Here is a 72,089-nt window from a genome sequence, read left to right on the forward strand (position 1 = left end):
CCACCAAATGACAAAAGTCGCATAAGGAGCGAGTCCGCTCCCGCGACCGAGGGCTCTGAAAGGGAAACAAGCACAAATAAGGCACAATAGAGCCCCCGTTACCCCCATCCCCCAAACAGACGGTCTAACAATACAAATCCCTAAAAAACATAAGACATGGAAAAAAGCACTTAACTGGCTGCGTGAGCAGCGAAGGAAGATTGAAGGAGGACTGACTATCTACCCATTGTGGACATAGTGGAAGGACTACATTATGGACTGTTGTGAAGACTTATGAGAGTTGTAGTTTATCTATAAATTTTTTCAATGTGTTTTCTGAATGCTTCTTTGGTTTTTGCATATAAGCATTGGTTGAAGCTTTTCTGAGGCTGCTGTGTTTTGATGTAATAATAAATAGCGAAGGAAGAAAAGCATAATCCGAAACCTCCGGTCCTGACATAGAATTAAGGCGTCCATGGTGGTTAGAAATTCTTGTTTTTTTCTTGTAATCCACTCGTCTGTAGCTTCATCCAGTACATGGGTACTGGCAAACATTTTCCCAAGGGCCATAAAGTGTGATCTGTGATGTGACTGAGGGCCGCACTGATACCAGCAGGGTGACGTTTGTCGCAGGGTGACATTTGGTGGTGTTGGGCAGTTAGAAGGAGGGTGTAGGGGAACCGAAGTTTATACATCTGGTGACTGGATTGCACAATGTGATTCCAGAAAACATTAAATTAATCCTGGCTTTCCCCACTTAACCAAATTCTGTGATCCTAGGCAATTGTATTGACATTGAAATACATGACTTCAGGATCTGCGATGTACAAAGCCTTGTCCTTTGTTTGATTCAATAAACTATAATATTGTTCAGGTATAATAGAAATCCATTCCATCCAAAGAGTGCATATAACAAGTGACATGACTTAGTTCACCATAGGCGTTGTTAGGGTGTGGGGAAGAATTATTGTTTCTACGTTCATTTTTCAAAACCATCTTTAACAAACAAAAAATGTATTGTACTGATCTAATCTGATGTACTAAGGTGAAGAGACTTTGCCACATTTTTACACTTGGGCTGCAAGATGGTTTTAAAAACAATGGTGCTTTTACAGTTAAGCAGTGCAGGTCAACTTAGTTACTTTCTTGAACTTCAATTAACCATTGGATAAATGCTTTATTTAACTTCTTTTAATGAGTGCTGAGTCAAGTAAACAGCCCAGTGCTGCTGTGACTGGGGGTCGCATGTAAAGGTCCGGAGCACTGCACACGGCCCCCGGGCCGTGAGTATCACTGACACAGTAAGTTCCTGGTGGTATTTAGTAGACGGCTGGTCGGGTCTACTTGTAAGAGTTCATAATTCCTTCCATCACGTAGAAGAGTAAGGCATGCTTCTCTGTATTCATCTTTCCCTTGGATGACTCTAGCTCTCCCTTTGTCTCTGGGCTTGGTGACAAGATGACCTTTTTTGCTAGGGGTTTTTAAGGCCATTCTCACATTTCTAGTGATAGTGTGATAGGTGTCTCTCCTGGGATTCAGTTCCTCTTATTTTTTTTAATCCCTGCCTCTTCAAAGGCCTATACTTCTTGGGGTATTGTGGCAGGAGGAGGGTTAACTGACCAATAAATAAAGAGGCCCCCTGTTATGAATGCAGGGCAGACAGCAGGGGAGAACAAGAGCAACCAAACTAGAAACAGCCTGCCCTGATAGATGCAAGTTAGCGGCTCACAAGGAGTCCAAAGGATTCAAATTAACAACATTGAGCTCACCACAACACACAATCAGGCCACACGATTGATCAGACTACATATAGAAAAATAGATATTTTTATTCTCATTTTAGCTTCGTAGTGCATCAAAAAAAAATTAAAATAACAATACAATTTATAACATTTCACATTTCACAAAGTTCCATAACGACCCCACCTTACCCTCTCAACAATCATCGAACATCATCCTTTCTCTTCACTTATACCTCCTTTCACATTCACACAACTAACCATACGAAACACAGTTCATACAACATCCTCATAATCAATTAACAAAGTAATGCATTTAGGGACCCAAAGGGGTCTTCTCGGCACAAGGGCGTAGACCCAAGATCAAACTAGAAGGATCCGAAGAGACAACGCCGACGCGCGTTTCGGTGCTAGGGCTGATCTTATGGCTGCACCTTCATCAGGGCTTGTGCGTAGGTGGGGTGGGGTAGAACAAGACAATCAAATCAGTGGCCAATCTGTAGTATATAAACAAACCCGTTTTACAATTTGCACCATAGGAACACATTATATTGACAACATTTCTGTATTATTCTAGTTACATGATTTGCTATGGATTTAAAATGTAATTGATAGGACATGCAAACATGAGAGATATATAATTTTAAAAAAAACATCCTGGTACAAACATTTAGATTGTGGACGTAGTGGGCTCAAAAGTTGTTCATGCATAGTAGATAAAAATGGTTGACAAAAAAGTTCACACATAGGGCGAACAAAAGACAAACCCCTTAGTCACATGCCATTCATACATTCACACCGGTGCCATAGATCTCAACTTCTAAACAGCTCATACTCGTCACCGAATCGGAGCAAGTCCCTATGGTGAGCATAGCTGCACTTTTCTAAAATAGAAAAGGACTCTTCACATCGTTTCGTCCAAGTGCTACAGGAAAGATTTACCTAGAAATTGGGCCGGTCTAGGCCACCAGTGGAATATCTTGTATACCGAAATCCTGGTATCAACGTTGGTGGAGAAAGATACAATAGTGCATCAGAAGTACACCTAAGGAATAGGGATAAAATATCAGCACTAAAGCAATGTTGCAATGGAAAACAAGTTCAAGTTTAGCCTTGTCAGTCTAAAGGAGCTCTGTGTAGAATACGCCAAATACTCACCTAATTAAGGGTTCATTTCCAGACAATGGCTTGGGCACGGAAAGCTAATTCTAGGTATGTAAACCTCCGCGGTTCAAACAAGGCCCGTCTCCAGGCAGTGGTCAAGAGCTGCAGAATAAGAAAATAGGATCCGTAAGGACCAAACCGAACATATAACAAAGTAGCTACATAGGTTCGCACCAGATGGTATAATTCAAAACCTATTCTCTGACAACGGCTTGTAGGTGACTAATAATTACCCTGTGTTGCGCCCAACAAGATGTCACACGATCACAAGGATTCGTCACAGGGACTTGTAGGCAAATTTCCAAGGCAAGGTTCGCCGGGGCACAAACACTCAGTTTTGGTCAAAGGTCACGCACTGCTTAAAAAAAAAGAAGGAATTTTTATGGGAGTTGAAGCAGGACATGCTGCATAAATGCTATGAAATTTCAACCTGATTCGTGTGCCTATTCCTAAACAAGAGATTGATAGTGATCGGTAATTCTATGGCAGGACAGGAGGCTCAGATTATGCTTTCTCGATTTCTTTACTACAAACAGCAGCCAATAGGAATACAGTAAAGAAATGAAAAACTACCAATCCCATGAACCCTTAGGTAACCATAGAGAGCATATCCCTATATAAAGAACCATAGAGGATAAGACTTCCTCTTTCTTTGCTGCTTCGCAGCCAGTTAAGTCATTTCTACTTTTCATGCTATTTGTATGGTATTGCTTAATTGTATTTGACTTATTGCTTAATTGTGTTTGGCTTATTGCTGGTTTCCTACGCTGCTCGCAGCGTTTCTGACCTTGCCTTTACGTGTATGCGGCCAACCAGAGGTCACGTGGTCGCAGAGGCTCGTTACTGGGTCTCGTCAGCAAAATACCGTGGCAATCATCGCAGGTTCACAGACATTCAGTTTCAGTTCCGACGGTTCTTATATGGATACTGAAAAACAATACAGCCCAAGCGGAACCAACCATTAATAAAGGTGTTCGACTGAACATGATTTCAAAATATTAAATCAAAAGGATGATTTTAAGCTAAGGTACGGTCTATATCAGCCTCAAAAAGGGAGACACGCGGCTCAGGAAGATCAAATCAGGAGCCCTGCTAAACAGATGGTCATAGGGAATCAAGGCATAAAGAAGAGGAACAACAAGGTTCGAGCCATAGCCTCTCAAGGTTAATGAAACAAATACATAAAGCTAGCGGGCCGAGAGAATCGGCTGAACGGAGGCCAAAGGAAGCCGTAGAAACCAGGGATACCAAGGAATCGGAGTTCTCAGGGTCATGCCCGATTACCCGAGGTGTCGAATCCAGGGCCGAAATAGTGCCGCTTTCCGTGCCTCCGTCACGTCAGGAGTGCTCCAGTAAAGGTTAGAATCCGCGTCTTACAGGGTTTAAATAGCGGGCCCAACCTGACGAGATTGTTCAGTCACGGCACCTGAGTAACAGTTTTCCCAGGCAACAAGACTCGATCTAAAAGAAGGACCGGATATTGGATTGGATTCTCTTACTTTACTGGTTAATGACGCTTGTTAAATGATCCGTGAACCCAGTGCTTATATGATCTGACAGGCGCGATGAATTCCAGAGATGGAATTTAAAAAGAACAGAGATGCGCTGTTTCATAAGCCCGCATGGTGCACCCTGGGAGCGGCGCATCGTAAATCTGAAACACATAGGATTTATCCGGGATTTGGAAAGAAAAACAAAATAAAAAGTAAGACAACTAGGTTCACGTTCCACAAACGTGCTATCTCTGTTAAAATACCTAGCACGCTTGAAGGAGTCCCTGATGAGACGGTGTGGGTATCCCCGTCTGGACAGCTTATCTTTTAGTATGTCAGACTGTTGGAGAAAGTCTCTCATCTGGGAACAATTTCTCCTCAGTCTGAGAAATTGGCTGAAGGGAATCGAGTCACGCTGGCACCGCGGATGGAAGCTTCCATACTCTAGTAGGGTGTTTCTGGCGGTGGGTTTTGTGTATAGAGACACAAATAGTTGTCCATTCTCGTGTCTTACCCATACATCCAGAAACTCTACCTGCACGTCACTTATCTTGGCAGTGAAGCGTAGATTAGGGTCAGCAGCATTCAACCAGGAAGTGAATTCGTTCAAGGAAGCCTGGTCGCCACTCCAGATGAAAAAATTATCATCAATGAAGCGCGACCAGGCTCGAACATTCTCATAAAATGGTGCCACTTCGTTATAGATGTTAGTCTCTTCGATATGGCCCATATAAAGGCAAGCTACACTGGGGGCACAAGAGGCCCCCATGCTGACTCCCTTCACTTGGTGGAAGTATTGTTGATTAAACTCAAAATAGTTCTCACCGAGAACAATTTTCAAAAAGTTTAAAATAACCAAAGCGTTGGGAAGGTTTGCTTGTCTGATCAGTAAGTCTTCAAGAACCGAAAGGGCCCCTTCCTGGGGAATGTTAGAGTATAGGGACTCTAGGTCCATCGTCACAAGGAGCTCCGAGTTGGAATCAAAAGGCAGATTTTCGATCTTTGAAATAAAGTGACCCGTGTCTCTGATGAAGGACCTAAGTTCACTCACCAGAGGTTTAAGGAATTTATCGATATATTTCGATAAGGGTTCCGTTGCTGCTCCAATGGTGGAAACAATCGGGCGCATAGGTGGATCATTCTGGTTCTTGTGAACTTTAGGAAGACCATAAATATTGGGCATCCTAGTGAACGTTGGTGTCAAAAATTCAGCTTCTTTGGTGCAAATAAGGCCAGCATCGCCAGCTGCAGTCACTAGATTCAGGATGCGTTGTTTAAGGCCTTCTTCTGGGCATCTCGGTATTTTTTGATAATGTGTGTCAGAGGCTAGAAGAGAGTTCATCTTGTCAATGTAGGTAGGAGTCTTGAAAACAACAATGCCCCCGCCTTTATCGCTAGGCTTGATGGTAAGTTCAGGGTTGTTGCATAATTCTTTTAGGGCCCTCCTTTCTTCACGAGGGAGATTGCTGTCAGGGAAGGGAACAAACTTTAACAATCTGTCCAACTTGTTGATGACAGCCTTTTCGAACACACCCACCTCGGGTCCAAGGACATCGAGGCTGGGGGTAAAATTGGACGGGGGCTTAAGGCCAGAAACATTTTCAGGTTCTTCAAGGGTGGATCGTGACAAGAAAAATTTCTTTAAACGTATTTTTCTAAAGAACGAATGGACGTCCTTCATAAGTTCAAAGCGATCCAATTTGGTGGTCGGAACGAAGGAAAGGCCATGGGATAGAAGGGCCAAGGACTCGTCAGCAGTAAGCGTGTCAGATAAATTAAACACTGGGATATTATTCACCTTCTCCAGTACTGTGTGTTCCTGGTCTGGATGTATCTCTGAGGACGGGCCTGGCCTTGGTGAAAGTGGGGCACTTGAGGTGTCCGATTTCTGGGTCTTGGATTGCCCCTGCGGTTGGATAAAAAATGATCCTGGCCATTAGATCTGTCAAATGAGTCTGGGTGTTGTTGGAAGCCCGTACTATAGTTGGAATCAAGGTTAGGAACACGTTCCCCGTCCGAGTCAGTGGTATCTGAGAAGTTTTGCACTCTTCTGTACCCTCCTCTAGTATTCCCCTGATAACGATCGCCATTGTCCGAATTAGAATGACCTCCTCTTGTGTTTCCCTGCTGTCGATCCCCGTAGTCCTAATTAGAATAGAACTGCGGGGTCAGGAAGGGATAGGCCTTTTCCTGAGAGAACAATCTTACATCTTTCCTGTATTTCTCCATCTTCCTTTTGAGAAGATATTCAGCAAAAGAGTCAATTTCCAAACTGATCTCTTCTAGTTTTTTCTTTCCCAGGTCTACTGAATTGTCTTTTTTAAGCTTCTCTTCCAGTTCCTCAATCTCTTTGGCTAGGGCAGCCAAAACTTCACGTACCGTTTCTACAATAAGCATCATATAATCCCTAGAGCATCTGTTAGAGATAAGGGCCCATTTCTCTAGGAAATGACGCAATTCAACAAATAATCCCGGGATGTTTCTGACTCTAAGGCCTATGGGAATGGTTCCAGCTTTTAGATAATCTAACATGAATTTGGCATGTGCTTCAGTACGGAGGGATTTCTTTCTGAGGTTCAGCAATTTATCCCTTTCTCCATCTAATCCTTTAGATAAGGTAAAATGGCTATCGGTACCCTCCGTTGCGCCAATCATCCGCGCGAAATCCTCATCCGTAAAACCAAAAGTTTTAATGCTTTCCATTTTGATTATGCTGGCTGCACACCAGACACTTTCTCAGAGGGACTTGCAGATTAAATGAACAATCTGCCACAAAAATCGTTTATTCACAACGTAGCACCTCACAACATTCAAAACTTCAGATATTCATAGCGATTCAGGGGTTGCAAGACAACACACATACACCCCACAGCACAGGGCTGGGAAAATTGACCAATAAATAAAGGGGCCGCCTGTTATGAATGCAGGGTAGACAGCAGGGGAGAACAAGAGCAACCAAACTAGAAACAGCCTGCCCTGATAGATGCAAGTTAGCGGCTCACAAGGAGTCCAAAGGATTCAAATTAACAACATTGAGCTCACCACAACACACAATCAGGCCACACGATTGATCAGACTACATATAGAAAAATAGATATTTTTATTCTCATTTTAGCTTCGTAGTGCATCAAAAAAAAATTAAAATAACAATGCAATTTATAACATTTCACATTTCACAAAGTTCCATAACGACCCCACCTTACCCTCTCAACAATCATCGAACATCATCCTTTCTCTTCACTTATACCTCCTTTCACATTCACACAACTAACCATACGAAACACAGTTCATACAACATCCTCATAATCAATTAACAAAGTAATGCATTTAGGGACCCAAAGGGGTCTTCTCGGCACAAGGGCGTAGACCCAAGATCAAACTAGAAGGATCCGAAGAGACAACGCCGACGCGCGTTTCGGTGCTAGGGCTGATCTTATGGCTGCACCTTCATCAGGGCTTGTGCGTAGGTGGGGTGGGGTAGAACAAGACAATCAAATCAGTGGCCAATCTGTAGTATATAAACAAACCCGTTTTACAATTTGCACCATAGGAACACATATTGACAACATTTCTGTATTATTCTAGTTACATGATTTGCTATGGATTTAAAATGTAATTGATAGGACATGCAAACATGAGAGATATATAATTTTTAAAAAACCATCCTGGTACAAACATTTAGATTGTGGACGTAGTGGGCTCAAAAGTTGTTCATGCATAGTAGATAAAAATGGTTGACAAAAAAGTTCACACATAGGGCGAACAAAAGACAAACCCCTTAGTCACATGCCATTCATACATTCACACCGGTGCCATAGATCTCAACTTCTAAACAGCTCATACTCATCACCGAATCTGAGCAAGTCCCTATGGTGAGCATAGCTGCACTTTTCTAAAATAGAAAAGGACTCTTCACATCGTTTCATCCAAGTGCTATAGGAAAGATTTACCTAGAAATTGGGCCGGTCTAGGCCACCAGCGGAATATCTTGTATACCGAAATCCTGGTATCGACGTTGGTGGAGAAAGATACAATAGTGCATCAGAAGTACACCTAAGGAATAGGGATAAAATATCAGCACTAAAGCAATGTTGCAATGGAGAACAAGCTCAAGTGTAGCCTTGTCAGTCTAACGGAGCTCTGTGTAGAATCCGCCAAATACTCACCTAATTAAGGGTTCATTTCCAGACAATGGCTTGGGCACGGAAAGCTAATTCTAGGTATGTAAACCTCCACGGTTCAAACAAGGCCCGTCTCCAGGCATTGGTCAAGAGCTGCAGAATAAGAAAATAGGATCCGTAAGGACCAAACCAACATATAACAAAGTAGCTACATAGGTTCGCACCAGATGGTATAATTCAAAACCTATTCTCTGACAACGGCTTGTAGGTGACTAATAATTACCCTGTGTTGCGCCCAACAAGATGTCACACGATCACAAGGATTCGTCACAGGGACTCGTAGGCAAATTTCCAAGGCAAGGAGGAGGGTTAAAAAAAGTTTCTTTTCTTTTTCAAAGTCCTGTGTCCATCATCTGTATTAATTGATTGGGTTGTTCTTGACAAACACTTCGACATGAATTTTCATAAAGAACTCGGCTAGTTTTCATCGCATTTTTAATTTATCCATTTGGGTAGTAGGAACGAATCCCAGTCCCTTTTTGAGCACAAAGTGTATGTGTGGATGGTTCCTCAGTGGTAAAGTTGACCACCATATCTACAGACTGCTTGGGCCCGCCTGTTGATCCTGTATGTTCATTCCTTGTGTATTTTTCTTGTCCCACTAGATTCTCCTGCCTCCACATCGGCCATGTCTCCCTCTCCTTTCTCTAGAAAACGTTGGTTTGAGGAAGAGGATATGCTGGTGTTGTGGGGGTGCCAGGGAAAGATTGCTGTCCATAGTTGCCTGGCCAAATAAAACTTGATTCAGTGGGTATGTGGGGTTATAGTAACCTCCTCTTTTGTTGTCTGCGTTTGCCTCTCCAACTTTGGTTGGAGTTATCACTTGACCATACTTCGGTGAGTAAGAGTATTCCGAATCACTTCTTCCTGAGGATTCTACATCAGAGTTATATTTATTTTCATAATTATTATGGGTGTATGGATAGCTCCTTTCTTGTGAACTTTTTTTTTATATCATTATGCAATTTTGCTCAACATGAGAAAATCCTTATGTTCTACTATCTCTTTGTTGACATCCTTCAATTTCTTCTTGTAGACAGTTATCTTAACCTGGGTATTGAGAAAGTCCTTGCTAGCGTTAACTTTTATCAGCATAATGTCTGAGAGTATTTTTGCCATGTTTATAAACAGAATGAGCCAGTCCCTTGAGCAACACCATGCGATGAGGGACCATTCTCTTTTTAATAAAGGGTCCTCCAGAAAGAATCTGGGTTCATTGGTTTCCAGGAGGCCGATGGGGAGTGTGTTGGCCCGCAGGTATTCTGTCATGTTTGTCCCATGGAGAAGGGTCTTCATTTGGTTTCTTTACAGTTCTTTGTGTTTGTCCCAATTCTGTGACGGAGCTAGGCCTTGTGTGATATTGGTGTTGCAACACCATGAGATGAGGGACCATTCTCGGTTTAATAAAGGGCCCTCAAGAAAGATTTTGGGTTTGTTGGCTTCCAGGAGGTCTGTGAGGACTGCGTTCTCTCACAGGTGTTCTGCCATGTTTGCCCGTGGAGAAGGGTCTTCATTTGGTTTCTTTCCAGTTCTTTGAGTTCGTCCCAATTCTGTGATTGAACTATGCTTTCTGTGATATTGGTGTCGCAATCCCATGCGATGAGGAACCATTCTCTTTTTAATAAAGGGTCCTCCAAAAAGATTCTGGGTTTGTTGGTTTTCAGGAGGCCTATGGGGGCTGCGTTGGCTTGCAGATATTCTGTCATGTTGCCCCATGGGGAAGGGTCTTCATTTAGTTTCTTTTCAGTTCTTTGAGTTCGTCCCAATTCTGTGACTGAGCTAGGCTTTGTGTGATGTGTCTGGAAGTAGTGAGGGGGCTGATCCCTGCAGCTGTGTGGTGCTCAAAGTTCTCTGGGGGGGTGTAAGTTGGGAGATCCCTTACTGTATCAAATGATAAGTGGTTATGCCCCCCCTTTTTAGCAATATAAAAAGAGCTGCCTGGAATACTAACAAGCACACCATGACATTTAGGGGTCATGGTGAACCCGATGATAAAGCATGCAATGTCTAAATAGTGTTTCTTCTAACAGAGGGGTACCTCAATGTTTATTGAATAGCTTTCAAGGGAGGACGTACCTTTATCCTTTGACACAGGGAAGGATCGTCTAACCCCCTTGGGTTCGCAGGTCTCCCAACCACCTGTACCATAGTTTTAAGAATAACCACTGAACTGCCAGTAACTATGCAGTTATCATCAGCGACCGTCTAAGCTACTTCATCGTCTGATACCTGCCTTCAGCATGAGAACGTTGGTGGAAATGTGAGCGTGCATAGCCCTGACCAAGGTAAATACACGTTTTTTAAATTTATTGAGATGCGCCAGGACAATACTTTAACCTCTGCCGTGCATCGGGCGGACCCCGGCCGTCGCGGTGGGCTTGTGCATCGCACGGCCAGGAGCCGTCCGATTCGCGTAAGCGTAGAATTCAAAATTTGCAAACATTCGTGACAAGAATTTTCAATTCTATTAAGGACTAGGAGGCGAGGATTATGCTAGTCTCATTTCTTTATTGAAATGCCCAGCAGCCAAGTAAAAACTACATTACCCAGAAACACTTGGGTGATAACCATAGAGTCTCATAGTATAAATAAGCACACAGACAATACCACATCCTCTTTCTTTGGTGAGGAGAATCCAGGAAACAGCAAAAGAGTTCGAAACAGTCAATGTAACAGCAAAGGCAGTCCATGGAAAAGACGGCAGCTGAGAACCCAAACAGCCGAAGGCAGAACAGGAACAATCTTCAGAGAAGAAAACAGGTACTCCTACGGTGAGCCGGAGATACATCACTTTGGATCAGAGCCTGAAAAGAGACACAAAGCCGTAATACACGTCCAGTATAACAGGAACATGTCAAAACAAGGGTGGGAAAAGAAGGCAATAGATACTGTGGAAAAAACAGAATAATGCATAAACAAGTGTCATTATACACAATGTACAATCCATGGGTGGGATAATCCTCGCCTCCTAGTCCTTAATAGAATTGAAAATTCTTGTCACGAATGTTTGCAAATTTTGAATTCTATTACAGGACAGGAGGCTCCGATTATGCTTGTTCAAAGCTCTTCCAACACCACAGAAGCAACCGTAGGTACAGGTTTAAAGTAAAAGGTCTTAAACACAGAATCAGTCGACCAATCAGCAGCCTTCATGATGTCACTTAAGGTGACTCCCAAAGAAAAAGCCTTAGAGGCCATGGCCCCACGAGCAGAATGAGCACCAAAAACAGAAACATCAATACCTGCCTCTCCCATAAGCCACCGTACCCAGCGAGCCAATGTAGCAGGGGTAACGGGGCGGAAAGGCTTCAACAATGCAATCAACAATTGACCTTGCATATCAGAACGAAGATTGGAAGTACTCACCTCATAAGTTTTAAGGCATTGGACCACACAAAGGTTCGGACGAGCCGGAAAAGAAGGGTAAGAGATAATATCAGTATTAGTTTTGGTGCGCCTGGAAAGGCGAAATGTAACCCCTTCCGGAGTAAAACTCCGTCCAGCAAGATCCAATGCATGAACATCCGAAATCCGTTTGCAAGAAAGTAAACAGAGCAACATGGTAAGCTTGGCCGAAAGCTGTTTGCGAGACAGCAAGGCATTGACAGGCCAGGCTTCCAGAAAACGCAAAACAACCGAAACGTCCCATAAAGCAACATATTTGGGACGCGGAGGAACAGCCATACGAACACCTTTAAGGATCTTGGACACCAGAGGATGCTCCCCCACAGGTTTACCATCAATAGGAACATGGCCCGCCGAAATAGCAGAGCGGAAATTGTTGATGGTACGGTACGCCAAGCCAGAGGCAGAATACAGGGAGGCCAAAAAATTGACAATCAAAGAGACATCAGCTGATGTTGGATCAACTTGTCGTTGAGCACACCAATCACTCCAACGTTTCCATGAACCTCTGTAACGTTTGTGAGTAGCCGGGGCCCAGGCGTTGCTGAGGAGTCTGGTAGCGTCCGTTGAAAGGCCTGACACCGCCCAACGGTCCCCGAAATCCGCCACGCCAGGAGAAGGAGAGAGCCTGACTGAACTAGGGGATGCGGATTCAGAAGAGGATCTAACAGGAGATTCCGCTTCCGAGGCAGAAGAAATGGCAATGCGCAAGTCATTTCCAGCAGAACAGGGAACCACGGTTGAGCCCGCCACAGAGGAGTGATCAGAATCAGCTCCGCCTGGAAACGTGTCACGTAGGCCAGAACCCTGGGGATCATCATAAACGGGGGAAACGCATAACAGAGGGAGGGCGGCCACGGTTGAAGGAAAGCATCCGTCGCCAGAGCCTCCGGATCCGGTCTCCAACTGAAGAACCGGGGAAGTTGGGTATTGAGCCGGGACGCAAAGAGGTCGATCTGACAAGGGCCCCAAGTCCGTTGAAGTTGTCGAAACACCCGCGGATGGAGTCTCCAGTCGCTGAAATCCCTCAGGTATCTGGAGTTCCAATCCGCCACAACATTGCGACAACCCGGAAGGTATTCCGCAATAACAGTGATCTTGTTGTGCAGACAGTAATGCCAAAACTCCTTGGCGATCTCCGCCAACAACCTCGAACGAGTCCCTCCGAGTTTGTTGATGTAACGGACTGCCGACACATTGTCCATCCGGAGAAGGATACAGCAGCGGGACTGAAGCGGAGATAGACATTTGATCGCGAACGATCCCGCCAGTAACTCCAAACAATTGATGTGGAGAGAAAGTTCCTGTGGGGACCACCGGCCCCCCGTCATGACCGAGCCGCAGCGGGCCCCCCAACCCCACTGACTGGCATCCGACTCGATCACAATCTCCGGAGAGGACCCGAAGAGGGCTCTGCCGTTCCAGGCCTCCATGTGAGTCAACCACCACTTCATTTCCGATTTCGCATCCTCCGACAGAGGGATGTGGTCGGAATAACGAAGGCCCCTCTGAAGATGTTGAATTTTCAGGCGTTGCAACGCTCGATAATGCAGCGGAGCCGGAAAGATGGCTTGCAGAGAGGATGCTAAAAGACCGACAACTCGTGCCAACGATCTCAATGACACCGTCGGACTCGAGACAACAGAAGTCAATTCCCTCTTGATGTATCGAATCTTCTGACGAGGTAACAGAAGTTGACAAGAGAGGGAATTGATTTGGAACCCCAAGAAATCTATCACCTGAGTAGGAAGAAGTACAGATTTGGGAACATTGACCAAAAAACCCAGAGACTGAAGAAGATCGATGGTCCATGACAGATGAGTCATAAGCTTGACTGGACAGTCCGCCAGGAGGAGGATGTCGTCCAAATAAATGATCAAGCGAACCCCGCGACTGCGGAGGGACTCTACAACCGGACGCAACAGTTTCGTGAAGCACCACGGTGCTGAAGAAAGGCCGAAGGGAAGGACCCGAAACTGATACCAAATCCCCAGCCACTGGAACTGAAGAAAGCGGCAATGGGGCGGAAAAATCGGAACAGAGAGGTAAGCATCCTTGAGGTCTAGACGGACCATCCAATCCCGTTCCCTCAGGAGATCCCTCAACAGATGGATGCCCTCCATCTTGAAGTGGCGGTATACTATTCCCGCATTGAACTCCTTCAGATTGAGGACCAACCTCGATCCCCCTCCCTTCTTGTCTACCAGGAAGATTGAGCTGGCAAAGCCCCGAGGATGGCGTACTGTCGGCACAATCGCCCCTTTCTGCTCCAGTGATCGGAGTTCGTCTGTGATGAACTCTTGACTTTGCTTTGAGAAGCGGAGAGGAAAGGGAGGATGGGACTGACGAACAGGCTGATAGAATTCGAGCTTGAAGCCCTGAACCGTGTCCAGCACCCATGCATCGCTGGAGATTGAGCGCCAGTTCTCTAGAAAATGGCGAATCCTGCCCCCCAGAACAACACTGCATGCAGGAAGAATTCTCACCTGAAGTGGCGGAATCGTGATATCCGCCGGAGGAACCACCAGCACGTCCTTTTTTAAATTGGCCACGACCTTTCCGTGAGGGATAGAAGTTGGAACGCTGGGAATATCCCGAATCCTGTTGGCCTCCACGATGGGACTGGTACCCCCTCTGGGAGGGCTGTTGCTGACCACGGCCGGAGGAACGTCCCCTACTTCTTCCGGCCCTGTTGAAAACCGGACGAAGGGTCCGGCGCAGAGATGCCTGTGCCTTATCCAGGCCACTGAAGGTATTCACGAAGTTGGTTAGTTCCTTAAGAAATGGCTGGCCGAAAAGTAGACCCTGCGCTGCAGGTCCCGACTCCGAAGTCGCCAGTTCGGACAGCTTAGGATCTAATTTGAGTAAGATGGAACGGCGCCGCTCGCTAGAGAGCGCACAGTTGGCATTACCCAACTGGCAAATGGCTCGTTGAGCCCAGTTAATGAGTTCATCAGGATCAACCATCCTGTGTGTACTCTTTGCGAGAAACCCCAGGTCTAACATCTTGGTGAGGGGCCCCAAGAGATCCAAAACCTTGTCTTGGCAAGCCCGCCAAGACCTGTCGAGACCCTTTTTTGGATCTTTTGCAAATTTGCGCAAATACGTTGTCATGGTAGGATCCACCTCAGGCGTCTCCGCCAAGTGATCAGCCAAATCTGGGCGTGGGCATTCGGAACGGAGGCGAGCACGTACCTCCTTCTCGAAGGGTTGACGTATGTGCTGCTGAACGTACTCCGTTACCTCCGGGGAAGGGAGCCAAGCCGTGGACTGAGGGTGGACAATGTCCGCCGGCTCAAAAGTAAGCACAGGAGGTAGGGCTGAAGCATCAACAAAATGTTCCTTACATTTCCTCTTTTTGGGAGGGGGTGGAGCGGGGTCTGAGGACGAAGAGGACTGCAGGTCATCACTCTCGTCATCTTCCACAATAACGGGATGTTTGGCAGCGGACAAGGAATGCGCCAACTTCCGAAAATCCGAAGCATGTGGATTAGCAGGTGAAGAGGAAGAAGACTTCTTAGTCGCAGGGACCCAACCCTGCTGCTTGGCATAATTTGTCAAGTGTCTCTTGAGAGGCGTGATGGCACGCACCATAGCTTTATTCATAGAGTGCTGGACTCCTCGGTCCAAAGCCTCTACAATATGTTGCTCCATGGTGTCTGGAGCCTCTTCATCAAATTCCTCATACTCGTCATAGAAAAATTCACTCATGTTTCACAAGTAGTGTGAAATATATGCCCACACACGAGGAATGAAAATATATAGAAGCCAAAGACTTCAAGTAAAGGGGGGTGAAAAAACCCTCACAGTAAGCCAATTTGTAGAAAAACTACAAGATAAAATATTAGAGAGTGGAGGGAGGGCTTACTGACACCAAAAAACGTCACCCTAGGCAAAGCCTATGCCAATTATTTCAACCAGACTCTTTTCCCAGAGCCTGGCGTCTAAAGGGTCAATCCTGGAGGCCGTGGGCGGTAACGCCGCAGGGGACGTCCTTCAGATAAGCTCCTGTGAGGAAAACAACACGGAGCGCCGGAAAGAGCCAAACGCGCATGCGCATGGAAACCCGGCCGCCTACCAGGAAGGAGAGCAGCTCACGCGAACAGCGCGAGTGCTGCTACGACCCCTGAAAATCCACTCCACTAGGAAATAGAGAGAACGTGGGCACAAAGCGCCCGAACTCAGGGTGGAGAGCCTCGCACCCAGCCGCGCCGCCCCCGAAACGGAAACCGAATGGAATGGCGAGCGAAAGCGCGCGAAGCGCGGAAACAAAGCGGCAATGAAACAAGAAATGCAAGCTGCGCAAGCAATACAAAGCGCAATGAAAAAACAGTAATAGGAAGGTAAGAAGCACTTAACTGGCTGCGGAGCAGCAAAGAAAGAGGATGTGGTATTGTCTGTGTGCTTATTTATACTATGAGACTCTATGGTTATCACCCAAGTGTTTCTGGGTAATGTAGTTTTTACTTGGCTGCTGGGCATTTCAATAAAGAAATGAGACTAGCATAATCGGAGCCTCCTGTCCTGTAATAGAATTCTCCCGCATAGCGGGGAAATGTGCACCGCAGCGAAGCTGTTGAAAAATAAAGTTCTGCCAGGGAAATCTAGGACGTCTGGTCATTGCAATTAAGTGGCACAGTGCAGAACGGTGGAAGAGGTGTGCGCAGTGGCCAGGGTGCCTGACTCCGGACCACTGGGTTCAAGATTTGTTCCCTGCCACCGCGGGCAGGTTAGACCAGCAGCATGTGACTCTGGGCAATAGCGCGCTTAATCTTTCCGACTGCCCCCAGCTCCAGGACACCTCTCCCGAGGTAGCTGTGCCCTTAACAAATGCTGGTACTTCATTTCATTTCAACTCTCTACCTTTGTAAGCTGTTCACCGGCTGATGGTAAGCCTGCAATCTACAGTCTGGCGAAAAAAAGCTCCTTAAGATGGCTCAGTAGGTAGGGTGACCAGACGTCCCTGTTTTCACAGGACGGTCCCCGTTTTTGGAGAAGTGTCCCGACACTTTTCTCCAAGTGACTTCAAATGTCCCCGTTTTCAAACAGTGTCCGGGTTAAACACAGAAATGTCCCTGTTTTTCATTGTTCCGGTTGAGCATGCGCGTGCATGCTCTCTTTGCACTGGTGTTTGCTAGCCTGTGATGTTTTATTGATTTTTGGCAAATATATGCTATAGTCCTTAAAAGTGTAAATGTAATAAAAAGTACTAATGCTACTGTGTAAAGGAGAGGGTTGCCAATAAAAGACCTTGGATTAGTTGTCTGTAATGCTTCATCTCGGTCTGTGGAGGGAGCTGTCATTGTAGTCTTTTTTTCTATGTCTGACAGCTGTCAAATAGTCCTACTTTTATGTCGATGGTTACTGCAAACCGAAGTCTATGACCTGTCTCCGTTTTGTTTTGAGAATCTGCTCACCCTATCAGAAGGTCACTCTGCTGCACAGATGTGTGTGCAACATACGAGTCACAAATTCCGATCTCAGCAAAATAGTTCAGGAATGCATCTACTGCAGAGACATTTGAAACCTGCAGGCCACACTTTGAAATCCAGGAAAGAGCTCAGAGTGTTAATGCATCTGCTGCTGAAATCTGTGTGGAATATATTGGTCAGTTTCCAAACCCAGTAACGTAGCTCAGGTTAATGAGTCTGGTGCACATATGTTTGTAGAGTGTAGAAAACATACGCACTAAATAAAATAGATCTCTACAGCTGGCGCATTAATCCACGTAGCTGTCTCGCGGCAGGTTAAATATATGCCATGTAGATTCACAAATATCTGTAACTGGCACAAGGACACACTGAACTATCTCACTAGCAATGGATTTTGCAGCGTACAGATAGTTGTCACAGCAAGCACACTAGACTTCATCCACCCAGTTGCCAAGCGCAAGCCTTCATGACCCTACTTGTCTGGAGTTTTGGAAGAACAGAAGTGCTCTACTGCGTGGGAGACAGCAGGTGGTGATCTCCGACACTCATTTTTTGGCGACAGGACTTATTTTCCGTGATTAGACTTGGACCCGTAGCAAGAGGAAGGGAGAAAAAGGAAGTAAGAGAAAGACGTGAAACCCCTGACAAAAAAAGGGGAAATAAAAAGAACCGGCGAGACTGAGATACAGAGAGTAAGTGTAGGGTGGGTGGAGATTGGAGAACAAGGCACAATGTGGAATATGTGGAATCGCCCATGGTTCTGTTTTAGACGGGGGAAGGCAACTTTTATTCTCTGCACCTGACCAGGTCCATGTATCACCCCCATGCCCACCTATCAGGTGGCGGGGTTTGATTTTTCTGGGAGTTGCACTTGTGCATCCTTCAACCTTTCAATTTGCAGCTTTCAATCTCAGTAACCTTGAACAGTGATTAATTCATCTACAGCTGCGTGCTCGGGTCCAGGTGAGACTGATTTTCATGCTTCTGAGGTCGATAACAGAAGCGAGTCAGTCGTGCTCAAGTGCGTACAGCAAATTCGGCTTCCACTGAGGACGACAGAAGAGAAGTGTTTATATAGTTACCCGAATGGCTCGCTCTTCCTCTTGGCAGCATTATGGTGGGAGTTTTTCAGGGCTCGGGAGGAACGCCGCACCCCCGCCTTGAATTTGGAAATAATATCGAGTCACAGGCCGAGCAACGGGCGGATGCCGCCCAGTGACTCGTTTCCGCATTTATTTAGACAGGTCTCTTCCCGGATCAGTTGCGCAAGTGTCAGCGTGACGCAAAAGGCAGGCGAGCCGAGGCGAAGCCATGACTCATTGTATGTAGGCTTACTGATCACGGTGCCCTACCCAGCCTCCCAGGGAGGGCTGCCACAGGTTCTGAGTAATACCAGCCATTAGCTCAGAGTGTGTGATTCTGGACGGCCCGGCAACTGGTACTTATCGTAGGATGTATCTATCCTCTTTCCTGTTTCCAACACAACAGGTCTGCATGTTTCTCGTTTAATAATGATATACTTGCAGTATGTTTTGTTGTCTTTTTTGTTGTAGAGCCGGCGTTTGCTCAGACGCCACCTGGGCGCAAATCAATTTGAAGCCCTCGCTTCTGATCTTGAATAAAACGAGGCATTGGAGCCCATTTTGTGTTCCCAGGTCAGTCCCTGACTACATCAGAGCAGTGACTGGCCTCTGAACACCATTATCTCGGTTTTTGTCCCACTTCACCAGATTCAATCCTAGATTCGATCTGTCAGGTTAGTGCCGCCATGTTGTTGGTTCGTGGCAGCAGGTGTGAGGCACAGAAAGGGGATTCGCGGCGTGTTAAGAATGACGGCTATAGCAAGTTACAATTATTAAAAGGAATTCAAAGTGAGTTACGTAAGCCAAGTGAGAGGGTTGCTCGTGGACGCTCATTGTCCGAAATGCCCGAGGTAGTGGAAGTAATATTACACACCCTTTGACTTAATGGTATCCAAGCAAAAAAAACAATTGATGGACAGAATGCAGAACAATGTCATACATTCACCCTAGAACAGAGACCTGGCCCTAAATCAATCTTTTTTTGCTCACCATGCCATTCCAGTTACGACCCAGCCATATGCAAATCAGTCTGGACCCTGCGCCCAATGGGAACAGTCCAGCCCGAACTGCCAGGCCAGGTCCTCCCTGGACTGGAAACAAGCATCCTAGGACCGGTGTCCCATGGCATGCCATGCCATCATATAACCCATGACCCCGAATACTCCAAGGAAGTGATGTCACATGACCTTAATCCTGACATCACAATAATTGACATTCTAGAAATGTCATTTATGTAATGATATAACAACAAAACAGACTAATATCTGTTTTAGATACCACCTATATTTGGGTGTTACACTGAAGTATACAATAAGTGATGGATGGAATGCTTGAATTATTCTCCTTCATTACGCTACTACGTCTGACGTCACTGGCTTTGTCTCCCCTCTCAACCACTCCTTCATGCATCCAGAATTCAAGATCACCAACTGCAATATGCCAGATAGCACTGTTTTATCTATTGCCGTAATGTTCTTTTGTTTCTAAGACAACCCTCCACCGAGCGATATAATCAATATTGCAGAGACGAGATGTGTTTATGCAAACGTTGTCATAAAATACATTTAATGTCTATCACGGGTGCTCTCCTTGGGTTACACAATGTTTGGCCACCAAAGATTTTGGATAAAAAAAAAAACTGTGAGCACACTGCGAGCAAGCCTGTTTGCAAGGGCCTCGCATTAGATCATTCGGATTTCAGTATTCATATGTGAGTAATGTAATGTGTGAATAACATTAATAATGCTTTATTCGGTTTGAAGTGAACCCAAAAGCTCTTCTGTACCCAAAAGCACCAATTGCTTCGAGAACCTTGTGGGGTACAGTGTAAAGTACTGTACATTTGTGAAAGATTGTCGACCCATTGACCTAAGAGGCGATGCCAGAGTAAGGTTATTTTGTGTTGTGTATGCAACTACGTTGGTGCTGAATTAATTTGAAATGTTTTATTGCTGCAAGGTGTATTTGAGATATTCGAGCTGGGCCATGCGCCTGGCACCATATCCCCGCAGAGGGGGTGAAACAGGAAAAGTTGGGGGGACTCAAAGGAGGTCAGGTCACATTGAAGAGAAGCCTGCTGTCAACACACCAGTGTGTAAAATTTGTCCCCGAGACCTGCCCTCGATTTGTGGCACTTTGCAACCGAAAGACCCAGGGGGTCATTCTGGCCAATTCCATGTGCTAGGCCACATGACTTGCACACCTTGCAGTTCATGTTGACACCGTGAGCCAGTTATTTGCAACTTGCAGTCTCATTTAAAGACAATTAAAAAAAAAACAAAGGCAAATGTGACCGGTTTTGAAGAGACAAAACAAGTGATCACTCCTAGAGAATTACACATATTGGAGATCTATTTATTCATGTTGTCTCTCCTAGTATGTGTAGGACCAGTGGGATTCACAAACAAGCATTTGCAATAGGTCTCGCATTCACGCGAGTTTGAGCTATTGGCATTGTAAATGACAATGCCTTTTATTTATATTTAGGGTTTTAAAACATAAATAAAAGGCATTGTCATTGACAATACTAATAGCTTAAACTCTCGCAAATGCGAGACCTTTTGCATTGCAATGAAGGGCCTTCTCAACCGCTTGTTAGATTCTAAATATCAGAAGAGACCAGCCTGCGACGTCTTCAAAGTAGTGATAAATAGTGCAGTGAAGATGTGTAAGTGTTGTAAATTATACAGATACAAAGTGTGAAGTGAGAGTTGCCCATGATCCGAGCTATAAACACTAACAAAGCTCTCCAACACCTTTCGCTCTTTAGACTGGCGGCTCAGGCGGATCGGGAGGGCTATTTTCTGCCCCCTACGTGATTTGAGTGTGTAGTGTTGCATTGCCTAATGTCATTGCGATCTGGTCTAATAAGCACTCCAGCTGTAGTAGGGCCCTGGCTTAACCTCCTGGTGCAGGGCAGGCTGTTCTTTATGTCAGACATGGAGGGAGAGATGGCCTTGTACAGTGCCCCCGCTATTACTAGTGAGTGAGAAGCACAGAGGCGATGCCCTTGCTGGTATTGGTGGAGGTGGCAGTGATATTGCATTAGTGGTGGTATGAATGATGGGGTATGAGGTGGTGGTATTGGTATTAGTGGACCAGTGATTTGCCAGGCTCCAGCTTGTTCACCAAGGAGTTACCAAGACAGCTGGACATCTGCAGAGCCAGAGAACTTCCAGGGATATCAACCCCTGCAGCCAGGATCACCTCAAGAGTAGACCCATGACAACCCCCGAGAACTACGCCGCATCTTTAGCAACCAGGACTCGTATCAGGACCACCCCTAGAACTCAATAGCAAGGAGCCAATGACACTGCACTTTCCTTGAGATTACAGATTCTTTGGACCTTGCTGGTCCCTTTTCACTGGCTCCAGGCTGGAACTGGTCATTCAATGTAGACCCTATTAACCACACAATAACTCGACAAAGCCTTTCTTAAAAAGGGTTTTACCTGTCAAATCTGTTGATGCTTGCAGTTAAGTGAAAACCTATGGTCCCCCCCCCAAAAAAAATCTATACCTTCACAACAACTGGTTGATCTTTATTCATACAGTATGTTTATAGAGCCACAGCCACCCAAGGTTGAGCTAAAGGTTTGACATTCAAAACAAAACTGGTCCCAAGGAAGTTGGAAGGGTAAATACAGGTTGAGGTCACACCACAACAATCCCATTTCCTCACAGTAGTAGTTATAGGGATTAGAAGCGTTATTAGGGTAGAAAAAGTTGGTATAGGTAACGATGGACACATTAACTCAGCAAATTTCAACACAAATGTATTTTTATTGTATGCAACTTCCCTGAGCACACAACTGCATATAAACTGGTATCTCGAGTTTGAGTCTAGTCACATGGATCTCGTGTGCGCAAAGGGGCCTAGGATTGTCCCAGTTAATGTGAAGACCAAAACCTGTTTCGATTTAAGAGGTGCACTATTCCTCTAGAGTAGGCATAGGATTAATGCCTATGCCTTGTTTGAGACACTAAAAGCAACAACGGCAGCATATTGTATTGTGTGAAGCTTTAATGTGACCAGCATGTGTAGCCTAGAGCCCTCTAATGCAAAGTTCTGCTTTTACTTTAACCTAAAGAACCTTCCACTGGCTTCTGGTGTGCCTGTGGGTTGTGTAGTCTGTATGGTTAAAGTCTGAATAGAGGAGCTAGTGGGATCCATTTTTGATGCTCCTGGTTTACCATACAGGCAGATTTCCTAGGGGACTAGATGAGTACTTATCAGCCCTTTTGTTACCGTTCCACGTTCTTCGCGACCGGTTCTGCAGAGTACTTAATCTGTGGGGGTGACCAGTGCTAGTGTCTGCCTAAAACCCAGTCTCCCAGATTTATGGTGATATCACCTGAAACCTGCATGTTCTGCAGGGATAGCTGAAGGTCTATTGAATGCATAGAATCATGTCAGTCGCAAGGGAAGGCACACTTGGCACTGCAGGAGAAGAGACTTTCCAGATGTCCACCATATTCCTGGAGTGGCAAGCACAGAGAAAGCAGAGTACGTAGCCAGAAGCAGCCTATGCTCAGAGGGACCACCCACTCCCCCTCAAGGGCAGGATAGTCTGCCCCTAAAAAGGATCCAACAGGAACAAATGTCCAGCAATTCCCGATTTAAAGAGTAATCCGATCCCATGTACCCCCATTCACAACTTTTTCTGTGCCACATGAAGTCTCTCTTCTCCATTCTGTACAACCATTATCCTCCTAGATCATAGGCGGGTAGCCATTCACACACCCCCAAACCCCATGCATTACAGGCTAACAAAAGTTTGAGGCCATGTAATCCTAAGGACGCAGTGGCAAAAGGAAAGCTCAAGACTCCCTAGATCCACTTATCCTGTATTTCATTTTTCAACAACGGACTTGTGTGGGTTTGCAATCCATTGGTAAGCTCCAAATGTCAATTTCTGCTGTACACTGTAACTAACAGGTTTCGTTTTCAAAGCAGAATCAGGCTATCAGCTGAGCCCTTACAGAAAAGGCAGAAACTGAAGTTGCATATTTAAGTTGCCTTTTTTCCACCCACACCAAACTGCTTGCAATGTACTGGTCTGGTCGCTGTAATAGTGTGCATATTTAGCAGCTGTTTGTTGGTTGGTTTGAAGAATGTTACAGGGGAGTGCATATGCGCCAATGTGCAAAGAAGTGATGTGCTCCAGCTAAAGAAGGGGCGCAGTGACCACTATGGTACACCCAGATATTTACCTCCTTGTTGGCACATACAATTCAAATATCCTCCACTGGGAAACTGGTTAACACTCTCAGGATGGTACTTCACACATTCCAACATCAGGATCAAAAGGAAGACATTGGTCACGTTCAATGCCCACAGAGCATTGGCCCGACGGAACAAGCGCTACCCTATACCCATCATTTAGCTTTTGAAACTGCAGAGGCAGGATGTAGTATTCCAGCTAAAGGAGGGGCGCAGTGACCACTAGGGTTTACCCAGATATTTACCTCCTTGTTGGCACATTCAATTCAAATATCTTCCACTGGGAAACTGGTTAACACTCCCAGGATGGTACTTCACACATTCCAACTCATCAGGATCAAAAGGAAGACATTGGTCAAGTTCAATGCCCACAGAGCATTGGCCCAACGGAACAAGCGCTACCCTATACCTATCATTTAGCTTTTGAACCTGCAGAGGCAGGATGTAGTATTTTCTCTCTCCCAAAGGTGCTCTGGGGTTCACTTAAAATACTCACCTGCCAGGAAAACACTCAAGGCATCAAACAGATCTTAGTAAGTAGAACTTCTCACACATTTTATTTAGGAGCACACATTAGTATATGGACGATCATTGTGGTAGACATTCTATAAACGTAGAGTGAAGAATAGAGCCAATTATTCTTCTGGCTCCAGGAACTGCATGGTAACGTGTAAAAGATTATCTACCTGTACTGTTAAATCAAGGACTTGGGTAGCCTGCTTTAATTAACTGAAGTCTTGTGGCAAGACCTTTCATTTACCTGGAAATACTGCAACATGATAGCAGAGATAAAATACACATGTGGGTGAAACGGGACCAAATGTCCTCAAGCCATACAAAACCTCAGAGACTTTTAACTAAAAAATAATTTATTTTGTCATGTAACCCTACACCACACTACAAGCGCTCTATATACAACACGCAGCCAGCACAACTACTCTAGGCTCTGACTCTTTGCACGTTTACTCTTGGCTGATCGCACTTCTTCCATAAGATCCTTAAGATACTGGATCTCCTTGGCCAGGGAGTCAACCTTCTCCTGCAGGCCCTCGTTCTTGCTTTCAAGCTCACGGCACTCAGCAGAAATGGCTTCCTGCTCAGCTCTCTTTTTTTGTCTGTAGCGTGTGGCTGCAGTCTTGTTCTGTTCCATCTTCTTGGTTTTCTTATCTAGTTTTCTTTCACCACCAGCTACTTTCACCTTTGCTAATACTTTATCATCAGTTGGGAAGGTGTATGGTTTGGGTCTCACAGAGATGGCAAGCTCGGTGCATGGGCCAGGCTCTACTGAAGCTGGACTCTCTTGGGGCAACTCCATGAAGGAGGAATTCACACATATGCTCTGGGGGGATTCTACTGAAAAGGAAGGGCTTTGTTTGGGGGACACAAAGAACAATTCGGGACTCAGACATATTCCACTATCATCAGAGGAGGCGTCTTCCTCACTCTCACACTTGGTAGACGATTCCAGCTTCTGAAGCTCCCCTATATCCACTTCACTGCCCAGCTCCAAGCTGAAGGAATGGTCCGGACTGGATGCCATTGAGTCAAGGGAGCTACAGAAAGAGTAATGCTCTGGGGAAGAACTCTCCCCTTTGGGGGGCAGGGTGAGAGAGAAGAATGAATTCTCCTGCAATTCTATTGCCTTTGGAGAAAGATTAATGGGAGAGAGAAAATGGGCGATGGGTGCTACCTGATCAGCCCCCAAGGGAGACTTGGCCTGGCAAGTTGATGGTTCTGGCACTGGCAGACTATCCTGTGCCATGGGGAAATGGGTGTCCTCTAGTGGATCACAGGAGTCTTCCAGTGCTGCCATGAGGTCAGCCGGAGAGACAGTGGCTTCCATGTTCTCTGTCCCCAAGAGAGAATCCAAGTCATCAAACAGCCTGAGGTCCATCTTCTCCACCATCCAATCCATGCCAATGAAAGCATCCTCTGCAAGACAAAATGGCATACTTAACCTCAAAGATAAAGGTTGACAAAAACAGACATTATTGAAATGGTCATGAAAGGAACTTCGTACAAACAGGAGTTTCACTCAAAAATAGCACCCAAAAAAAAACATGCAATTTATTTTCTGCAATGCTAGAAAATAACAGTAAAAAAATGCTGCGACATTTGCAAACGAAGTTGACAAAACATATGGTAATGGGATGCCCAAGACACGAGTTTGACTCACTCCCACCTTTAACTCCGAGTCTGCAAGATCCCACTGAAAAGATTATTGAAACCCTTATACTGCCCGCAGTGGAAGCACCTGACAAAACGAAGGTGCAGTTGGACCATGTAAGGGTTGGCGGATAAAAAAAAAAAAAACATTGGGAGACCATTCAGGAATCGTGTGAAGCTGTTCTGCAGAACATTTTTAAGAAAGGAAGATTGGACACCGGTGCACTTTAAAACATACACAACTGCCCCAGAACATGGACAAAAAAGCTGCCTCCTGCGGACAGCACATTAAGGAAACGCCATATGCCAGAACCGGGCATGGTCACAGCACGTTAAACAGCTTTGCATTCCCACATGTGTGAAATTACTTACCCTCACTTCTGACTGCGGGGTGCAGGAGAGAATCATCAGACAGCCAATCAGAGAGAACATCTTTCGACTTGAGGATGGAAAACCCTGGCGCTGGGCTTGGCCCATCTGCCCCGAGGCAGTCATCTAGGAGACCCAATGTGTCTTCAGCCGCCAAAGACGACTGGTTGAAGGGGGACTGAAAGCCCCCCAACATCATATCGTCCGTCGAGAAGTCCATCTCGTGGAATTTTCAGTGTTCGTAAAAACGATGCGAGGGTTGCGTGGTCGGTTACAGCAGTGCTGCTGCGGGATGCCTTGAAAAACCTGGAGAAAAAATAAATGCATGACCAGCGTTAAATAATCACATTGATCTAATTTATAACATTCCCTTTTAGATACGTTCGAATCCGCCAATAATCTGATAATCACACTCGTCTATATCTGGCATACCGCCACGACCCCCCCACCCCGGTTGCTGTGACGCAGCCTAGACAGCTGCAGCCATTTCAGGACTGGCATTCCCGAGCTTCAGCGCTGCACTTGGGCGGCCATTTTCTCTATAAACGCCGATGGTGTCGAGAACAGCACGTTAAGTTAAACACTAGTGGCATCTATAGAACATCGCCACAAAACAATCACGATGTACAGGTCAGCCAGCAGCACATCAGGACAAAGGAGAATGTTGGTTTGATGGGCTGCATGCCGCGCTCTGGAGGTTGGAGCAGGTGTCCCCACGCTGGCAGTGGCAAGCACAATTAAGCATGTAATCCAAGACACCCTCGAGACCCTAGGCCAATTTAGAAGCTGCACACTCACAAGAGCGTGCCATTAAGGGCGGCCGTGGGAGGAAACAGCTGCTCATATCCCAACAGAGTTTCAGCATTAACAAGACCATGCTTCTCGGGGGACTCCTAATAGGGCCTTGATGGGGTCCCCAAACGCCAAGCTATTTCACCTTCTGGCGAAGGGACCAGGGCACAAACTAGGTACTAACCACCCCTGTACCTGCGAGTAACATAATTGGTACGGTTCCCAAGAACTGAACATATTTGTGCAACTGCTTGGGATTTTAAATGTGTGCCTCCAACACTTTCGGATTAAATTTATAGGCAAATGCTGTAGTACTGGAGAACAGAATTCAGAACCATGGCCTAGGCACGGGGGTTTCAGAGGCTACAACTTGACAAAGATCGCCACACGTACCTTGACCCACTGGCACATGGCACCCATTTGCACTTCAGGGTTAGCTAGCCTGCCCATGGGTGACAGTTGACGCTACAACCCAAGGGCGTCTAGTGTCAGGCGTAAAGAACGGGTTGGACTCCCACACCAACATGCTAGGTTCCGACAGCGATGCCACATTAGGGTATGTAATGCAGTAAAGTGGATTAAAGACCTCCTGAATAAAAGACTTCTTAGGTCCTAACGCTGGGGCTTCCAAAGACAATTATTTGGTTGGTTACCAATCATGTACGGATCCCATGGGAAAAGTGGCGTTTCCACAGGTCAGAGTTGGGAACTGTCCAACGAAACAGTGGAACTTGATAATAATCAGACAGAAAACAGATGGGTGTGGTTGTTACCCACAGCAGCAAGGGGGCAGATGAACCACACAAGGGCACCCCGTAGTGAATAACTGGGAAAAGGCGTAGCTTCCGAGCCAGGGAACACTGCCTGTTCAACCATTTTGAACAGGCAGTGTTCAAAAACGATGGTGCTACGGAGGCCCCTCAAGTAGGGAGTAAACTCGGGGTTGCAGCACAATAACGCCCAGGAACACCCAAATGCGGAGGGAAGGGGGGAGAAGCATATGATATTTACACACCAGGCAAGATGACCTTGGGCTTACAAGAGCAATTTGAGTTTCCATACTAGTGGATAGTGGTACGGAAGGTCTTCACCCAAGGACATCTTCACTACGACTGGCACGGTGCATTCTCAAACTAGAGGTCCTAAAAGGGACAAGCCAGGGTAGCTATACAGGACGACAAACGATGGCTAACAGGCAGGACTACCCATACTTGGGATATCTGGACATCTTTGAAACAGCCAAGCGCACTCTTTAATACGGCTGCGCCACTAAAGGATATGCCAAGTTGTCAGGGAATGGGTGGAGCCTCAATTTCACAGCCTTGTAACTGAAAAGGAGAGGTGGGATTTATCACCAGCTGTGGTCTTAGGCTTGCGAAGCAGAGCTCCCATGGGAGAGTTTTGGGTACCATGATAGACGTCGAACTAACAAAAGTATAGGTTTCCCCATTATGTATAGCGCCTCGAGATCACCGAAGCGGGTTTCGACACAAGGATGGCGGGACTCGTAGGCCAAGGGATCCACTGGCGACTACCTTATATATGTGATGGGGTCTTTAAGGTAGCCTCCAAGATTTCCCAAGTGAGCAAAGTTGTCACATACCTGGACCATTGCGTGCGTGTGTGTGTGTGTGTGTGTGTGTGTGTGTGGGGGGGGGGGGGGAGAGAAAGGAAAGTGCCTATCCCAAATCAAATGGCACTTGACCAAGGCTAGGACGCAACGCTTAACTACCCCATCAACTCCGGAAATGCCTTCCTTGCATCACACACCTACCAACATTCTGCGTACATTTGCCCCACCCATTTTAGACCTTGCGCATCGGGTTCCTCTTCTTTGCTTACCCTCGTGACCACATACCAACACACTAACGCGTTCTGGCAACCGAAGTCTTTCATCAGTATCAAATGGTGATAAATACAATGAAATACTGGCTTCAGGCTCTCTAAGCCCCTGTACTCTATGGTATTTAACCCATCCTCTACTTTTTGATTACATCACCATATGTAAAATTGTAGACACTCATGCGCGCAACCCCCCCCCCCTCCCCTCCCCTCCCCTTGAAAGAGGGGGTCTTAACTGCAAAACCCCAAATTACTCACGCCATGGCTGTTATGCCCCGGGTGCCGCCTCGCTGCTGGGCCTTGCTCGCTGCCGCTGCTGGGCGCCGCTGCCGTTATACAGCCATGGCCGAGGCTGGTAGGGGCGCCAGGTTGGTGGGGCAGCGGCTCTCACACAATCTTCACTCTCTCTGTCTCCTTCCGTACTGACGTGGCGGGAAGAGGCGTCTCCTCTTTTATATGAGACCATTCACCTTGTTCAGATCCCTCCGCCACCTAAACGAGCGATCTAAAAACACGTTTTCTTTACGTTACAAATCGCCGTTTTCATATTTTTTCTTCCCAGATTCAAGGGTAGCGCCCTCAAGCAGTGTATTTGGCAGAAATGGCAAGAAAATGTCTTTTAGTTCTTTAAAAATATTTTTTGACAAGTACGTATCCATCCGCCGAATCAATGACACCATATGGATTCGAAACACAACGCTTTTAAAAACATAAAACCCTTCTTGTGGCGTCTGATATGACATTCTACGAATTCCAGAACACTTTACTGTTATTTCTGTACAACTGATCGCCGCTGTCGGTGGTATTGAGTGAGATATGGTTGTATTCTTCCGCGACCGAGAGAACTGCTGAGAAATTTCGAGAAAATAATGTTCAAACTCGACATAAACTCAAATGTGTTTTGTTGTTCACAATTGGTGAGCTAGACATCATGCTCAGAACATGTTAACATGTTCTGTAATAGCGTAAAAGAGAGGCGAAAGCGCGGGGATTATTTGAGGTGGTAGTACGTTGGGACATGTTAATTAAAGTCACGTTTTCACTTCGTGAGAATAGAAGTTTATCTAAAAACATACAAAATATGGAAATATAAATACTTTCTGGTGATATTTACTTCCGGATTGGGGCACAACATATCGGAAAACTGGGGACTCTTTTGCCATGTGTCAAAGTAGTCCATAGGCGACGGCGGGGCGGGGCTCTGGCGAGACGCGGATTATTTTACTCTCAAGCCTCTCTGTGTGTACAAAAGTGTGTTTTTATTATGTTGTGACGTCACGCGCATACTGTCAAACACGAAACAAAGAAAGGCAGTGGGAGCAAGGCGCGTACGGCAGTGTCGTTCATCTTAAAGTCAGGCAATTTCGTTCAATTCTAAGGAGAGGTTCGACTGAACTGCATGACCTTAACATGGAAGACAGTTACTCTCGGTATCCTTGTAAGGCTATCCACGCCCTCCCTCCCCCAGCAATGAGAGAGATTCCTGTTTCTGAGGTATGCGAGCACGCGTGGGGTGGCGTGCGAGAGTCCTGATTGGTCAAAAGTAGTGCGTTGTTGGATAGCCCGTTTGTCATTGGTTGCGTCGAGGAAGGCGCGACAGAGGCGCGCGCTCTATCTGCACTACGGCGAGGGATAGGCTTTGGTGTCATATTTTTGGGGAACTTATGATTGATGCCTGTTGGTGTGTCATTCATTTGCATGGCGACGCAGGTGCGGCTTTTCAGACAGCATACAAATCCAGTGACTTGAGGAGAATTTTCTAGAGTGGGTTTGGAAGGAGGCCAGCTAGGGTCATTGGAAATTAATTCTGGAAAGTGACTGAAAATTCCAGGCCAGAAGTTAATTTTAAGGACACATCTGACTCACAAAATTATGAAATGGATGTTCGACACAAGTAAGTCGAAATAGGTTTATGTTCTTAGGGTTCCATAATAGATTTAAGTATTGATCAATAAATAATTCATTTGCAGCTGGGCTTATGTAAGGATTCTTTTTTAAAACTAGAACATATACACATTAAGCAAAGTTTGACACAGACAGTTCACACACAGTTCTACCCCTGGACCAGGCTTCTCCAACGACTACTAGTTTGTGAGCTACTGGTATTTTGCCAGCTACCTGTGAGTAACTTACTTGTGTGCAGCCCAGTCTACTAAATTATAAGCTTTTGTTTGGTTGAATTAATATATCTATACCAAAATTGAAAGTGTGTATCAGGTATGTTGAATTAATATATCTATACCAACATTGAAAGTGTGTATCAGGTATGATTTTTTTTGTTTGTTGTATATTCAGATCTCATAGTTTCCAAAATCTTTTTATGGTGGATATTTGAATGATAACTCATGTAGCCTTGAGATACTTACTAATAATATTATTACCTCAGTGCTAGGGGGCATTGCATCTGTGGCTGTTATGTATTACCCCTGTAGAAGCTTTCTAAATGAACTAAGCCTTTTTTACATTACAACTGGCAATCCTGCACTGAGGTGATCATTGCTGATGCTCTTGCTTAGGGTTGCCACTATGTTATGTTATTTAGTTTGTGAAGCGCTCATATACCTGAGGGTGTCTTGGCGCTGCCTTAATGGGAAGTACAGTTGCAGAGCTAAGGTTACAGCTGATGAACACAAACAGAACAGAAAGGTTATTTATTAAAGAGCCATGTTTAAGGGATTTTCTAAAATGCAGAATGTTAGTCATTACCTGCAGTTTGAGAGGAAGAGGATTCCACAGCTTAGCTGTATCGACCACAAAACTTTTACTGCCAAAACACTTTTCATGAATTTGGGGACTATACATTTGTTTGCAGCCACAGAGCGTAGTGGTCTGGTGGGAATGTACCAGTCAAATGCTTGAGTAAAATAATCAGGCCAGATGTTGTGTAGTGCTTTAAAATCAATTCTAACCCAGGGTGGTGTGGAGTGCAAAAAAACGATGGATTTAGGCCCAGATCCTTGTACTGGGGTGAATGTATGACATTGTTCTACATTCTGTCCATCAACTGTGTTTTTTGCAATTTTCACCCCGAGTGTGCTGGGTATGCTCAGACGTGAGTCCCAGGCTCTCCACACCACTGGAGTCAAGCTATCCAGGCTGATGAAGGCTGATAGCCAGAAACCGGTCCTTGGATGCTTGATTCCGGTCTGGGAAAGACATGGTTTGGTAGTTCGGACTGGACTGTTCCCATGAGGCACAGGGTCAGAGCTGATTTGCATATAGCCAGTGTCTAACCCAGGGTGGTGTGGAGTGCAAAAAAACGATGGATTTAGGCCCAGATCCTTGTACTGGGGTGAATGTATGACATTGTTCTACATTCTGTCCATCAACTGTGTTTTTTGCGGTTTTTAAAATCAATTCACAGCACCTTAAAGATGATTCCTTTCTGTACAGGCAGCCAGTCTAGCTCTCTTAGTGCAGGGGTTCGCAATATTTATATTTTGGTAGTCCATACTGAAGCCGAGCAGCAGCATTTTGCAGTGTTTGCAGTTTTGTTAAAAGGTTTTGTTGCATGTTGATATACAGTGTTGCAGTAGTCCAGTTCAGACAGGAATAGAGCTGTAACAACTTTTTTGAGGGTTAGGGGGTATAAAGGGAAGAATTTTCCTGATTATTTTTAGGATGTAAAAAAACAGAAGATGCAGTTTGTTCAACCTGGCTTATACCAATGTAAGGTATAGTGTGCACAGAGTCCAGTGGACCTCCAAAAGCATAGCAGAGGTTAAAGTAGATAATACCTTACTGTCTTTTGTGGTAGTGTGGTTGAGCAGTCAGGCTTATCAGGAGGGTAGTGTTAACTCGTTCGGTGATCATGACAGCTCCCGGCCCTCATGAGTCACGGTAGTCATGTGCTCATGATGGCCGGGAGCCGTCCGAACGTTGCCTCTCCGCACACGCGCGATTAAGTCCCCTGTGCGGGCGAATTAATCAGTGGGCAGAGTTCGGACTACTCCCGGCCGTCATGAGCACATGACTACTGTGACTCATGAAAGCCGGGAGCCGTCATGAGCACTGCGGCGCTGGCACCCCCCCACTCGCACCATGGGAAAGTTAACACCGCAGCGAAGGGGTTAAGCATTTGTTGTACACCCCCAGGTAAGAAATAATCACACACTCGAAGACTGAATCCAGACCAATTGTTTGTATAAAAAGTTGTTATTACTAGAACCAATATTTACTTAATAACAGGTAAGTAGAACTCTTCATACAATGTTACTTTCAACAAGACAGTGAATACTGGATTCGCAGGGACATTCAGATTACTTTTTGCAGTTAGGAAAACAGTTAAAAATGCTGTTAAGAACTTTTTGATTATTTTTAGATTCTTTTTGGTTTGTAGTTCTGATTTGGTATGATACACACTCCTAACGCAGTTTACACCACAGACTACATTTCTGAGCAGGTTAACTCCTGTGCAAGCAATTGATTACTCTTTGTACAGTATAAGACAGTTCAACACTAAAACGAATTTTGAGAGAAAACCCACCATGCAGTCCTATGGGAAAAACAAACAGCTAAGTTGCAGGTTAGTAAAACGGTTTTGGAATGGGAGTTTTGGGGGGCAGAACCAATGTTTAAGTTGGCCCTCATGGGGCACCAACAGTGGCACTAGGGCAGCCGGGTGCATGGTACTTAGTAGGTATCAGGAGCACAATGCATTTCAATTGAGGATGTCGGTTGCAAAAAAGGACTGCAGGCTGAATAAAAAGGAGTATGCAAGACCATGGAGGTCATACTTAACGGAAAGTTTGAATACTTTTAAACTCCAACCTTTTGACAATATGATTAGAAATAAAACCATTTTAAATCAATCAACTAAATTGCTATAATTAATATTGGATCTGGAGCAGACTGTGAAAAAAAAGAACGCCTGGTCGGTTATTAATTCGTATAATAAAATTTAACCCAAATTCTATCTAACTTATTGCTTGAAATCAGCGGTAAAGGATATATTGCTTAAGCTTAGGTTTGGACATTACCCAACAAAAAATGGTACACCTAGATGGGTGCAAGTTTGGCAATCCCAAAAGTGTAGATTATGTGGTTATATTAATAAAACATTATTGCACATTGTATTTGCCCCAAATTATGTCAAGAAAGATTAACACTTTTAAAACCAATATTTAACTAACAAGGCGTGAGAACGTGTCGCCAAGAAATCCAATCCAATCCAAAAATTCTTTATTTCGGTCGTATAGACCATAAAAGATACAATACAAAGCACAATAACATACATTTTAAAAACATAATTCATACAGTTCTTAGAATTAATTCCCCACCTAATCAGAGCGAAGGAGGTTAAAAACAGATCATAGTAGTGTCCCTACGTTAGAGGTTTTTTTTCTTCCTAATCAGCCAAACTGCCATTAGAAATTTGGCTATTGCATACACAATATGGCCAAGAGTGCTAGTTTTCATTACTCTATATGCCTGTGAGTAGTTACTAAACCCCAAATTTCTGCAGAGAGGCGCTATCCAATATTTTCTAGATCTATGGTAGGCCGGGCAGACAAACATAATATGGAGTTCGTCTTCCTCATGAGTGTTGCAGCATGGACACATCTTGTCACCATCCTTGATCCATTTATGAGTGAATGTTCTAGTAGGCAATGTACCTAACCTCCATTGTACAAACAGTTTCCTCGCGAGGATGGGGAAAATAAAATCCATAAAACTTTCAAATACATAGGAATTTTTGGATTCCAGGAACCGATCTGTAAGAGTGCCGCTGTTTTGTGCATTCAGCCATAGTAATAATCTATTGTCTTTGTACATTCGGACCAGGCTTTTGCGTGAAACCCTTCGGCAGCCCTGTTCGGGATCCTCACATAGCTCGGATAAGTTCATGGAGTACAGTTCTTTTTTAACGAAAGTGAGCCAAGGGATTTTATTGCTTTGGTTCAGGCTCATGACATGGATAAGGTCCTGCCTATAATGATGCAGTTCATTCGTAGACCATAGCCTGTGCCAGAACCTCACCGGCTTTGACTCTAACTCCTCAGCAATAGAGGGGAGGCCCATATCTAATCTCAGTGGCAGGAGTGGTGTGCCTCGGGGGAGAGCCAGGAGGCGTCTAAGAAAGTTGTTTTTGACTCTTGCTAGTTCTTGGCCTGCTTTGTGCCCCCATAGTTCACTCCCATATGTAGCGGCTGCCTTAGCTTGGGTTTGGTACATTTCAAGAGCCGGACTGATGGGCTTATAGGTTGAAGTATTTGCCACCTTCAAGATTGCGCCCGACAGCTGAGACAATTTGAGCCGTGATCTTACTATCTGGGGGTCCCATGATAGATTTTCCTGCAATGTTACACCCAGATACATAAAGGTGGTTACCCTCTCAAGACTGGCAGTACCCCAGGTGGGATTAGGTCTGGCTTTTTTTGGTGGATTGAATATCATAAATTTGGTCTTTTCTGTGTTTATCTCTAGACCATGTTGTCTACAGAAAAGACCAAATCCATCCAGAATCCTCTGGATCCCCATCGGGGATTTGGAGAGCAGGAGGGTGTCGTCGGCAAACATGATTGCCGGGACCCGCCTGCCTGCCAGACGTGGGGCGTCATTGTCCTTAACGTTTTCTAGATGGGATATAGCGTTGTTAATAAAGAGACAAAACAGGGTCGGCGCCAATACGCAGCCCTGCCTCACCCCTCTACGAACAGGGAACCTTGATGACAGCGCGCCATCCCTCCCACTCCTAACCTGCGCATAGTTGTTGTCATGTAGCCTAATTATGATGCTAAGTATCTGAGCAGGTACCCCTAACTTTTTCAAGACCTCCCACAGTTTCTTACGTGGGACTAGGTCAAAGGCTAGAAATAATATTGTGCCTCCAAGGGCGTATCATCAATTTAAGAGTTAACTTTGTCAAATTTATCATTATGGCGGAGAAAAACTGTCTCAGGGCGATGTTGTGGTTATATAATAAGAATAGAATTTGGCTATGATTCCAACTATATTGTTTTCCCCTATACAGATAATGTAACTTGATACATTTTATAAAGTATCTGAGATATGGGGTAATTTTAAGAAATGTGAATGCATTTTATATTTTAAGTACTAAGATCACAACTGGATCAAACACGTGTGACTGTATGCTCTACTTCTTTTTAGGGGGGCTGTTTAAAAATCGGAGAGGGGACTCTAAGATTATCTGTATGGATGGGTTTACTAAGTTTACTAATATGCAATGTGAATAATAATGAAATGTAATGTTTATATTCGATTATGAACAATTTACCCATGTATGATATTTTATGTATTTCTAACAATTATAAAGATATGTTAACACTTCCTCATTATCTTTAAGCAATGTAAGAAATTGCCTTGTTTTATGAACTGTGTTGTTTTATTGTAATGATTTTAATTAATCAGACAATAAAGAATATAATAATAATGGACTGCAGGCCGGAGTCGGAACACTGGACGAAGAGAACCAACCAATGGAGGATAAAGTTTAAGAGTTGCTGGACACCAGGGCACAGTCGGTCAGGCACCTCCGGTCTAAAGAGCTCCCGGTGCATGGGAGTCTATTCATGTCGGGTTCTTCTCACTGGTTCCAGTCATGGTTGGGGGACCCTTCAGATTGAGACTGCAGGCGTCGAGGTGAAGGTCGGTGGAGGTCGTCCAACGCAGATACTTAGGTCAGGATCGCCAGGGGGCATCACTAGGGTTTGGGCCACTCAAACCCGGATCGAAGGGGCATCTGGTGCAGAACGGTGAGGATTTGCAGATCCGGCTGGATCTGGAGTCCTTGGTTTGTGTTGGTATTGAACAAATCCAGTGTCCACGGGAGATAGGAAGTCTTTGTGAAGGCAGGGCAGGTCTCCAGGATTCTTGGAGGCTACTGGGTGCAGGATTCACCGGGTTTAGTACGCAGAAGTTTAGAGCAGGAGACAGGCTGGTAGGGCTGGGGCCAAAGCAGTTGTCTCCTCTTCTGCAGCACAGCTCTTCGGTCCTTCTTTATATTGTCACATCGAATCTGAAGAGGCAAGGTTCTGGGATTTCCCTAAAATACTAGATTTAGGGGCGTTACAGGGATATGCAGGTTGGGACCAATGGGTCACTTCCCTCGGGTGTCTACACCCCCTGGTCTGACACCCTCCAATGGTAGGGGGACATAAGCCTCTTCCTGATTGGAGGGGTTCTCCCATCTACAAGATGGCTGGGACTGAGATGCGTGCTTTACCTTGCCTCCCCCACCGGAGGGTTGGCAAAGGTGGGCACACCTCCCTTCCTGGCTAGGTTTTCCCACCGGTTCTCGCACCCAAAATGGAGGTCAGAACCAGTGGGAGCCAGCTGCTGATAGCAGAAAAAGTCTGGGGCTAGCTAACAAAGGTAGCATGCCATTGAAGCTGCTTCATCGAGGAATGACACCTCTGCCCAGGATGTGCTTTGTTCCTGGACCCAGAGAACGGAGGACTGTCTACCAAGGAGTCCAGACTCCTGTCTGGTAGTGGCAGATGGCTGGGAGCCAGTCAGGAACCACACCAGAGTTAGTCGTTTTTCAGGCGGCATCTCTAAGATGCATTCTGTGTGTTTTTTTCATTTAATCCAACTCTGGCATCAGTGTGGGTTCAATGTGCTGGGAAGTTAATGTTTTAAAATGACTTGGATCTGAAGTTCTGCTTTCACATGTTTATTAGTACACATATTTCACTAGTCAGTCCAGTCTGGGGTCATGTGTTTAATGTGATTCAGGTGATTTTTCAGGAGCCTATAGATACCGCTTCTGTTATGTCTCTCAGCGCGTATTTTGAGCAGATCCAAAAGGGTTACAGAAAGCTGGTATTACTGTGTTTACTGTTGGCTGAATGTTGTATAGCCACCAAATGGATGAGAGGACTGCTATCAAAGCTTGAACTCTGGCTCAAAGTGGCTGTCCTCTGTAATGCGTCTGCAGATCTTATACAGCCATGCTGCCCATTAGGCCAAGAACAAGAACATTTTTTTGGTGTCCGTTGTGACAATACTGTGAAAAAAGAGCAGTAACACTTTGTAACTGATCCACCGTAAGGGAAAATAGTTAATAGCTCATGTCCAAAAATTGTGAGGTGCCTTGGTTGAGTTTGCCTCCAGTGCACTAACTCGATTATTATTATTATTATTATTATTATTATTATTAGTGAGTTTTGTATCGCGCATGGTTACCCTTGGGCATCCCAGCGCTTATCCAGAAAGAGCGGCCCTAACAGAAACGCCTCATTAGGCAGGGAACAGGTGAGTCTTTAAAAGTTTACGAAATCGTAAAATGCTAGTTTCAAAACGCAGGGCAAGCGGAAGAGAATTCCACAGCGCTGGACTGATTATTTGTAATCTTCCTACTCGCAAAGTGCATAACAGTGACACTGGTGTATTGATATAACAGTTCTGTATTTTTACATTCTGGCAAATCATATGATTGTACTTGTTGGTTATTTTTGAAATACTAAATGAAGTGTTAAAAAAGTATAGGTGAATCAACATCAAGGACTATTCAAATATGTACAAGAGAGTTTTATGTAAAGTGTACATCCAGAATGGATTACTTAAAGGGTCTCTCAAACATGAAGACCAGCGAAAAGGCGCCACAGTGAAGAAATGTAATTGCCCAGGTACGAGGTGGGTGACCCACTGAAGACTCACACTAGCCTCAAGCCAGATGCCGGGCTCTTACTTAGCTTGAGGTAATTTAGCACCATTGAGCCCAAAACTAACCAAGCTTTCATGTTGCCATGCCACCCACACACTAAGCTAATGGCCCCTGAATTAAAGACCAAGTATGAAAGCATTAACCTTTTTGCCGTAAAACATGAGAGAGAAAGAAGTTCCTATCCAATGACTGAAGTGCACAGTGTGAAACCAGAAAACCTGGGCTCAATCCCTGCGTGATCTAATTCTGATGATCCTTGGCAAATTTGTCTCTTGTTTTTGTTTAATAGGCTGTAATCAAGGCCACTGAAATTATGCAGCAGGAAAGGGCCAAATTATGCAGCAGGTTTGAGTCAATTATGCGGCTAGAAAAGGCAAATTATACGGCAGAATGCAGCACATTTTGTAATAGTATTACTCAATTATTTAGTCATTTTTAAACTTGGTATCACTATCTGGACATTTGGTTGCACCTCATTAGTACCAGTTTAACACTTAAATATAGCAATAAGCAACAGAAAGGTGACCAGTCCAGTTTTACAAAGGGCCTTCTAGCACATGGTGACACTTGTTGCTGCATGAACCGTTTGAGCTAGAAACAATATTTGTTGTTAGAATCTGCAGATTATGCAGCAGATTATAGATTATGCAGAAAATCTGTAACTATGCGAAAACCGCAGCACAATCACATAATTCCAGTGGCCCTGGCTATAATATTGGGGCTTGTATAATAAGAATGTAAAACACCACTAAGGTGCACTTATAACATTGCCTTTGGGGCGGGAGGCATGAAAGTTTCTAACTTCATGTTTTAAAACTATCACTTAATAAATGTCTTGCGATACGGTGATGTAATCTCATGTTTAAGGAAATACATGACTTTTAATTAGGAAGAGACTTTTTCATATTTTTACATGATGTCTGTTGCACAAATTACATGGCAAACATTTGTATGGCTCTTGGAGCCAAGCCAGAGCCTTGGCTCTGCTCTCCCTATTAATTTGCTGACTTACCCAGCTCTAGCTCAGGCCCACACGATTCAGTCAAGCTGGAAAACCGGGATTGAATATGGTATGAGTGAAAATTTCAGAACAGCATTTAAATTTGATGTGAATCAATAGCCCCACAATTTCATGCCATGGGTGAGCCAAGGTTCAATTCAGTTTGTGGCAGCACTGTATTCTATTGAACCACATAGTAAGGCTTTACTTGGTATTGCTGACTGCACATTAAATTATTTCTGCTTCAAATTTGGACATTAAGGAGAATGAGACAATTAGAAGAGACATGCACAGAAATAGTTTGCTGGTTAAGAAAAACCTTAACTAACATTTGAGTGACTTTGCTCAGGCTAGGCTTGTTACTCTATTATAAGCATAAGCCACTAGCCTGCCCTTATTGGAAGTCTCTGGTTGTAACTTCCCTTCCATCGTGGAGTCTGAGACTTCAGCTGTACACAGAACTTGTGACAATTCAGGTCCTACATATTTAAGAATGTTTAACCTGTTGCTTATATTATGTTGGTCGTTTGAAAAAATTAGCCATGTTTTCTGGAAACAAATTTTATTTTCTGTTACGTATTATTGATTTAAAATAGCAATATTAATTTGATGCATGAAAACATTGACTTTTTAACTTGATCAAATTAAAGTTTTGGGTACGGCTACAGGAAGCATTTTTCTTTGGGTATGGTCACTGCATGTTGTCTATTTTTCTGCAGAATTTATGGGAACTGTACAAAAGACAGCAAGAAATAAGAGACTCACTATTATGTCCATGGCTCTGCTTTACTATTGCAGATTTAATCAAATATGTGCAGCCAGATACAGACGAGCTGATAATAGCAAATAGTACTACGGAGCATGCATATATTTCTATTGCGGGCTACAGTATTTCTTATTTAAACGTCTGAACCCAAAATGGATAAACACATATAACAATGCTCTCAGCTTAAACATGCTTGGCTCCTGTATGTGCAGGTCTGCTGGAGATCCAGTGGCATTCAGACTTGGTAGAGAGACTGCAGCCAGGCAAATACAGCACTAGATGTCACAGGGCAATAGATTGGAAGGGACATGAATTTGGCAGGGAAAGAGTTAAGACAATTACTCAGACTGAGGACTGTGTGATGTGGAGGGATCTAAATCAAATCTATTCCCAGCCGGTAAAGGTTGTTTTTTTCATGTAGAACTCAGAGAAGAGAGGAAAGAGAGAAACTGGCAAACGTTGCAGGATGCCATGGGTCACCATACGTAGTTTGGCCACAGCTTGCAACACCAGCAGTCACCACTACACAATACGCATGACTCCTATCTAGCGTTGTCACTTAACGTCATTCTCCCTTATGATCTCCCAAATTCATAAAATGTTTTCTGTCCATCCTGCTACCTAACCTTTCCTCACCGTTGTTAGGAAGTCTCTTCCTAATTAACCTCACCCCCCCCCCCTCTGACATTTATCAGGCCCTCTTTCTCTCCCTTCTCCACCCTCGTCACAAAATCTCTCTCCACCCCTCCCTTCGCTCCTACATTATTCTCCCCCATCTTTCCTCAACATCCTTCACCTCACTCCTTGTTTTTTCCCCTTAATATCTCCATTCCGCTTCTCCCTCCCCTTTTGCTTCCCCTCCTCTCCGCTAACCAGTTTGTCTATCATGCCCCTCCTTCGTCCCACCCTGCGTTCCGAACCAACCCCACTACATCACCCCTTAACACCCCCCACACCAGGCATGGCCCTAACTCTTGGTCTATTCCCTACCCTCCCAATCTCTCAAAAAACCCCAAGAATTTTTTTAAACATAAAGTACTTATCCGGCATCCCAAAACCCTAATTGTAGACTACTACCACAGCCTCATGTTTCCCCCATAAAAACTAACTACATTTTATGCTCTAAACGCCCCTCCAAATGGAAGCGCACTTCCCTTGCCCATCTCCTAATCCAATCACTACATCTAACAATATTCTCTACGGTTTCAAACTCTCTACTACTCCATCCTCCACCTTTCACGGTGAAATTGACATCTCCATCTTCAAAACTGGAAATATCCTCATTCAAGCCTCTGAACACCACCTCAATATCTTTTTTTTTTTTTTTTTTCCAAAACCTTTATTGCACTTTGCATAGTACACAGCGGAATGCCTACAACCCTGAGGGCCGGCCGCTATCCGAGGATCGTTGCATACACAGACTTTCAGCAAAAAGGGTAGCAATACCACAGTGACAAGGAATTCGTGACGGAGCGTACTGAAACAATAAAAGTGCCATTTAAGCAATTATTCAATGCAGGAATTGAGGTTTTGATGGAGTTTTTTTTTCTTTTGTTCCTTTTTGTGAAAAATAACAAACTCGTAACAATAACAGTTAGGAATGACAGTGTGGTCTGACATGAATCAATGCATTTCAGGTTTTTCGTGCCTCTCTGATGTACGGGAACCTGACAGCCCTATACAGCGCGCGTATGCCTCCACCCACCCCACCCGTCCCCACCTCCTTGGCTCACCAGTCTACGCTTTATGAGGCCACCCTCTGCCGCAGCCCAGGCCTACACTTCACTCCCCCCTCCTACCCAGGTTTAGCCCCCTTCCCCTTCATCGTCGGATTCATCCAGATCCTCCTCTCGCAAGGGTTCGCAGATGTCCCCCCTGTACTCATTCCATTTCAGCCATATCTTATTCCATTTCCCGGGGCAGGCTCGGTTGATGTATACTGCCCGCTCGGTCAGCATCACCCGATCCATGTTCAAGCACCACTGGGACTTAGTTGGTAGTTCTGCTGACCCCCAGCGCTGTGCTATGTCACGTTTCGCTACCATTAGCCCCGCCGTGACCCAAAGTTGCTCGTATCGGGTCAAGTCAGTAGATTCCCATATATTTAGCAAACATCTCCTCGGGTCAGGTAGTATGGAGTGTTCTAATGCCTGTGAAATTGTGCGGAGTACTTGTGCCCAGTATGCCTGAATCCTGGGGCAGTCCCATATAGTATGGAAGAATGTGCCTTCCTCCCCACACCCACGCAGACAATAGGGATGGGGCGCCCTGTGTATGTGATGTAGCATTGTCCGTGTATAATAAACCCTGTGCAGGATCTTGAATTGCACTAATCGCATGCGTGCCGAAATGCCTACTTCCTTAGGGGACCCAAGTGCTGCGTTCCATTCGTGTTCATCCATGTCGTTAACCTCCCCCTCCCATTTCTCTTTCAGGTGTGCTGTGGGTTCGGGGCTGTTGTTGAGTAGTTTGCGGTAGGTGAGGGATGTCGCCCGTTCTAACATGTAATCCGTGAGTAGGCGATCTTCCAGGGGTGAGGACTCTGGGAGTAGCGTATCTGCTGGAATGGCTGCAAGCAATGCGTGACGGATCTGAATGTATCTGTAGAGTTCCCTGTCGTTGAGCTCATAGAGTTCTCTTAGTCGGGCAAAGGGGATCACTTCACTCCCCTCCCATAGGTCACCCACCACGGATATGCCTATTGTGTCCCATTGTGCGAACCCCTTGGTGTTCCTCAGGTTGCCCAGTGCGCGAGAGTCCCACAGCGGAGTCATCCTCGTGATTCTCCCCTTCCAGCCCAGAGCTGCCGTGGCTGCGTGCCATATCTGCACCGTTAACTTGGTGGGGCCGAGCAGAGTGCGCAACTTGCGTCGATCATATAGTGGACCCAACAGACTATCAGCGCCCAATTGCTCCCTGTCCGAATGAAATGCGGGCTCGGCCTGCGGTGCGTGTATCCATTGATTAATGGGTTTCAATTGAGCAGCCCAGTAATACAGTTTTAAATTCGGTAGCGCGATGCCCCCGCTGTACCAGTCTCTGTGTAGCTTGGATTGTGCCACTCGCGCTGGTAGGTTACCCCAAAGTAGGTTAGAGACCAGAGCCGCTACGGTCTGGAAGAATTTGGGTGGCACAGGATATGGTGAATTTTCGAGGACGTACAAGAAGCGTGGTAACGCCATCATCTTGTAAAGCGCCGCCCTGCCGAGGAGTGTTAACGGCAGGCCGGACCAGAACTCCACATCCCGTTTGAGTCTATCCAGGGGCGGCTTCAGATTCTTAGCTATGAATTCAGCCGGGTCCTTAGTGACGTGTATGCCTAGATATTTAAAAGAGGATCCCGCCAGTCGCAGCGGACAGTTATCGCCGACGTCCGGAACCGGACCTTGTAGCACGTATATCTCCGACTTGGACCAATTTAGCGTGTAGCCGGAAATCCTGCCGTACGTGTCACAAATGTGTAACAAGGCCGGTATTCCCTCCTCGGGGTCCGTTAGATACAGTAGCATGTCGTCCGCATAGAGGGACAGACGGTCTTCCCAACCTCCGGTCCCTGGTATACCCTTGAGGAGGGGAGAGGCTCGTATGAGAGTCGCGAGGGGTTCCAATGAGATAGCAAATAACAGGGGCGACAAAGGGCAACCCTGTCGCGTACCCCGTCCCAGCGGGAAAGTGCGGGAAATGTGGCCGTTCGCCACCACCTGAGCTACCGGGGCTGTGTACAGCAGTTTGACCCACGCTAGAAAGCGAGGCCCGAACCCCATATGTGTCAGCGTTTCGAACAGGTACTCCCACTCCACCAGGTCAAATGCCATTGTGGCATCAAGTGCCAGGATTACTGCTGGCGTGGTGATGATGTCAGCTCTGGCCAGGATACAATGTAGTCGCCGCAAATTCAGCGCTGTGTTCCTATGCGGCATAAACCCGGACTGATCCGGGTGTATAATCGAGGGCAGATGGGGCATGATCCTCTGTGCCAGAAGCTTGGCCAAGATTTTCACTTCCGCGTTCAACAAAGAAATTGGTCGATAGGAGGAACAGTCCTCTGGGGGTTTACCCGGCTTGGGGATTGGTATTATAGTAGCCTCACGCTGGTCCGGCGGGAGGGACCCCCTCTCCAAACTGTCCTCGAACATCCCCAGCAGATGCCCGCTGAGGGTGTCTGGCATTACTTGATACCATTCTATGGGTATCCCATTCGGTCCCAATGCCTTGCCCGGGTTTAGTGCTTTAATGGCCAGCTGGATTTCATCGGCTGTAATGTCCGCCTCCAGCTCGCTCGACGCCTCCGGTGAGAGGGTCCGAACCTCGATCGGTGCCAAGAGTGCCCTGGCACTCTCAGGTGTAATTTTACGCGCCGGGGTGTACACTCGTTCAAAATGGGTCGCAAGTAGTTCCGTTATACGCCTCGGATCAGTGTGTGTCACTCCCTGGTCATCTTTTAGTCGTTGGACCCCCCTGGAGCTACCATCGCGTTTATCGAGCCACGCCAACATTTTCCCCGCTTTGTCCCCCACTTCATAGATCCTGTTCTGAGTGTCGGTTAAGAGACCCTTGACTACCACCCGTAGGTGATCGTTGTACAGCTGTTGTTGGAGAGTGAGTGCGTGCAGGGCAGCGGGTGACGGGTGAGACTCATGTGCCGCGGTCAGTTCCCTCAACTTAATCTCTAGGTCAGCTAGTTCCTGAGACTGTTGTTTCTTATGACCGGTTATGGTGTTAATGGCTTGGCCCCGCAGAACCGTTTTATAGGCCTCCCAGAGCGTTGCCGGGGAACGCACTGAGTGGGTGTTTTCAAGAAAGTAGTGTTTCGTGGCGTGTGTGAGTGCTTTGCGAACCTGTGGGATTTTGAAGTAAGATGCGTGCATGGGGTATGTGCGCCTACGTGCTCTCGTCTGTAGGGATAGCGTCAGTATGAGCGGTGAGTGGTCTGAAATACCACGAGGGTGAATTACCAGGGTGTCTACATGGCAAAGGGCTTCCCCCAATGACAGGAAATAATCGATGCGAGACAGACTGCCAGGCACCGCGGAGTGGAATGTGTATTGTTGCCTGCCCGGGTGTAAGTGTCTCCAGATGTCTGTCATGCCCATGGCCGTGGCAAATCGTCGAAAGTATGTTTCCCCCCTATCTGGTTGGGGGAGGGGTGTTTATCTAGTTGTGGGTCGATGACCGCGTTGAAGTCCCCCCCTAGGATAGTCTCACCCTCGGGTAGAGTTAATAGGAAGTCCCCTAGTCTTGGGAGGTGGACTGAATGTAAAGCCGGTGGGACATACACCGATACCAAATTAAAGAGTTTCCCCTCCCATTGCCCCTGCACGGCCGCGAAGCAGCCCTGATCATCCGTTTTAATTGATAGGGGCATGAAACGTGAGTTCTTCTGTATTAGAATGCCAGACCCCCTGGAGCCGGACGTGAAAGCAGAGTGGGCCCACATTTTGTAGCCTCGCCTATCTAAGGCCTTCGTAGCTCCCCCCACTAGGTGTGTTTCTTGCAACAGGGCCACCATAGGCCTCAAGCGCTTAATAGCAGTTAATACCAATCCCCGCTTAACCTTGTCCCCCAGACCTCTCACATTCCAGGACATCAAGGTCATAGGTGGGCATTGCGTTTCAGAGTGAGTCACCCCCTCTGCCGGTTCTGGATTGTTAGCCATCGGGGGGTATTAGGTGCATGATGCAGTGTCCCAGGGATGTAACCAGCCCATCGGCTGCGTTGTCACGCAGCAAAGCGTTCCTAAGCATCATGGGGGCATAGTATCACTGTCCGTTCCCAGCAATGCGTTCTGATTCCCATAGGTACTGAAACATTGTCCTTGACCCAGTATGTACATTCCCAACATAAACAGTTCAAAACGAACCCCCCTCCCTGCCCCCCTGCTTAACGGACCTTCAACTGCCCGCCACCCCAACTGAGCAGAGTGCTTTACCCATCCCAAAACCAGAGTACTTGCGTGTAGGGGGGAGAGCGTCTCCCCAGGCAGGCGGCTTCCCTGAAGGCTTTTGGGGCAGCCATGCCAGCGTCTACGTGCAGCTGTGGAGAGTATAAGTCATAGCGGCAGTCGGCGACTGCTTATTGTCCAGAGTCTGAGTTCGGGTTCAGTCTTCCTCGCCCCCTCCTTCAAGTCCATGGGAGGGCGAGTGTTCCGTTCCTTCCACCCGACCCGATGTTTGCGAGCCAGTTCGGCTGCCTCCTCCACGGTCCCGTTCCGATCTGTGTGGTCTGCGCTGTCGTCCAACGGTGTGCCATCCTTCCAGCCACTCCCGGGCCGCTCCAGGGGTGTCGAAAATCCACACTTTTTTGTCCGCTACCACCCGCAGTTTAGCCGGGAAGAGCATTGAGTACGGCAGTTCTTTATCCCGCAAGGTCTTTTTTACTTCCAGGAACGTTCTCCTTCTCCTAGACACCTCTGCCGTATAGTCCGGGAAGAAAGCAATCTTCGAGTTCTGGATTTGGATGGCCGGTGCCACTCTAGCGGCCTGCAGAATGGCGTCCCGATCTCGGAAATTGAACAATCTAGCCAGTATCGGTCGCGGTGCGGCCCCCGACTTGGGTTTTCCTCCCGGAACGCGGTGTGCCCTCTCGATGGAGAAGAAGTTTGAGAGTCCCTTTGGCTTGAGCCTAGATTTGACCAAGTCCTCCACATAGAGGTCCAGTGCCCCCGTGTCTTCTGATTCCGGCACGCCTAAAATTCTGACATTGTTGCGTCGGGAGCGCCCTTCCTGGTCATCCAGCTTGTCCCGAAGCAGCTTGTTATCGGTTTGCAGGCGTTCAACTGCTATTTGCAATTCTGATACATCCTCAACCAATGACTTAGTGACCACCTCGACCTGCTTGACCCTCTCGTTCATTTTTTGGAGATCCGCTCTTATCAAGGTGACTTCTGTTGCTGTGGCACCCACCGTCGTTTGTACTTGGGCCAGCGCTGCTAGGACATCTTCAAGCGTGGCCTTCCTCGCCCCCTCGGTTTCGGCCGTTTTCCCGGCGGTCTTGCGTTGTTCTTGGGGCGGTGAGTGCCTCTCATATGCGAATTTGTCCAGCTTGGCCTGGGTGGAGGTATTTCTGGGGCCCCTGTTAGACATGGTGTCGCCACGAATTAGACTGCCAGATGGTTAGAACGATCGTGCATGGGTTGCGCAGGGCCGCTTCTGTGCGCTCCGGCGGCAGACCTCGTTGCGGGATATGGTCACCGCAGTGGGGGGTGGGATCCCCTCGCCGTTATGCCGTCGTGTTATGCTCCCTTTAGAGATTGCGGTCAGGCCAGGTGCTGCGTCGCCCCCTAGCAATGGTTCAAAGGGGTGTTTGGCGGTGCGCTGCACTGTGTGACCCACACCAACTGTGGCCGCCGTATTGCGCCTCTCCTCCGTGTCTCCCTGATGTAGGTGCTGCCCAGGCGCCCGCCCCTCTTGGTGGCTCAGCTAGCGTATGGCTCCCGGTCTCCTGTCGGGAGGTCCTCAATTTCCACAACCCTCGCCCGCAGCGGTCGCTGTGTAGCTGTGCCTGCTGTTGTGTGGCTTCGTTGGCCGCTGCTGGGGCCTGGGGCAGTCCGCTGTTGTGGCCGGGTAATGGCGGCACCGGGCCAAGCCTGCGCCGCTCCTTTCGCGCTACCGGTGGATTCGTGCGGGACCGGGGAGTGCCGCCGGGCTGTGGTGTTGTGCACCCGTGTGCTTGGGTGGACGGGAAGGGAGTTTCGCGGTGATTCCCGGGGTGACGCGCTCGGAGAGCCGGCGCTTCCTGACACTCACCCCCGCCCGCAGGCCACTTCCGGCCGGACTCGGTGGCACCGTCAGCCCGCGGCTTCACTGCTGTATGCAGGCCCAGCTCCTCCTCCGCCACTCGAGATTGAGATATAGCCCGTTCGGACCGCCGCTGCTCCCAAGAACTGCAGCGCTGCTCGCCGCACGGACACTGGGTCCGGTCTGCCCCTTTCCGCCTGCGAAGATCAGGATTATGTTACGGATTTATCGTGGAAAGCCGCCTCTGCCCAGGAGCCTCCCTAAGCTGCGGCCACCATCGTTGGCTGCTAGCCACGCCCCCTCCACCTCAATATCTTTGAACAGCATTTCAGCACTCTGTCCCGCCAACTGTCCTCACCTACTCACCTCCCCTCTCCCCCAAACCACTACTAACCCTTCTCCTTCCCCCCAAGGTTCCCCCCAGCCCGTCCCATGACACCCCCTTCTGACCCTATCCCCCGTTCTGACCATATCTTGCCGGCTCTAAAGACCCTTAAACGACTTCCTATTGAAGGCAGATCCTCCTATAAATTAGCCTGCATTACGCACAAAGCCCTCCATCAAAAAACCCTGCTCTACCTTTCTAACAAACTCAAAAAAGCGGGGAGCGCACGCTCGATGAGAAGCACTAACTCTCTCCTCCTCGACCCCCTTTGCTAAAAAAGAAAGCCGCACAATCTTTCTGCTTCTCTGGTAAAGCCCCCAGCATCTGAAATACCCTCCCCAAAGACCTACGCCTCAATCCTTCATACGTCAGTTTAAAAAAAGACCTTAAACTGCACCTGCTCAACAAATATTGGGGTCCATAATCATTTTATGCCCATACTTGCTGATCAGTCTCTTCCTTTTTGAATCTCCAACCTTCCCCCCTTTCTCCCACCTCTCCTGCATTCCACCAACACCTAATCGCCCCCCACTGTACCCATCCACACCTCTTGCGTCCCCTCGTTTCACCCCTCTCCTTAAAATTAGCCACCCCTCCCCCAATCTCGCCTAACCCTTCCGTTTCAACAAAAATGATTCTAGTTCCCTTTTACTGTTTAATAATTTGTAATTATGTTATCCATATACTGCCTAGTAAATAGCTCTATCCTTTCAATAGCTTTATCCTTTGTATCGACAATAATGAGTCTAGTTCCTTTATACTGTTTAATAATTTGTAATTTTTATCCCTATATTGCTAAGCAAATAGCTTCATCCTTTCACTTTGTATCATAAACAAGATGCTATTCACTTTGTTTCTTAAGCCTACCATATCTCAATGTTTCTTTTTGTTACCATTTGGTTTTGTAACCCATTTGCTATCGTTTTCCCTATGTAAAGCGCTCTGATACCTAAGGGTGAAGCCAGCGCTATATAAAACCTCTTAAATAAATAAATAAATTAAAGATACAGCCAGAAGAGGAGCCTAGCTCGCGACCGAGATGGCCGCGTTTTAGCTCGGCTCCGTTCAACCGCCTGTTTTCTTCGTTTATCCTGTATTACTCCTGCCCCGGGAAGCCCTCCTTGCTGTGTTCGGGTATTAAAGTCACTTTGTGGACACTTACCCGTTGCTCCGGTGATCCTGGGTGCTGTCGATCCTGTGCAGCGATCCCGCTCGGAGCCTCCGGGGCGGACTGGCCTGGACCTCCTTGCGACGCCGGGACGTGACGGAACACGTTGGTCGGCCCTTGCTGGCGCTGTGGATCTGGATGCGGAGGCTGATGTGCGAATAGTCCGGCTGTGCCTGTTGGCGGACCCGACTGGCCTGGGCCCTGGGGTGCGGACGCTGCCCCTCGCGGGAGAGCCTACTCATTTCTCCGGCTTGGTCCCCCCCTTTGTTCCCCGGCCCGGCCATTTTGAATTTCCGCCCGGGCTCGGAGAACGGGGCCGGCGGCACGAGGGGGCCGACGAAAATCCTTCTTCTGTTGGGTCTCCTTCCTGCCTTGGGGCGCCCTGCCGCAGTTCGGCTGACCTCCTTTTGCTTTGGTGTTGCCCCGCCGGGGCCCCCGACGACCGAGGCCTTGCTGGGCTCCTAAGATGGCGGCCGACCCTGGGAGTCTCTGCCGGGTCTGGGCGAGCACTGGGGGCCCGCCACATGGCCCGGATGTCGGATCTTGTAAAGAGTTTCCTGCACTTCAAGTTGTCCTGGATGCACTGAACTCCTGGCGGACTACCGTGGCTGCACCTGTCTCCGTTGTGGAGGCGAACCCTCATTTTGAACTGGACGGGCCCCCGTCATCGGATTTGGCCTCCTCGTTGCAGGTTACGGCTGGTGTGCTCCTGGACTCTGTGCCCCCGGCGGAGACCGCATCCTTGGGTCGGAGAGTTACCGACGCCCCTCGTCGTCCTCCTTTGTTGCCTCGGCCACTGGTCTGCGGCCCGCTTGCATCCTGGCCTGACCTCGATGATCCTTCCTGTTTCTCATCGCGTCGGCTCCTTGGCCGAGACGCATGTGCCGACCCGGCTGGGCTTGCCTCGTTGGAACTGTCCTTGGAACTGTGCCTGCGATGCGAACGTTGTACCATGACTTTCCTGGATCTTCAGTATTTTCTTTCACGTTTCTTCTCAGGACTGCCGCGGGATTTTCTCCTGTGCCCTGTGTCCCTCGCCGTTTGGTCTTTGTTTGTTCGGATGGTTATAACTTTGGACAAAAGCGGACAGGGCTGAAATGACTTTCTATATGCGGTAGTCTCGTTTTTTGATCTGTGACTGACATGTGCTGCTGTGCTGTTGTGTAACTTCATGGGTCTCCTGAAACTTATCCTAATATCGTTAACTTCCCGTGGGCTCTACCTCTCCCTTATAACGGGTGGCGGGATGGATGCAGATAATACTGTTTTTTCGCCCTCTCCCGTGTGTGCTGATCTTTCCCTTCCCCTACCCCTTCCCTTTTGTCTTTGTTTCTACCCTGTTCCTCTTCTTCTATATTTCGGGTTCTATTTAGGGCGACAGGCACGCTGCTGGGGGGTAGGCCGTAGCCTTCTGCAGGGGTGCAGGGTGGGCTTGTGGGGTGGGTGGGGGGGTCTGTTGTTGTTTTTGGAGGGGTCTTTTTCCTCCCCTTTTTCTCCCTTTTTGGTTCTACGGCCCTTGTGTATCCCCTTTTTCGGGGCTCTGTCTCGTTGTTTGTCCCCCAGGTGTCTTTCTGGTGTACTTTTCCGGTATTACGATGATTGTGATTTGCTATGTGTGTCTTCTTATTTTTGTTGTCTATTTTGTACCGGATTTTTGTTTTTCCTGGTTTGTCGCCTGGGGGCGAGTGTTTGGGTGAGAGTCCCTTCCTTTTCCTTCTTCCCCTTTCCCTTCCCCCTCCCCCTTTTGTGGGGTTTTCTTCTCTATTGGGGGTGCGTTTCGTATTGTTTTTGTATTTGGGTCCTTTTCTGTGCTGATTGGTGGGACGGGTGGTGGCTGCGGTGGGCGGGCATTGGACAGTGTGCGCAGTGGCCTTTCCTCATGTCCGTTGTTTTGACCGGTGCTTCTTGGTATACCTATTTCGTATTTGTTTCTCCTGTGTTTTTTGAGATCGCTATATTGCTGCCCGCCGCGACCCCGCCCCTCTGATTTGTTTCGCGGCCCGCCATGCTCCTGACCTCCCTAACCCGTCCTTTTAAAAAAAGAAAACTACCTTTCTATTTGTTTGCTCCTGAGACTGCTCTAAGATGCTTGTTATTTCCCCTGTTTCGTAGCCTTTGTATACTGTGACACTTTATACATTGCTCCTGATACTTTTGCTATGTGGTGGCCAGCCCGGTGGGTTGTAGGCCCGTATTTGTGAGCTCTCTCTGTACAATAAAGGTTTTCAAAAAAAAAAAAAAAAAAAAGATACAGCCGTTTTTGGCTGTTAGAAGGTACCATTTAAATTAATTCAAATTACGGACAAACACTGTAAAGCATTAGTTGCGGACCCACATTACGAATAGTTTGTAAAAATTACGGGCAGGTGGTCACTCTAAGGAAGGTATTTTTTTTAAAGAAGTCTGTACTGTTTAACTCCCAAGAACATCACATGGTGATTGCGTGTTGCTTACCCATGTGCATGGGAGTAATGGTCTAATCCTACGCTGTTCGGGTAGGCAGTAATACAAAGGTCCAGGGCGTGGCTGTGTGTCAGTGAGCACCCACACACAATAACTAAGCCTGGTCTCCGTGTCCTGTTTCAACCAGACACTCGCCCCAGGCATAAGGTTACGGGCAAACTGATCACTGAAGACGAAGCAGGTGTTCGACCCTACGCCCTGCCTCTACCTTCTGCCACCTACCTCCTCAAGGAGCTTTGCATCTGGTGCATCACAGGTTTTCTACTGGCGCACCTGATGAGGCTGCAACACCGTGACAGACCCTGCCCGGCATCCTGCAGTTTGGCCGACTCCCTGCACATGACTTGCGCCACATCCAGCCTTTTATCAGGCGCAGCATGCAGCAACAACTTTATCACAGGAGTGAGTGCCCAGGATCCCCGCATCACCGGCCACTGGCATATTGTGGAAAAGTAAATTTTGCCATGTTATATGTGCCTACGTGTTCCCCATGTTATGTCATATGTGCATGATCGATATGCATGTATCCCCTTTCTGATCAATTAGAGATGCAATTACAGTTGTGTCCATCTCTAGTATGCCAGTTTCCAGTCCTCGTGAAAGCTACGAGTATTAGGCCTATGTAAAGCTACGTTGCCACGTTTTACAGTGTGCACGTTAACTCATTGAATTTTCCCCGTTTCTAGGCCTCAAAAGGGCCCGGACTCAGATTCAGCTCCGGTTTCCTGAACCCTCTCCGAGGAGCGATACAGCCCCCACCTGTATCCCTGACCCTTAGTTTACTTTCATGCCTCGCAGTGCCCGGCTCGGCCTGGCTCTGCCTCTCAGTCTGCCAAGAGTATGTTATGTTTCTAGTTATCAGTCCAGCCCTCCTTCTCTGCATTCCTAAGCTACTGAATCGCATCAATAGTTTCCGTCATGGTCTAGCCTTTATGTCTCCATGTAAGAGAAATACTGTATTAATATTATAGAATATTCCTCGCACACGCATTACATGTAGAATAATGCATGCACCAGTCTTAGCGTCTGTTAGCCTTTACCCTGATAACGTTTGGATTCTATCAACATGTACTCTAAACACCAGATACTAGATATGCCTGGGTACATGTCGCTCTGACACTCCAGACTTTAGTCTCCTCTTCTAGCGCAGAAGTCATAGCCCCCAGTTCTCCCTAGTAACACGTCATTGTCAGTTTGCGCGCACCACTAGGTTAGAGGTCCCAGCTGCTCAGGTAGCCCCCTCCATGTTTCCGCCCCTTTTATGACATATTCTGTTACGTTTGCATCACATGTCTATGTATACGCCCTGTACACTCCTTCTTGTTACATCATTTTGCACTTATCTTTCGCGACTGTTACAAACCACGCCTACTGCTACGCCTACTGTATTGAATGTAATGTATTTGTTTAACTATAAATATTGTGCACTGTTATTAAAAGCTAGCCAATTCCCAGATCCTGCCCCCGGCAGCTGCCATCCTATTCCCGTACAGACTGTCCTGTTCCTGTCCTTTATGCCTGATTAAAGCCTGTAAACTTCAGCTACCTCGAATCTTGACTCTTATTTATTGAGCTACCTGTTTATTGATTAATTCCGAAAAATAGATCCGGTAATATTTATTTATTTACCACAATATGACCACGTGGGAGAGTAAAGACAAAATAAAGCAAAAAACAAAAAAAAGAAAATACCCACGAAGGCCATAATAGTCTGCAAATTTGGCCTCGGCCTGCATCTGAAAACGTTAGCCCCCCCCCCCCTTGCAATTTCGGGTCTCCAGAAGGGGCAAAGTAGCTTTTGGAGACCCCGGGCCCCACTGATCTGTCTTGCCAGCTCATCAGCAGGGGCAAAAAAGGTTGTAATGACCCCAGGCCCCGCTCATCGCTCACCTAAGCATTAAAGCACCAAGAATGTTTGCCCAGAAAGGCGCTAAAGGCCCCAGCCAGTATCGTTCATCTGCTATACTGTGTTCATTGCAGCCCAGGAGTGGACTGGAGCTCTGCATCGAGTTTCACCCAGTGTAACAGAGGCCCTCGGACAGGCAACTATGCCCCTCTACGCCTTTTGGCTCTCAGCGCTCGTGCCCCAAGGCACTTTTGACACAGCAAGTGACGTCTAGGTACCCCTTAGGGCCACACAGCACGATGGTCTCAATACCAGCCATAGAGCCCTTCATAGTAGATGGAGCACCCTCCTCGCTAGCCCGGAAATTAAGGGACTGGGTTGAGCGCCCTCCATTCTACTTCGAGGGTGCCAAAATCACTGTTGAACGGCACAGAGCTCTCCTCTTACACCTGGTAGTAAAAGACATTCAAAAAGTATACAAGAATTTGGTTGAAGACGCTCCCAAGACATATGCAAAACTACTCAGGGCTCTCAACGTACATGTGAAACCGATGGCGACTATGTATTATGAATGCTTTGTATCCTGACGAGCACGCTAGGAACTGGACAAATGTATAGAGTTTCTACTGTTGTCTCAAAGAACTAGCAAGCACCTGTGGCTTGCATGATGAACAGGAGAAAATAAGCAGTCAAGTAATACAAGGGTGCTCCTCGTCCAAATTAAGGTAGATGATTCTCCAAGAATCTGGGAAATCGCTCCTGGGCATCCTGACATTTGGGCGGTCGCAAGAGCTGTCCAAAGTGAGAGCGTCTCAAATGGAAGCTGCACTCCACCGGCCAATCAAACCAGATCCAGATAATATCATCCAAACTCACCTAAGTCCAGAAACACGAATACAGCCTCCAGAAAAACGCAAAGACTGTGGGTATTGCGTAGGACCCCCGCACAAGATGTCAGAGGGCCCTGCAAAAAGGAAGAGATGTTCCACCTGTAGAAAATACAACCATGTCCCCAAGTCTGCAGGTCATCAAAGAGCAAACCACAGAAAGAAACCTCCCAGGCTATTGTCAGCAGCCCTGCCTCACCAGAAGACATAGATGACGACATGGAAGCATACACGTCCTCACCGTGTTTGCAATCGGCAGGTCCCAGTCACCTCGTCACCCGCTCCCACTATGCCAACTTCTAATAGGGCCTCCAAGAGTCACAGCAACCGATGAAACTGGATCTTCCATCGAAGTAATGCCAGCGGATGTATACCGCTTCCCAGTCACTCCCCAAGAGTTGGGGAAGGTGAAAGTTAAGGTCTTTGCGTATGGACAGGCACGCCCCATACCCCTCCTCGGATGTTTCAGATCACCAGTGTCCCACAAAAGTGCAAGTATCGACACTATCATCTATGTAGCGGGGAAAGGACTTGGTCTTGTTTGCCATCGGAGTACAAGAGTAAGAACTGTCCACCATCCACGACAAGTTCACAGACCTTTTCAAAAGCATCGGCTGTCTCAAGGGTAAAGTAGTAAGACTGCACATTGACCACTCCATTCAGCCGATAGCTCTACGACATCGGCAAATTGCTTTCCATCTCCGGCCAAAGGTGGAAGAACTGGAGAAGTTAGAATGAGCAGGCATAACGAGAAGAAGATGAGTCTCGCCCCGTGGGTCTTGGCCATCGTCATTGCAAAGAAACAGAAACAGCCAGGGGAGGTCGGCATCTTTGCAGATATGCAACTTCCTAATGTCGCCATCAAAAGAGAATGCTATCCAACACCCACAGTAGACTACATCCTGGGGGAACTCAATGGAGAAAAGTGGTTCTCAAAGCTTGACCTCCGCTACAGCTATCATCAGCTACCGCTTCATCCAGAGTCAAGGTATGTCACTAGCTTTTCCACTGATGTTGGTCCACGAAGAAATAGACACCTCAATTTCGGCATATCAAGTGCAGCCGAAGTCTTTCAGAATATCATTCAGGAAATGCTAAGTGGCCTACCTGGAGTCATCAGCCTCAGCAATGGCATCCTCAAACATGCCAAGACGGTGGCCTAGCACCACAGACACCTCTGCGGAGTCCTCCAAAGGATCAAGGATTCTGGACTCACTCTCCATCGCGACAAATGCGAGTTGCTAAAACGAAGGATCAGCTTCTTCAGACACAAGTTTTCGGTGGAGGGTATAGCACCAGGCCCTGAAAAAGTCTGATATGTACAAGACACCCCAGCACCCACCAACATCTCAGTAGTACGAAGCTTCCTTGGTATGGTGAATTACTGTGGGAGGCTCATCCAAGACCTCATGGGACGCACCCAACCCCTTTGTGATTTCACCAAAATAAACACTACCTGGACATAGGGCACCAAGCAGGAAGAAGCATTTCGTAGGACCAAAGCTGCACTGTCCTTAGATACCATCCTGTCCTACGTGTAGAAGCTCACCAACATTGCTGTGGATGCCAGCCCGAAAGGACTCTGGCTGTTCTCGCCCAACAACAACCAGATGAAAGTTGGACTCCAGTCGCATACGCAAGCCATTCGCTCACGGAGACAGAACAGCGATACTCCCAAATTGACAAAGAAGCCATCGCCATACACAGGCATTTCCACCTCTATATGTATGGGCACCCCTTCGTAGTCGCGACGGACCATAGGTGCCTAGTGCTCTTGTTCCAAGGATCTGTTTTGAAGCTGCGACCTCGCAATGAAAAATGGATGTTACAGCTCCAGGAACATGACTGTAGAGTTGAATACCGACCAGGTATCACCAATTCGGCTCAGTTTCTCTCCCGCCCCCCTCGTGCAGCAACCTCAAAAGAAGCTGAAGAGACAGAGGAAACAGAAGATTATGTCCGCCACATTGTAGAACTATCCCGACCACTGCCTCTGCCGCTTGACACCTTCAGACAAGCCACCCAAGAAGATGACTGTCTCCAGCTACCCATCACGACAGTCTGATCAGGAGAGTGGAAAAGCCTGAAGACACACCTGTCGCAAAGATGCTCAAAAGAGTCCTCAAGTCTCTATTTAATATTCGTCAAGAACTCCCATCAAATGCAAGTGGATGCTTACTCAGAGGACCGCGTTTAGTAATACAAAGCAGCCTCACGGGACGAGTTGTGCACTAGCTCACTATGGCCACCAGGGAATTGTCAAGACCACCAATAGACTTTGCGCAAAAGTATGGTTCCCAAGTATAAATGAAATGGTGAAAACAGCAGTAAAGTCCTGCACCCGGTGCCAAGTCTTGGGGTCTCCGGAAGCTCCCGTGCTGGTACTCACTGATGTAGGTCCACAGCAGCCGTGGGAGATCGCCAGCTTGCATTTTGGTCATCTACAAGATGGAAGGCATTCCCTCGTCATCATTGAAAACGTTACCAAATATCCTGAAATTGAGCTGATCAGGTCGCAGTTTTGCCTCTGATGTCACAGCAAAAATAGAAAAGATAATCTCCACTCATGGTTTCATGCAAGAACTGCTGACTGATAATGGTCCTCCTTTCTAAAGCCTTGAAGTTGCAGAATAACTTCTTTGCTGGGGCATCAAACACCGCAAGATAACACCGAGATGACCACGAGCCAATGGAGAAGTGGAGAGGTTCATGCGCACATTAAATAAGGTCATCCTTATTGCACATGCCGACAACCAAACCCTGGAGAAAGCAATATATGGATTCTTACGAGAATACCAACAAATGCCACACTCTACCACTGGGAAGGCTCCAGGGCATACCAGCATGGGGTAAGTCATCAGGGACACCACTGCATCATCCAGAATGGACCCCATAATCCATTGACGAAGAAAGAGTCCTCAGCATGAGAACTGCGACCAACCAGTGAGTCGGCGACAAGTAGAGAGCCCAGTATTTGGATCTTCAGCCAGGAGATTTGGTGTTCGCCAAGGATAGGTACTCAGGGAGCAAATTCCAATTACCTTTTGACTACCAGCCCAGGCAATTGAACATCCTCATGGCACCATGATAACATCCTGAAGAGGTGGTGAGGAAATCACCCACAACGTTTCTTTTTTCAAAAAGGTCAACATGTCACCTCCAGACGTTACAGAGACCTCGTCTGACACTGAACATTAGACGGAGCAAGAGGATAGGTCACCTTCACTGTCGGTCGCTGTGTCCCCAGGAGGACTTCCCCTAACTCCAAATGAGACTCAGTCAGGCTCCTACCAGAGAGGTGTGTATCCAGTCCCACCACTCTAAGGTCCTCAGGCCGTGGTGACTACAGAAGGTACCACTGGGAGCTAACCTAAGGCCAGCCATCCGCCTGAAGGACTTCCGAGTCTGATGGCCCAATGGCGCCTGAGGATGCGCTTCTATACAAAGAACTGCGACCAATGCTTGGTAACATTATTTGTAATGTGTATTTGTGAAGTATGCTGACAAATGTTTTTGTTATGTTTTATTAAAGTTGAGAGGAATGTACTGTTCCAACTCCCACGCATGTCACAGGGTGATTGCGTGGTGCTCACCCATGTACTTGGGAGTAATGGTCTAATCCTACACTGTTCACGTAGGCAGTAATAAAAAGGTCCGGGACGTGGCTGCAAGTCAGTGACACACCCACACACAATAACTAAGCCTGGTTTCGGTGTCCTGTGTTAACCAGACACTAGGCCCAACATAAGGTTATTCAAAGTCCTGTATTTTTTGGACTTAGAATATTTTTAAACTTCCCTTGTTTTAAAAAATATGATTCACCATTATTTAATTAATATCTTTTCTAAAGTGTGAAATATGTATTTAGTAAGCCCAGGCGGTAAACTCCGCTCTGTTTGGGGAGTTTGCTCTGTTTGCTGAGTTTTCTGCAATCTGCAGAGCATGCAGAGTTTTTTTTGCTCGCCCGCGCTCCCCAACAGCAAGTTTCCAAGCGAGGAAATCCACCTCCCGGCGCTATTTTTCCTCGCTCGCACTCCTCAGCGTCAAGTTGGCGAGGGCAAGCGGGAAAAATCCACCTCTCGGCGAGATTTCTCAACGCCGCCGGTTGGATTTCTTAATGCAGGCGGTCGCGGGGGTCACGACCGCTGGCGTTGAGAAACCCGTTTGCGCTGAGAAAGTTATCTGTCACTCAAGTAGAAAATCTACTTGAGCAGCAGAAAATAAGCACCGCCCTCTTGCCCTGTGCTCTTGCGCTGTGCATGGTGCCGTTGGCTTTCATTTTCCAGCGCAGGACAATCGCCCTGCGCTGAAAAGCAATGCAAACAGGCATGACCAAGGACATTCCACCGTTTACGGTACTCCGCGTAGCGCAGGAGAGTTTTTTGGTCACTGCGCGGAACTCCGCAAACGCCAGCCAGGCTTAGTATTTAGAAGTTTTACATAGAGCTTGGTGTTACTATACATGTCAATAGACCAGATTCAGACCGTATACTCCCCATTTTAAAAGCTAAAAATGGCTTTATTTTAGCTGTCCCTGTCTAAAATTGCCCCTTCTTCAAGAAAAGTCAAGGGGGGGAATGTATTCCCGTTTATTGTTTCGAATTCTCCCACTTTCGTGCTCAAAACCGTTGGCTGTATGCTTTTCTTCAGTTCACATTGAACGCCCTGGATTGCAGGACCCCAAAGTATGTGGGATATGACTTGTCAAATATTCATCACTTATCCCCATGTCGACTGAAATCCCAACACTCATAATGGTGATCTCTGCAGAAGTGTTTGCACAGAGATTGCAATTCATTGGGCTACTCGTAACAAAGGCACAGGGCGGTATTTCCAAGGACTTTTTGCGTAGTAGCTACTTATGCATTGCTGGTTTTTTACCGCCACTCTTCAGTATCCTTAGTCCCGAAAGTCCTTGTTACAGTCATCGTGTTTGAGGTGATCTCACAGGAAAAGAAACATGAAGTAAGTTAGGTTCCACCTACCCCTGGATGCTGTAAATCTAGCTTACCATATGTAACTTCCTGAAAATGCCAAGCCTAAATGAGGGTTGTTATCACAGGGGATGGGTCGTAATAACTGTGACAAGGACTTTCAGGGCTAGTCCCATACATTTTGAGTATACAAGAGCTAGTCCTGCCAACACAAACCGTCCCTCCTTGTGTCAACACAATATCGACTCTGCTCACACAGCCTCCAGACGAGGAGCCTTTATCACATGGCTGGAGATAACAGGTGCCAGAAAACCTCTGCAGTGTGGGATTCCAGGTCCTGTTTGGAGGCTGTGCACCGATGATATTAATGTTTTTTTTTCTACACAGTCATCAGTACTTTAGCAGAAGCCTCAATAGTTTCTGGTTTGGGCAGAGCAGCTTGGAGGGAGGGGGGAAGTCAGTAATCAGCCCAAAGCACTGCTCCCTTGTGTCTCACAAAAGCACTTGACTTTCAGCCCAGCCCCTTCAACAGACCCCATCCTTTTAAGCCCCCACATCCTCTCACACAGTGACATTTATCTGAAAGTTGGCAGGCCTGCAAAGCCAACCAGCCGCCATTAACAAAGTATGAAGAAATACCCATCCTAATTGATGCTATACCCTTTAATAAGTGTATTGGGAAATCATGCTTGCGAAGATACAACGTAATTCAAATCCCCTTCACCAAAAGCATGTTCTTCACATTTTACATTACTTCTCTTGAAATGTTTAACAAGAGTCCGGAGATGTCCAAATTGCAGTTCTACATATCTCAGACAAAGGAGCAGCTTGACCCTCCGTCCAGGAAGTGGCCACTCCCCTGTTAAATCTTCCCTGAATCACCTCAGGGATAGGGGTTTCAGAAAGAGAGTAAACCATAGAAATAATAGATCAACTCCACCTGCTTTTAGTCATATTAGAAGCTTTATCTTTCTGGTTTGAGTTTCAAAATATCACTAATATGTGATCATATTTCCTGGGGGCGTGGTTTGCCGAGCAGCGGTATGGCCGCTCTCTGAATGCGCTCCGCTGGCTGGGTTGAAAATCCTGTAATTATCCTGACATAAGGTGTGCTGGCGGGCCCGAGACCGTCACCCCTGGCTTGCTGAACCGTGGCGAATCGACTGAAGCCAAATTTGGAACCCGCAGAAGATCCAGGGCGAAATTACACGGCTGGTTGACCGGCGCTGCTACCCTGCCCCCTGTGAGTGCCTGATGCTAGGGACCTGAAAATTGAGGCCGCGGCTGCAGTGTGGCTCCAGGCCACACTTTGGAAGAGTGAGTAGGAATTCGCTGTACGGGGCGGCTCTGACACCGGAGGTGCATGCGCCGCTCAAGAAGAGCTGTAAGTGCTAGAGATCTTGTGGCAGCTGACCCGACTCGCTGTTGACCCATAATTGCGTGATCAAAGAAGAGGGCCGCCTGAGCCTGCATAAAGAGCCAGCCGACGCCATTTTCTAGCATCAACCGGCTGAGACAGCGAAGGGTGCTGTGGGGCTGGCTGGTGGCTTCGCTCCATTGACTTTTGCCCCCGCTGCCTATATCCAGCATTAAGGACCTGACGCCGCGGTCTATGAAGAGGGGAATGTGCCGCTTGTTTTATGCCTGATATCCTAAGCTGCGGTGGAGGTGGCGCCGCTGTTGCCAATGAGAGGCACACGCTGCGATCCTGTGAAGACTGTAGGTGAGGGATCCCGTGTCCATGCGGAGTGCGAATGTGTGGCTACTTGGGGCATAATTGACTGCTGACGCCTGCCCTAGATCCCCCTGTGAGCAGTCTGTTGGTGGGACCTCGAAATTGAGCCCGCGGCTGTGGGGTGGGTGTGGGCCACGAGGCGAAGGTGTCTGGGCCGGCCCATTGACAGAGAAACCCTCGGCGCTGAAGGGAAGTGTGCTGCCCAAGACGCCCGCGAATACCAGTGTGGCCTGTGGTGTAGGCCTCGGCCTACTGCTGTCTGTGGGCTGTATGGGGCAGCCATCCCCTGCACACGAGAGAGCCAGAACTCGCCACGTTCTAACCCACCTAGCTGCAGCTGAGTGGTGTACTATGTGCCGGGTTGGTGCCTCCACCTCCTATGATTACTTTCCCTTCTGCCTGGCTGTGTTGACTGCTGCTCACAGACGGGGTGGTACAGGTAATAGTGACAATTGTGCCGCACCTGACATTTAGCGCCATAGTGGGGTAACTGCTGGTGGCGCTAGCACAGAGCCCTTACTGTGAGTCGAAAAGAGCCCTGGAGAAGCCGCGAGCAGCGGATGTGCAGGCGGAGATTATCCTATATGCTGGCCGGCGCAGAAGCTTGTGTTGCTATTTGGAATCCCCCTTGTCAGCTAGGAGCGAACCTCATGGGAGAAGAAGATATGTGAAATGCACACATGAAGTGCTGACGAGGGCTTATACTGCGGCGCGCGGTACTGGATAATTTGAACGACGGCGGAAGCAGAGACCATCTTGCTGGTTGTTGGCGCCAACATTGAGCCAAAGTGTTGGCAGTGACTGTGTAATACGCCCTACCTACTCTTACAGCCTTCATCATCCTGATTGTCTCTGCTTCATGGGTAACAGGACGCCAAGCAACGCAAGCTCACCTTTGACAAGAGATCTACATGCCAAAATGAATCATCCTCGGACGCACAATCAGCAGGCAACCAGGACTCGCAATTGGAGGATCAAGGTGAGGATCTCTGCACTCTCATGTTGGAGATGCGCTCCAGCCTACGAAAGATAGATTCCAAATTGGACAACCTGACTGCGCAACTGGACTCAGTCAAGACCCAGGTGACTGTGCATGAGTCCCGCCTAGATGTCCTCAAAAACAGACAAACTGAATTCCACGAATTTCAGTTGGAGACCAAAGAACAGTTACTGCATATGGAAAAACTCCTGGGTGTCATCCGTGCCAAGAACGATGATTTAGAGGCGAGATAGTGTAGGAACAATTTAGGCATTGCGGCATTACGGAAACTACTGCCATGACCAAAATGGAGGCCTGTGTAGCAGACCTACTACATGAGCTTTTTGACCCCCACATGTCATCTGTCTTCGTGGTACCATAGTTATTTTAAGTGGGACGATCAATTCTACATGCAACTCAACGGTACCTCGATGGGTTTTGCCGGGGCTCCAGTTTATGAAAACACATACATGGCAAAGTACGAAGAAGAGCATATCTTCGGAAACAATGAATGAACACAACATCTCAAATTCTTTAGATGACATTTTTCTTATATGGTCAGGGACCGAAGATCAACTGTTGGAAAACATTGAGACACTAAACACAAAAAATCCCAGAATTCAAGTGACTTTTACGATGAGCAAATCAAAAATCGCATATCTGGATGTAAACGTTGAATTACAAGGCTCACATATTGTCACTACACCGAAAAAACACGGATAAAAACAGCCTGCTGCATTATAAAAGTTTTCATTCTCCAAACTTACTAATCAATTTACCATACTCACAGTTCTTGAGAATGCGGCGTATTGTCACAAACAAAGAGAAAAGCATGCAGTATATCTCTGAATTCAAAGAGAGCTACTAAAAAAGAGGATATCCGAAGAAATTATTAAATGAGGCACAACTCAAAGCTTCCAACCAATAACGGCGAGACCTGTTGATCAAAAAAGAAAAAACTGAAACTAGACGAAATGTATTCGTATCTAAGTTCTCAGTTAATTCACAAAAAATGAAAAACATTATCAATAAGAGATGGGAACTTTTACAATCTGAAGCAGATTTCAACAACATTTTTTCGGAAAGACCTTTGTTTGCTTACACTCACTCTAAAAACATTAAAGAAATACTTGATGAAAAAAAGGAAAAAACGAAAACAAAAGATTACCGAGGCATGCGAAAATGTACTAACTGCGTGCACTGCAACAACACGATTGTAGGCAACTCGATTTCTCATCCGCACACTGGACAAACCATTAAATAGAAATTCGAAGGTGACTGCAATACGAATCAAGGCATGCCATCAAATGCCCATGTGGCTTACTATATATTGGGAAGACCGAAAGAAAAAGAAAAATATGCATTTCCAAACACAAAAGTAGGATTAGAAATAAATCCACAACTTCACCATTGGCACAGCACTAGCAAGACAAACAACATACTATAGCACAACTCAGATTTCAAATAATTGAGGTAGTGTTAACCCCAGAAGGCGCTGACACGAACAAAAAATTACTACAGAGAGAAACCTTTTGGATTAAAAAGCTAAACACACTGACCCCTGGCGGTCTTAATGACCGCATTGAACTCAGTTGTTTCTTGTAGAGTAAAAAGTATTACCATGAGCGGCGCAAACATGTAAATATTGCATTAAATTATAAGTACACATGTTAATCAATGTTAATTTTTTGTTTTTTGTTACTGTTGCACACTTCTGATTATTAGGATCTTATTCTCTCTTGGTTTCCTTTTCCTTCCTCCTATTTAATCTTATGTATATAATTTAATTTATTCTTTATCTTATTTTCATTATTATTTAAGTTTCACGTAATTCACTAACAGTTAGGGTGGGTCTCGAACCCTAGACAGCCCTGTGTATTTAATCAGGTAGGAAGCGCGCTTGGAGGTTTCCATAGCGACCGTGAGATCTATCAATGGTTGACGTCCGGGGAAACATGATCGGATAGGATGTGTAGGGAGTAGATTGGTTTCAATCAATGACATAGCGCGGAAGCCGTGCAGAAAGGGCGAGTATTTTATCAAACGTTTGTTGATTTTAAGATTCTGAGCGTAATGGTGTGCTGTTCAAACACGTGAGCCGATAGGACACGTGGGCTGAGGATTGATTTTAACCAATGGGATTGCACGCTACTCGTGCAACAAACAGACAAATACGGACACTCTATTTGACGTTTGTATACTTGAACGTTTCGAGTGTAATGGAGTCGACCGTACGCTGGCTATCGAGAACTTCAGAATACTTTTGTAAGTAAAGACTGTTTGTGACCATATTCATAGAAACAGGATCTTGAAATACTTATAACTGAACCAGATGTTACACCTTTTTTTAGGATTTCGCGGAGCTTACGTTTTTGACGACCTCAGTGCTTGAAGTAAAACAAAGCGGATTGGTCATACGATTAACTCTGGTAAGCGCCGAAGGTTTAGCATAAAACAGTAGTGTGCTGGAAATGTATTCGGAAACGAAAGTTATAGTATGCATTTATTTGATTACTCAGGTTAAGGAGCTAATTTACACAGCCAGTCTACACTGATTCACCAAGCTCTGGTTACATCGCCTTTAAGGTATGAAGAGGCCGGTTAGGATGTTGTTTGGTTTATTTTGGTTGTTAATGGTAATATACTAAGACAGCATATTATGAATTTCTTAGATAGTCGACTCGGGTCTTTTGAGTGGAACGTCTTTTGGAATCACCCTGAAACAGAGGGATTGGCCCTCTGTCATCGGGGTGAGTTGTCTTTATTTTTTGAGGCACAATTTTGACACTTTGGTGATTACATTGGTGACGGTGCTTTTCTCTATAAATTCAGACACTCTGTTCATGATGTCATATATTTTTGTTTACTGATGTTAATGAATTTCCACTGATGTGCTTGTACATTATCTTTTGATTATAGCGCTGCCCCTGACGAAGGGACTACCTACATGTCCCGAAATGCATTGGGATTTCTACGTCTTCAATTCCAAAACAGTTTTTTCTGAATAATCTTTAATGATGATGCATTTTATATGTATGGTTTAAAAAGTGATGTTTAATTTGTTGAATCTCATTTCAATTCTGAAAGCAAAAATAAAACTATAAAAGTCAATAGTATAAACGTGCTTTGAAATGTGGTAAATATTGTGATAAACTAATCAGTAGTGCGCATCTAAGTCTACGCTAGCATTTTTACTAGCTAGCCACATGTTCACACTTCGTGGTAGAAAGAGCACATAGATCCTTAAGCCCTAAACCACCGGTGAGGGCGCCCCCTGGCCGATTTTAACCAAGTTGAACTACCAAGATCGTGACACCATCCTACGCTTGGCAAGGGGAAACGGTCAAGTGGCACACAAGGGCAACACCATTTCATTCTACCCGGACTTTACCCCAGCGGTACAGGCGGCGAGGCGCGAATTCTTACCAGCCAAGCGTGTCCTCTTGCAGGCGCAAATCCCTTCTTCATAACTCTATCCTGCCAAATTAAAAGTCTTGCATGATGGCACAGCTCATTATTTTACCGATGCGAAATCTGCCTTGAAATTTGCAAATCATGTAGGTGGTAAGAAGACTAAAGACTCTCATGGTGCAGAGGCGTCAGTGAATGGTCAACTTAGTGACAATGATTGATTGGGACGGTATTAAGAACTGAATGACTGCAATGCTGAGATGAGGATCCCAGTGGTAACTAATGACTATGCTGTTGTGGGCCCTGACACTAATAATGATTCAGCATTTAAAATGTTTGGGGTGGTTGGGGAGGGCCTGTAATGCATGCTGCAGTAATCCCAGCCACCCTCTGAGAACAGGGGAGTTTGCTGGTGTCGCTAGGCCCCCATGGGGAGTTTCCCTTTTTCATTCAGACATATATTGTGTTTTAGTATGTATTGGGGGGTATTCTGCAACCTGATTGGGGGGTTGGAGTAGGTGGCGGGTGGTGGGTAGGGATTGTTTATTTGTTTAATGCCGGTATGATCACAGGATGTTGGTTACCATACACAGCCTATGTTTGAGAGACACTGTACTCCAGACGCCCAATCTGCACTGACTGGTACATTGTATACATGCACACGTTGTAGCATTGAATTGTTTAACGTAGAACTTTAGAGGGCTGAACGATGGCAGGAAGTCTAGACTCGTGCATGCTTACCTATCCAGAGAGAACATAGATATATGTTTCTTACAAGAGACGCACTTAAATGTTACACTGTCACAGAGGCTGAGGAATAACAGATGGGGGCATGTGTATTCATCTATTTACTCCAACTATGCCCGAGGTGTGGCTATGGTGATCAAGAGAGGGGTGGATTGGCGTGAGAATGAGATACACAGAGATCCTGAGGGGAGATTTGTCCTACTTCGGGGGTGCTGGGAGGGATCTCCTTGGTACTGGTAGCCATCTATGGTCGAACGTAGACTCCCCTGATTTCTTCCAGGATATTTGGTCTAGAATCGAAATGACTGGCTGTGATACAATATTGTGGGGTGGGGATTTCAATGCGATCCTGGATGATATCATGGATAGGAAGGGGGTGGCCCGTTCCCTACACCCGGCTGCAAATGCTGCTTTGAAGACTATTACTACAGACAGCAATTTGGTATACATTTGGCGTAGCAGACATCCCCTGGTGAAAGAAGGTACTTGTATATCCGACCATCACAACGCTTTGTCCCGATTGGACTTCTGGTTGGGCTCTAGGGATGTAGCTGCTTGGACTATTGATGTTTCACACCTACCGCGATCCTTGTCTGATCATGCCCCTTGTTTGTTACTTCTGTCTCTCCCGGGATCAATACCTCTGACATTTACATGGCATCTTCCACCACATGCCCTAATGGATGAGGCCTTCAAGGAAGAGATCAGAACATACATTGTTGACTACTTCACTAACAATGTAGATTCAGTAACCACTGAAGCCACACTTTGGGAAGCATTTAAAGTGGTAATCAGAGGCCAATGTAATGCTAGGCAGGCGGGTGTGTTGAAAGCTATCTGGGGCACGCTATCATCTCTGGAGTCCCAAATTAAAAAACTTGAGGAACAATTTTATTCCACAACTGCCCCCCCTTATTACAAAAACTCTGAACGATAAACTGTTAGATTTTGCCGAGGAGGCTCAAAGAGAGGTAACGTTTTTGGGGAAATAAGCAGGGGTGCGTAGGTATGGCGAGGGGGACAGACCAGGACGCACATTGTCTGGTATGTTAAAACCATCTAGGACTGCCACATTTATTCATACAATACGTAACCCGCAAGGAGTTATAATTAGGGGACAAAAAAGGTCTTAAATGAGTTCCCTGCATATTACTCCAGTCTATATACTACAAAGCAAGGGTCGTACACTGAGGAGCTATCAAACTTCCTTGAATCATTGGCACTGGTCTGGTTCAACAATACCCACAGACAGTACATGGATCTACCATTCACAGTGGATGATGTGGCTCAGGTTATTAAAAGCCTGCCCCTCGGTAAAGCTCCTGGACCAGATGGCCTAATCACGTCCTTTTATAAAGCTTATGTCGAGGAACTGGCACCCAGTTTATTAGCAGTATATGTAGAGGTGTTAGAGGATGGGATATTACCTCAATCCATGAGGGAAGTGATCATTATCACTCTTCTCAAGCCTAGAAAGGTAGAGGAGGAGCTGGATTCCTCTCGGCTGCTGTCCATGATAAATATGGATGTTAAAATTCTTGCCAAATTAATTGCCAATCGGCTACAGCTCCTGCTGCCGATGATATCGCTTTCCGATCAATCGGGATTCATCTCGTGGAGATCTACTTCCCACAATCTAAGAACAATATTCTCGATGTTACACTATCTACACCCAGATGTGAAGGCTGCGGTCGTGTTCTTGGACGCCACTAAAGCGCTTGAAACGCTTGAATGGCCATATCTCTTCTCGATTCTAGGCCGTATGGGATTTAGCCCGCTTTTTATCTACCGAATCTGGCTGTTATATACATCACCTAGCGCACGCATACAGGCGAAAGGCCTGCTCTCGGATCCATTCCCAATTTTGTGAGGTACAAGGCAGGGGTGTCCAGTATCTCCTCTGCTGTTTGCGATCGCAATGGAACCCCTGGCTGCTCGCGTCTGGCAACATCATACTGCACGGGTTCAGCTCTAGAAGCCTACTCACCTCATTATATGCAGATGATGTCCCACTCTACATTATTAACCCAGAGGAGAATTTAGAGCCCCTTCTGAGGGAATTCGTTTGTTTTGGCGGGTTAACTGGTGTCTTTATAAACTGGGCTAAATCGGTGATTTTTCCGCTGACGGATGGTCCCCCCCCCCCTCCCCCCCCCCACCCCTGGTGACATCGGAATGCCCCTTGAGGTGGGAAGCTGGCGAGGTTAAATACCTAGGAGTTTGGATAAGCCGGGACACACAGGAAGTGTGACGATTAAATTATGGTTGAGCTGTCACAGGGTTGGAGTACAAAGTTAAGGTGCGGTCTAAATTACCGCTGTCCTTGGCTGGCAAGATTGCACTGGCTAAAATGGTTATACTACCAAAATTTCTGTATTTATTCGTCAACATCTCGATTCCACTTACTCTGCACTTTTTCAATTCCCTAAAATATCAGCTGGTCTCATTGGTGTGGGCGGGTGGCCAAGCCAGAACTTCTTGGGACTTGCTAACACTTCCATTGAGGCAGGGCAGTTTAGGTGCTCCAAACATGCAGCTTTATGCGTTCTGTGCCCAGGCACAATTTTTGCACTATTGGGTACACCCTACCCCCTTTCAGTTACATGTGGTGGTGGAGACTGATATTATGGTCCCTGTCCCACTTAAGGTGGCATTATACCAGAAGGTTTGCCGGGGAGACATAGACTCTGCTGGAACACTATGCTGGGCATGGGAGGAGCTGCGTAAAAGAGCAGCAGTCCCGATGCGGTTTGCCCCTTACATTCCCCTGCTGCATAACCCAATGTTGCCTTGTATACAGGACAGTATAAGTAAGTCACAGGCCCAGAAGATGAACCTTCAAACTTTTGCTGACCTATACCCTGATGATGAGTTCAGACCCCCCCCCTCCCCCCCCCCCCGAAGCGACTGAGGGTCAGCCGGCGACATTTGCGGAGATATTTTTATATCACAGGGTGCGAACGGCGTACCGTGCCCTCTGGGCTGAATTCCCGAAGGCGTTGCATTGGAAAACTTATTGAAATCTCAGTCTCCCCGTAAGCTCATTACGTGCCTGTATACCTGCATGCAAAACACTGCCCCGTTGGTGATACCTAAATCCTTCAGACACTGGAATGAGGACCTTGAGACACCTTTGTCTGAGGCACAGTGGGAGTTCTGCTGTGGACAACTAACCAAACTCTCACCGAATTACAAGTTATCGCTGATTCATTTTAAATATTTACATAGATTTTACAGAACACCAGTGAGCCTCTATCGCATGGGTATACGTGAAAACGATAGCTGCTGGCGCTGCGGATCCGCCTCAGCTGCATTCCTACATATCGCGTGGGATTGTCCCAGGTTGGCCGGGTTCTGGTCAGTAGTCTTTGATTCAATAACTTCCATTCTTTATGTATCATTGGCTCCTTGCCCTGTCCTTGAGCTCTTGGGATAAAAAGGTGCCTCCATGATCTGCCTATGTGGCGTAGCTTCCTCGAAATGAAGATGGGAGAGTAATGTATGGGTGTATACTTGGCCCTTGCTGAGGTATTGCATAATGTTCTCTTGTGTTGTCGTTGCAAGTTGCTGCTCTTCATCGCTGTCTAAGCAACTTATGTACATTAATCATTTTGTTGGCGATGGGCTAATGGAGTGTGTGTCGCTAATAAGAACTGTGTATCATTAAGACGACTTTTTAAGCTCCTACATTGATCAGTACCATGTTGGCTAGTTGTACTGTATTGTAGCTTTAATGTTTTGAAATGTCAATTAAAAAAAAAATATATGTGATCATATTTCCTAAAAGCAAAGCCTTATAACGGTCCAGATAAATAGAAAGAGAACGTTTGACGTCTAAGTGCTGTAGTCTTTTTTTTCTTCTTCTGATACTGGGGAAGAAAAGAAAGTTGGTAAGAAAGTTTCTCGTTTTTTAATGAAAATTAGAAGAACTAGTAGGAAGAAAGTGATACTTAAGTCTTAAAATAACACCATCTTCAAAAATACAAAGAAAAGGAGGCTTATATATGATTAGCGCCAAATCCTACAATTCTTCCAGCAAAAGTAATAGCCAATAAAAAGGCTAACTTCCTTATCAAATATTTACGGTCAACCTAAGACAATGGTTCAAAGGGGAGCCTTTGCAAAACCTTTAATACTAAAAGGAGACCCTAGAGGAGTACCAGAGGTCTAACAGAAGCTCTAGAATTCAAGAAACACTTCAATAATTTTATTACCAATTTTCCCTAAACCTTCCTAGGGTTCCCAGAAAGCATGGATTGCAGACCATTAAGGCATTAAGCTAGGTACTGATAAAATGTTACTGTAATTATCCAATAAAAATTGGAGTATTGAAGAAATGTTTCAAGAAATAGGAAAGGAGTTAAGGATTCACACCAGCTTTGAAAAACTCCCTACTGCTTATAGTGAGATTTGATAGTAGCAGGCCTTCTGGATTCCTGTAAAATCTGAGCAATACATTCAGGAATTGCTTTGTTTTGCAGTTCTACCTTTTCCACTTCCAGGCAGATAGAGAAACTCTTGGTAGAGGTGACACCCCAAAATGCACAGAGAAAAGGGAGAAAGTGGGATTATCCGATAGGGTGCTACTGCCATCGACATTAATAGAGTCAACCACTAACGACAAGGCCAAAAAGAAACCATTTTTATCACCCCGCTGCAGCCTTTTGAAATTTTAGTAGCACCTGAGGGATAAGAGGAAAATATGTCAAAGCATAGAGGAGTTGAGGAGGCCATGGTAGACACAGAACATTCATTCCCATCGTTCTTGGTGCTGGAAACAACAAGAACGTCAGTTGTTGAGTATTTTTACATGGGACGGAAATAAGTCTAACACCGGTTCCCAATATTTTGGCCAAATTATGGTGAAGTCCGGTGGAGAGGAAAGAATTTGGAAAATAAAAGGTGCGTGAATCCACAGAGCAAAATGCCTCCCATAACGTTTTGAAGAATGAGCTGATGAGCACCTCATAATTCCCTGTGAGGGGGCTGGCAGTGTATTTGTGTATTTTCTCTGTGGTTCCCAATGGAGGAGTAGGGGCACTATCAACACACTTTTTAAGCGTTGTCAGGTGCTACAGAGAGTGCAGCAGCTTCCCCCCAGAAGCAATATAAGAAAACAGCCTTTAAGTTTCCTTGGGCCTCGTAAGGATGACTGATTTCTTTGATTTTGATCATTTCTAGCGCTGGAGCTTTTGATCTGAGGCTCTTGAGTGTTGAAATCTGTTGTAGTTGGTCCTATGGCTGCACCTTGTGGCCTGTATCTTGTGAAGAAAGACTCAGACACACATGTTGGTTTGAATTCAAATACTTTAGAGTCAACATTGATCATGAGCAATGACTGTTTATTGTTCTAATGAATACTATTGATTATTAATGTTGTGTGTACTGATTTTAATGATGTTATGATACTGACACGTGACATATGGCAGATGTTATTAATGTGGTGACACACAGACGACAGGATAACATGTTTATTTTTATTAATGTTCTGACCCCTTAACAATGCCAGTAGGGCTGCTTATTTACAATGACACTCC

At 46.4% G+C, this 72,089-nt stretch overlaps 1 protein-coding gene and 1 long non-coding RNA gene across 3 annotated transcripts; both read right to left on the reverse strand.

Moving 5' to 3' along the window:
* Positions 1-1,904: 1,904 nt before the first annotated feature.
* On the reverse strand, positions 1,905-8,376 carry LOC144772962 (uncharacterized). Of its 2 annotated transcripts, XR_013599885.1 has the most exons (4): positions 8,325-8,376; positions 3,115-3,808; positions 2,660-2,983; positions 1,905-2,214 (listed from the first exon to the last, which is right to left on the reverse strand). It is a non-coding gene; the product is annotated as an uncharacterized LOC144772962 (long non-coding RNA). The 2 variants fall into 2 exon arrangements; XR_013599884.1 differs by having other exon boundaries at positions 1,905-2,983.
* Positions 8,377-24,549: 16,173 nt separating this feature from the next.
* Positions 24,550-30,070, reverse strand: ATF4 (activating transcription factor 4). Its single transcript, XM_078683425.1, has 3 exons — positions 29,126-30,070; positions 26,237-26,539; positions 24,550-25,630 (listed from the first exon to the last, which is right to left on the reverse strand). The coding sequence occupies exons 2-3, from the start codon at positions 26,451-26,453 to the stop codon at positions 24,633-24,635; spliced, it is 1,215 nt and encodes a 404-aa protein (XP_078539551.1). The 5' UTR covers positions 26,454-26,539; positions 29,126-30,070; the 3' UTR covers positions 24,550-24,632.
* Positions 30,071-72,089: the final 42,019 nt, after the last annotated feature.

This window comes from Lissotriton helveticus, chromosome 1_1 (genome assembly GCF_964261635.1).
Source record: "Lissotriton helveticus chromosome 1_1, aLisHel1.1, whole genome shotgun sequence".
NCBI classification, from domain to species: Eukaryota; Metazoa; Chordata; class Amphibia; order Caudata; family Salamandridae; genus Lissotriton; species Lissotriton helveticus.

What these genes read in the sequence shown, in the direction of transcription:
- ATF4 (XM_078683425.1), bottom strand. Translation starts at nt 26,453, where the DNA reads ATGGACTTCTCGACGGACGATATGATGTTGGGGGGCTTTCAGTCCCCC. An exon ending in CCCCGCAGTCAGAAGTGAGG is followed by an intron (nt 25,631 to 26,236) that starts GTAAGTAATTTC and finishes TTTGTCTTGCAG; the next exon opens with AGGATGCTTTCATTGGCATG.